Source organism: Lytechinus pictus, chromosome 2 (genome assembly GCF_037042905.1).
Source record: "Lytechinus pictus isolate F3 Inbred chromosome 2, Lp3.0, whole genome shotgun sequence".
NCBI classification, from domain to species: domain Eukaryota; kingdom Metazoa; phylum Echinodermata; class Echinoidea; order Temnopleuroida; family Toxopneustidae; genus Lytechinus; species Lytechinus pictus.
This window is the reverse complement of record NC_087246.1, coordinates 7,099,787-7,171,875: the sequence shown is the minus strand read 5'-3', so window position 1 is coordinate 7,171,875 and position 72,089 is coordinate 7,099,787. Positions and strand designations below refer to the sequence as shown.

General features: G+C 36.4%; 2 protein-coding genes and 1 long non-coding RNA gene across 3 annotated transcripts; 1 reads left to right on the top strand and 2 right to left on the bottom strand.

Annotated features, from left to right (window-relative positions):
* Positions 1 to 16,795: 16,795 nt before the first annotated feature.
* On the bottom strand, positions 16,796 to 34,662 carry LOC129254919 (G protein-coupled receptor kinase 1-like). Its single transcript, XM_054893461.2, has 3 exons — positions 33,876 to 34,662; positions 27,523 to 27,599; positions 16,796 to 21,596 (listed from the first exon to the last, which is right to left on the bottom strand). The coding sequence occupies exons 1-3, from the start codon at positions 33,986 to 33,988 to the stop codon at positions 21,499 to 21,501; spliced, it is 288 nt and encodes a 95-aa protein (XP_054749436.1). The 5' UTR covers positions 33,989 to 34,662; the 3' UTR covers positions 16,796 to 21,498.
* Positions 34,663 to 46,477: 11,815 nt separating this feature from the next.
* On the bottom strand, positions 46,478 to 51,729 carry LOC129254920 (sialate:O-sulfotransferase 2-like). Its single transcript, XM_054893462.2, has 4 exons — positions 51,647 to 51,729; positions 49,830 to 49,997; positions 47,568 to 47,756; positions 46,478 to 46,630 (listed from the first exon to the last, which is right to left on the bottom strand). Exons 2-4 carry the CDS (start codon positions 49,966 to 49,968, stop codon positions 46,491 to 46,493), a joined length of 468 nt encoding a protein of 155 aa, XP_054749437.2. The 5' UTR covers positions 49,969 to 49,997; positions 51,647 to 51,729; the 3' UTR covers positions 46,478 to 46,490.
* A 9,065-nt stretch (positions 51,730 to 60,794) lies between these two features.
* LOC129276104 (uncharacterized) lies at positions 60,795 to 68,963 on the top strand. Its single transcript, XR_010292730.1, has 3 exons — positions 60,795 to 60,917; positions 68,285 to 68,361; positions 68,732 to 68,963. It is a non-coding gene; the product is annotated as an uncharacterized LOC129276104 (long non-coding RNA).
* The last annotated feature ends 3,126 nt before the right edge of the window (positions 68,964 to 72,089 follow it).

Genomic DNA, 72,089 nt, shown 5'->3' with positions numbered 1-72,089 from the left:
GAGCCCTCAATTTGTTGAAACACACTATAAAGTAGTGTGAATTTGAAACCTACGGTGAGACTGAATGGAATAGTGCATTGTGTGGCATGCATTGGCGCAACAAATTGGACTAGACTCATCTTACAGACCCCCTTGTTGGGTTAAGTGTCAATAATGGTCTGTGTATGCAGGGCGATTTGATGATGGTAATAATGATTCATGATAATGATAATAATAATAATAACACACGGTTCTCAAATAGTGCATACCACATTATGATGGAAGGCGTGTGTTGACCGCAACTAAAGAGGATGGGGGGGGGGATGTGACTTTTGTGAGTCTCTCTCTATGTTTGGCTTTGAGGAAAGTAGCTTCCCTCTTCCCTCTGAATCTTATAAAGGGCCAAACTGGTCTAATCCCACTACCGCATAACATCCTTAGGCAAGGCGTTAAGCCACACCCTTGTCACTTGCCAGTCTCCACCCTGGTGCTATCTTGGGTACCCAGTAAAAATGCTCAATTCCTAGATGTAGTAGGTCTAGCATTAGCAATTGAGTTTGGAAACTCCTGTTTGGAATGCTCCCAAAGGTGTGGTGAAAGTGTATGTGGGAAAGCCAGAATCTGGAGAGTGGGGGTCATGATAACTCAATTTATGTAGCACTTATACCTCGGTCACATTTGCTCTACGTCGGCCGTACGGCCAGTCGAAAACCGCTGTTTTAACATTTCTTGTACCAGCCACATATAGGTGGTTTGAATAAAAATGCATAAAACGGCTGTTTTCGATTCACCGTACGGCGGCCGTAGAGCAAATGTGACCGAGGTATTAGATATGCTGTTGCTTTGTGTTAAGCACTATATAAAACCAATATCAATATTATGATAAAATATGCAATACACCAGCAAGTACTGACATACTGGTCATCTGACTTACTCCAACCTAAATTCTGACTATTTTAATATAAAGAGTAGCCGAGGACAACCCTGAAACAAATATCTGCAGGTCATAAAGTTTGGGATGCCAGTAGTGCTTACACTTCTAGGCTTGCACTAGCCTACATATTCATGTCAACCTTAATGATTTTGATGGGAGAGGGATTATGAAAACACATACAAATTATGATGCATGTAGTCGTTAGAGTGATGGGCTAAAACAACATGCTTTAATTTTAAACAGCATTTTTACAGTGTACAGCTTAAGCAGTTTTCATTCTATCAACATATTCATAATACCACTATACACAATACCTCTTCTTATGGTAGGCAGAACCCTTCATGAGTTCTAGGCTACTGTTCTGGCCCCCGTTGGGCATTCTCAGGTACAGTGTTGGGCAAGTATTGATTATTTGTTGATTTCTTAGATAGTTAAAGACTTCTATATATTCTATAACTTAAAATAAATAAAAATAAACTAGTTTATAAAGAATATATGGTATACTTCTCATTCCATTAGAAGCAATTTTTTTTTCAAATTCCAAATTTGTTAATGCACCCTAAATCATTAGGAGAAGTTCATCCTCATAATAAGTTTGTTTTAATAAAAGAAGAAAAATATGAGAAATATATTGGTGAAGTAGGCCTGTTGATGAAAATCCATTAAATAAGAAGAGAGTAATGAATTTTTATTTGTATTTTGTATTAAACATCATATGTGAGCAGCTGCTGCAGCTCCTCTGTATCAATTAAGATAAATTCAATTAATTCAAATTTTGTAATTGAACATGATTATCTTTCTACACTGCACAGGGGTATAAAAGGATGTGTCTGATTATCATAGGCCTGAGTCCCCCAGGTTTTTTTTTTCATCTGTACCCACCCACAGATTAGAGACTGGTGGACTGCCAAAATAAAGAAATACATAAGAAATGCAGTGTCACCAAAGACAATGAATACCAACCACTTTTCAGGCCATTATTTTCTTATCTACATATAGATCTATATATCAAGACTTACACATGATATTATATACCTAAACAACAAATCAAGCAAGTAGACCAATGAAAAAAATAATAGTACCAGGATTTCTCAAAACTTTCTTGCTTGAATCGGCTTGAAAATATCTTAATCCAAGTAGCATTATTATGGGCACATCCATTTTGTTCTGTTTGCATTGTTTGCACTTACAGTTACTCCACTGCAGGATTACCGCAATATTGATCGATGACGATTTCTAATTAAATAACCTGTAAATGCAATCTGAATTGAACTGAATTGAATTGATCACGTAAAGTATGATAAACCCATTATCTTTATTTTAATATTTAAATTCAGGGAGAGAGGAGATGGGTGGGGTTCAAACATTTATCTCCAGTGAATTTCTCCTTCTCATGTAGCAGCCTCTAGACCAGCAGCTGCAGGCGCACTATTACTCCTCTGTTACCAAGCAACAAGGAATTCATTGATCGTCCATTTTGGACTAATTTCATTTTGTCTGCTGCAGAGCTTCTGACCCTTGAGAGACGACTACCTTTTTTTCTTCAAATGTTGGAGAAAGGGAGATACGAAGTGAAAGAGGAATAGAAAAAAAATCGAAGGAGAGGATGGGGGAAAGAGACAGGGGAAATGGAGGGAAAGAATTACAAGGGCAAATAAGTGTTTTTCTGTACAACATCTCAACAGGCACATACACGTAAACCACCTCCTGCTCTTGTATTTGTGGAAATAATATGTATGCTGATGATTGCATGCATCTAAGTGGGTGTATATGTGTGTGTGTGTTAAGTGTTGTATGTGTATGACAACAAACTGGTATTCTGCATGCTTCCAATGCCCGCATCATCCGGAAGGCATCAGTGGTGGTGGCAGAGAGCAATCTTCATCTCACTACAGGTTAGTAAGCGAGTCTGCATGGTCAGTCATAGAGGTTTTCATACAATCAAGATATGCTGTACAATGCATCTAAAGATCATCAAACCATTCACCATGTCAAGCATCACAAACATTACTCTCAACTTGTTTTGACAGGGAGAGAAATGGGGATGGGCAGAAAAAAAAGGAAGGATTATAGAACAGGCATTGTAGAATACATCCACACAATCTGTTGTCCAAAACCTACGCAAGAAACCAAGAACTTTCCAATTTCCAATATTTTAAATGTATAAAGTTTTGATTGATAATCCCTTTAAACAATAGTGAATAAGTAATGATTTAAAAATGCTGGCAGTCAACAGCAATAGTAGATTATTATAGGTTATTCAGTGTGTGGAGAGGCCAATGAAATGCCAAGTCCTAACCACAAAACCATAACCATCATTGCTAACATCCTCCCTACATACTGTACAAACCCGCCATAATAATTTCCTTGAGAATGAAAAACAATGATTTCAATCAACTGAATTATTTGCAAATATACAGTATGTTATGCGCGTACATACACATTTAACTATACACAGGCTCTTTATTACAACCTGGTACATGTACATGTAGGCCTACTACGTACAGTACATGTATGTTGTTTAAAGTGGAAGTTCACCCTGATAATAAGTTTATTGTAAACATAGCAGAAAAAATAATAAAAATATTGGTGAAGGTATGAGGAAAATCCATCAAAATTTTAAAGTCATTTGAGATATTGTATGCAAGCAGAAATATAATTTTCTCCCAAAAAAATGATAATGTTTTTTTATCAACCATCAATATATCCACATATGAATTATTTCACAGCTGCTCCTAGAAGAAAAACCTTTTAATAGTCACCATGAACCATCAAAATATTGAAATTTATACATTATATATTAAATAACATATGGAGCAGAAGCTCATATACATGTATGACATTACAAATCAAAAACGAAATTCTGACTTTCCCTTTTTTTGACAGATTTTCCTCAAACCTTCACCGATATTTGTCAATCAATTTTCCTCGTATTTTTACAACAAAGTTTTCTTCAGGGTAAAGTTTTCCTTTACACAAGTAAATTTGCCCCTTTCACACCATTTTTTTAAAGTCAGATACCATCCTTCAAAAAGAGTAGGTACATATATGAACATGATAGTAGACTTGTTAACTGCAAAAAAAGGGGTGAACGCTGCATTTTTGAGTACAAATGTCCCACTTGGCACAAATGTTCCTTGAGTCAAAAGAAAAAGATTCATCCAAAGAGACACGCTGTATCTATGCAAATAAGCAAGTAATTTGCATAAATTTGCATATTATGTCGATATAGTAAAAACAAGTATTTCAGAATATATTTTTAACCAGAACTGCCCTAAAATTGGACATAAAGACTTAGGGTAGGAAAGGGAAGAAAATTGTCATAAAATAATTGGGATATCCTTGTTTATTATTACCTAATTTACATAAATTATGCAAATTATAATTTAAAACAAAGTATTTTTTCATGAATCCTGAACTGTTTTATAAATAACAGCAATTAATACACAATGTCAACATTCTACATGAAAGATAATATATTAGCGAAAACATCGATATGCTTCATGACAGTATTAGTGTCTTAATTTGCTTAGAAAGAGGGCAAATATGTCAAAATGTACGACGTGATATTGCGCTAAAACGAGACCAAAACAACCTCTATGTCACAGTCACACTCACGAATCGGACAATAAAGCGATCAATGGTATGTCATTCGAGATAACACAATCTCAACACAATAGCTTCCATCGGCTTCTCGTATCGCTTTTGTTGGTGTGTCTGCCACACCGTAATCTATGGTATATACGGGCAAAATGCATTTCGGTATCGGTAAAACACTATTAATTTTGTTTTATTTGTTTCTAATTTGTTTCTCTTGGAAAATTTACAGGAGACATTGCTTTGCAGGTTACTGCTTTATTGAAGCTCTGGCACATGAATCATGACAAATGTACCCCACCTCAATCCATATTTTAACTTTGTTAAAATATATATCTTTTGGAGACCCCGAAGTGGCAAAACTGCATTCCCCGCGGCATTTCCGCTACTTTACAAAACCAGTTTGACTTGTATTATCGACTTGGAAAAGACAGATGTATGAGACATCAGTTAACATGTTTCCAGAAGATAGTTTTTTTTTTTAATTTAAGCCTACGTCCATGGGAGCCCTCCGAATTTACCCCATCCCCTCTCTGTATTTCGACACTAAATAAAAAAAAATATCGTGTTTTAAAGCCACCGGCAAGGCAAATTGCGTTTTTGGTATAATAAAGCAACTTTTATATCTATATTTCATATTTATCTATATTAATATTATTATTATCATTAATATTATTATTATTATTATTATTGATATTATTATTATTATTGTTGTTGTTTTGCAGTTTGTAATAATGCTCTAGCACAGTAAAGGCTATAACCCAACAGGAGCATGCCTAGGATACCCTTTCCCCTTTTAGTTTTATGTATTCAAAAATAGTTTATTGTCTTTAGAACTCATATCTTGGAATAGATTGAGGTGAAAATACTCTACAATTGACATGTAAAAGAGCTGTGGTACATTGAAGAAAAGCCACACGTAAGTTCTAAAATACCCCTTTATTGATTCCACTCTATATTAAATTTAAATATTTTTAGAGTCCATTCGGAAGAAAGATACATTTCTACTACACACAGTAAAGCCTCTTTGCTTTCTCCTCTTGAAAAAAAAAAACATAGAAGGCATTTTTTTATATCGCATAAAATAAGTTCGTGTACATGACGGTGGCCTGTCGAAGTTGCCCAACCCTTTATTTTGTTTTGACAATATATATTTAGAATATCGTCTAAATGAAGCCCTCATCTGGAAAAGGGCACTTATTAAAGGCAGCATCTACATTATATAGAGGAGGCCCTGGTACTTGGAAGCGGAGGCTGAAGCACCCACAAGATTTTTCTAAGGGGGGGGGGGGCTGTGCTGCGTGTGTTATTCTCCATAGACAGCACCCCCTGGAATTCCGGCAGATGTGACAAAACGAAAAAAAAAAAACGTTACAAAAAAAAAACCTTCATTTTGTAGTGCAATCAATTTTGTTTATTTGCTTGTTAAATTTCTTGATGTAAATTTGAAAAGCAAAAAAGTTTCAATGTAACATATTGGTCCGAAGAAATTTAACAAGCTTCAGCCTCCTCTTCCCAGTGCCAGGGCCTCTATATAATGTAGATGCTGCCTTTAATAAGTGCCCTTTTCCAGATGAGGGTTTCATTTAGACGATATTCTAAATATATATTGTCGAAACAAAATAAAGGGTTGGGCAACTTCGACAGGCCACCGTCACGTACACGAACTTATTTTATGAGATATAAAACAATGCCTTCTATGTTTTTTTTTTTTTTTTAAGAGGAGAATGCAAAGAGGCTTTACTTTGTGTAGTAGAAATGCATCTTTCTTCCGATTGGGCTAAAAAAATATTTAAATTTAACATAGAGTGGAATCAATAAAGGGCTGTGTGGCTGTTCTTCAATGTAACACAGCTCCTCTACATGTCAGTTGTAGAGTATTTTCTCCTCAATCTATTCCAAGATATCAATACAAACAAAAGTAATCTTTTAAGAGTTCTAAAGACAATAAACTATTTTTTAATACATAAAACCAAAAAGGGAGAGGGTATCCTAGGCATGCTCATGTTGGGTTATAGCCTTTACTGTGCTAGAGCACTATTACAAATGGCAGAACAATAATAATAATAATAATAATAATAACAGTAATAATAATAATACTAATAATAATAATATTAATAATAATTATAATAATATCAATAATGATGAATGTAAATATAAAAATATAGATATAAAAGTTGCTTTATTATACCAAAAAACGCAATTTGCCTTGCCGATGGTTTTTTTAATTTAAAGTCGAAATACGGAGAGTGGATGGGGTAAATTCGGAGGGCTCCCGTGGGCGTAGGCTTAAATAAACAAAAAAAAACTTTCTTCAGGACACATGTTGACTGATGTCTCATACATCTGTCTTTTCCAAGTCGATTATACAAGTCAAACTGGTTTTGTAAAGTGGCGGGAATGCAGGGGGATGCAGTTTTGCCACTTCGGGGTCTCCAAAAGATATATATTTTAATAAAGTTACAATATGGATTGAGGTAGGATACATTCGTCATGATTCATGTGCCAGAGTTTCATTAAAGCAGTAACCTGCAAAGCAATGTCTCCTGTAAATTTTCCAAGAGAAACAAATTAGAAACAAATAAAACAAAATTAATAGTGTTTTACCGATACCGAAATGCATTTTGCCCGTATATACCATAGATTACGGTGTGGCAGACACACCAACAAAAGCGATACGAGAAGCCGATGGAAGCTATTGTGTTGAGATTGTGTTATCTCGAATGACATACCATTGATCGCTTTATTGTCCGATTCGTGAGTGTGACTGTGACATAGAGGTTGTTTTGGTCTCGTTTTAGCGCAATATCACGTCATACATTTTGACATATTTGCCCTCTTTCTAAGCAAATTAAGACACTAATACTGTCATGAAGCATATCGATGTTTTCGCTAATATATTATCTTTCATGTAGAATGTTGACATTGTGTATTAATTGCTGTTATTTATAAAACAGTTCAGGATTCATGAAAAAATACTTTGTTTTAAATTATAATTTGCATAATTTATGTAAATTAGGTAATAATAAACAAGGATGTCCCAATTATTTTATGACAATTTTCTTCCCTTTCTTACCCTAAGTCTTTATTTCCAATTTTAGGGCAGTTCTGGTTAAATATATATTCTGAAATACTTGTTTTTACTATATCGACATAATATGCAAATTTATGCAAATTACTTGCTTATTTGCATAGATACAGCGTGTCTCTTTGGATGAATCTTTTTCTTTTGACTCAAGGAACATTTGTGCCAAGTGGGACATTTGTACTCAAAAATGCAGCGTTCAACCTCTTAACAAGTCTACTATGAGTTATATCCACAAGAGTATGTGAAAGCATCTTGTTCCAAGCCAAAAATAGTCTACACCATTCCAACGTACATGGTTATTCAGCTGTTTGTGTTAGAGAATGAGTAAATGTCAAGGGTTGTTATTTGACAAATTGTTAGTAGTGGTTTCTTGTCAGATGCTTAGTCAACAGCCCTTATCGCCCTGAAAACCAACATGAAATACTCTAATAGATCCTCAATCAAAGTAACAAATGGTTCCCCTAAAATTCGCAAACACCAATCCGAATTTGAATCTTCACACCAAATGCCTGTTGTTGTTGGGCTGTCTCATTAACAATTCCCTGGTTGGACTACATATATAGAACAAGAGTAGCGTAACAAAATAATAAATAATTTTGTGACTGACAATGGGGCAAGATTTTAATCATGAGGAGAATTAATCCTTTAAGACCCTAAGCAGTCTATCCACTGATCTATAGATACTGAAGGTAGCTAGACAGATTTATCTCCCTGGTAACCTAACATTACCTTATCCTGGTAACAACAAGATTAGACCTATCTGGACATGGAGAGCATGTGATACTTATAGTCTATTTACCAAATTAATCTTATTGCTGAATCTCAACATGCTCCTTGTATGGTGACATGACAATTGCTCCTGCGACAATTGCTCCAGTCTAAAAAGCTCAGTAGACAGTGCTGCACCAACCAGAGTTTGCTCAATCTCAAGATTTTAGCCCAATTGGCCCTTTTTGCGATCAATCTCAAGATTCAAGAAACCCCATCTCCACCAGCACAAGAAGCGCAATTCGTGCTCGAGCGAGGCATCGATGCATTATGGTGTGACGCCGTGGATGAATAATCCCAAGTGCGTCTGCACCTGCGAATTAGCAAGTTGACTTGAGATTGCAATCTCGAGATTAATCCAGCGACTATCCCCATGATTGCGTCTCCATTACAAATAATCTTGAGATTGTTCAGATCGAGATAATTTGCCGGATCAGAAATAGCCCGCTAATCTGAAAACTCAGGCTGATGCAGATGGCCCTAGAGGACATAGGGTTACACTTAGGATTGTAATAGAGATTTTGGTTCAGAAAAATATTAAAGGTTTATGGTTATTTCATTGGCATTCATCCAAACCGACGTATCAGTCAATTTTGGTTTAAAAAAAATTGGATTTGAGATTTTTGCAGAAAATGAGAGCACAACTCCTAATCTGTTCATAACTAAATTTCTAGGCAGCATTTTATTTTAGTTTCTGAGATATCAGGGGATTTCCACGGCGATGCCATACAAATTGTTGAAAATTGTGCAAATCCCATTGGAAACGTGTACTGTAGCAAAGCAAACAACAGCTGTGTGCACTTAATATGCAAATGCGCGGTCAGCCAAACTGTCAAATCGGCGCTGCATTAACTTTGCACTTGAAAAAACTATACAACTTTTGACTGATTGCGCGCATTGAAATCGCAGACAGGGTTGTTGTATTCCCTATGGCGTTTTTGTACAGGGGAAATCTAAACCGCTCAAACCAAAATTACAAGAGCATACATGTAGATATTTTCTCTGATCCTTGGTTTTGTGTAAAAATAAAAATACCAATGTCAAGCAATTGTCTTGGTCTTTCCAACCATGTATTTTTCTAGCAATATATAACATATATAAATATGTTTCAAATTTAAGGCTGGGGGACTAAGCGTGAAAAATATAGTAAACTTTGAAGTCGATTTTCTCTAAAATGGGTTTGCACCGTCGTATGTGTGATACAATGGTTGGATGACCACCAACGATTTAGTTTTGGAGGTTACGTTTTATGGGGGGGTTTTGTTGTTGTTTTTTTGCTTAACATATAGCTTTTCCATTGGTGCAATCGTCACAGGCAAATATCATGAAACCCTATGTACATGTACAGTCTGTCATTCCAAGGGTTGTTTGTGAGAAGAATTTACCCCAGTATCATATTTTCTCATCGCAGGAGTTAGAAAGAAAATTTATAAAATCGGTGACAATTTGTTACAAGGATTTTTATTCTTTTTTGGTGTAGGCCTATTAAAGATTTTTTAAAACATGAAAAATCACTATTGACTAATAAATGACCAATCTTCTCTAATTCCTAGCCAAAAAAATGTAATTAAACCATGGTCAAACCTTATATTTATTTTTAATCTGTAACCAGGAATTTGTTTCACCCTTGATAACTACATATTAATAGGCCATCCCTATTTTCTGACTGAATCAATCCAAGAGCCTTTTTATGAACATGACGGCATTGTAATAAACCAAATACATCAATATACAACGGTGGTATTCCTATTGGTAAGATGTAGTCAGACAGTGAAATGTAAATTCACAAAAATATTTTGACAAGAGAAACCAAGCTGCACATTGGAAAGCATAATTACTTTCCAAAACACAGCTTATCAGAGTTGGGTTTCCTCTAACAAATCAAACCTTTGCTTGTGTAATTTTATCCTGTATGATTTCCTACCTGGCCAAGTATCAACCCTTTCTGTGCTTCATAATGGCAGTAATTTCACAGTACCATAGATCTGCTTTTAGACATACCAATTTGTAACTCCCTCATAACAGGTACGTACTATGCCAAGGACATGTTTTTAAGTAAATATATAAAAATCACATTGGCCTATTAATAATTCTACATGTATTATTTATAAAACTTTCTGAATAATGTGCACTAAGAATTGGACAATATTTTCATGTATGTACTGTACATGTACATGTATATATGTATGTACCATAGGGCTTGCATATAATATCGACTACATCACGACAATGTAAACAGATTTTTTTGTACCGGTAAATCAAATAAGACAATCACATTATTCATATTACAATGTGCATCCTTATTCAAAATAAAAATAAAAACTTTTGTGCAATTACTATGTAATTGCATATTTTTTTGTTTTTTCATTTTTAATTAGGATGTACATGTACATGTAGGCCTAAATATATGTAAATGCTTTCTTTTAATACCAGTAACTAGTACTGAATACAATTTTCACTGTCAAAATATCTGAAAAGGGTATCATGGAAGTTTAAAACATGAGGAATGCAAATTATTTTTAGTGAGGTTTTATGTAAATTAAATAAGATATTCACAATTATTCATATTACAATGTACATTTTTTTTCACATGGGCCTATTCATTTTCAAATTTTGCAGCAATAAGAACATGATACACCACATATTCCCACAGCAGTAGCGGCTCCAGGGGGGGGGGGGGCTCATCCATCCTGTGCCCCCCCCCCTTTCAGTCATAATCAAAAATTTTAATGTAAATATGCCGTTTTTACACAAGTGTGCCCCCCCCCCCTTGAAAGTTACAGCAAATATTTTTCATGGGAAAATGTTGTTCACTCACAAGTGAGGACATTTTACTTTATCTTTTTTTGGTTTTCAAATTTTACGTCAACAAAATTTACTTAAAGTGATTGTTTAACATTGATTTGAATTTTTAAAAATCTGAGCTAGAAGGTCACACTTGTCACCTGTGTCTGTGATATGTTACAAAAATGATGCCCAGAAAAAATTGCGTTCGAAAATAATTATTAAGTGCTTCAAAAATTGAAATATAAAGTGACCGGAAACACCACCTTAATTTCATCTTATACACTTATGTGTACTATTTAGGCGTCTATTAGACGCCTATTTACAAAATCATGGTTTGCCTTGTAGTTTTAGCTTTTCATTCTCAATAATGGTTGTTTTCAGGGTTTATTAGTTCTAATAAATGCACTTGTACACATGTTTCATCTTGGTTTAAGAATTGTTTAAATCGGCTGCTCACAAAGTTAAACAATACCTTTAATTTCGAGGTGAAAACCCTTTTTTTCCTCGGGAAAATGTGCCCCCCCCCCCTTTTTTTGGAAAATCCTGGATCCACCCCTGTCCCACAGCCTACACAGTAGTGGGTGGACTATGAGAGCCCACACATTTTTCCCCCTTCAAGTTCATTTCTAATTCAATCTTTAACAAAGACGTGGGTTAATCTGCAATTTGATATGTCAGAGTAAAAAGAAGATGCGTGAGGAAACGCCCTCTTAGAGGTGAAAATTTATTTGAGGAGCATGCACCATGCCTACAAACAAGCAAATGACATCAGAGAGAGAGAGAGAGAGAGAGAGAGAGAGAAAGGGGATAAAGATAGAGACACAGAAGGTGTTTTCAAACCACCTCGAGGTACCTCAGTTCAGTTCCAGTATTTTCTGATTGGGAAATTTGCCCTGATTCACCCCAATCAGAAAATACCAGGTAATTTTTTGCAGTGTGAAAGCAAATAACATGTGATATCTCCGAAAGAAAATACTCGCTAAATAGAAGGTACTTGTCAAAATTATGAGCATTTTTGCAGGGATCTTTCAAGGTAATGAATATTTTGGCAGTGTAAAAGCAACTTAATACCGTACGGGAACTAAGCCTAGCGCAAAGGCCTAGCGTGTAGGTGGCTGCTGAGCTAACGATTTTGAATCTTACTCCTTGCTTGCTTTAATATCAGACCATTCTGCGCATGCTAGTAACTTCTGGAACTTATTCAGAAGGTTATATTTCAGGGCAGTGTGAATGCAAATATAATTATTGAGTGTTTTTTAGCCTGAAAAAGTTCTTGTAATTTAAAGGGGAAGTTCACCCTGACAAAAAATTTATTGTAAAAATAGCAGAAAAAATATTTAAAAATATTGCCGAAGGTTTGACAAAAATTCATCAAATAATTAAAAAGTAATTAGAATATCAATTATTTGATTTGTGACGTCATATGCGAGCAGCATTCCTACATAGCGAATGGTAAAAAATCAATGAAATGTCATTTTCTCAGAAAATTGATAATAGTTTTAACTGTACCTTTTGTGTATCACAAGACAAACCATTTCACATCCGATCATGAATAGAAAACAAAATTAAGTCATCAGGAACCATACAAAATTTGAAATTCATGCATTTTATATTACATAACACATGGGGCAGCTGCTCGTTTATGACGTCACAAATCCAAAACTTTGAACTCTAATAACTTTCTTACTCTTTAACGGATTTTCCTCAAACATTCACCAATATTTTTTACTATTTTTTCTGCTATTTTTACAACAAAGTTTTCTTCAGGGTGAACTTCCCCTTTAACAGGGATTTTTGTGATCAAGGCAGTTTGAAACCACCTAGAGAGAGAGAGAGAAGAATGAGCATTGGATTGTATATCTTCACACCTAATTTTCATGTTTACTACCTTACAATAAACACAGTAAATACTATCTAGAAGCTGACCTTTAAAAGTCAGGCATGGGGGCCAAAAAACCCTAACGATAAATCTATCAAATTTTCATCAATCAGAACACTAAAGAGGTTTGTGATAATCAGGTGGTGTATTCAGATCACCTCAAAGTTCGAGAATACCAGGTATTCTCAGATCAGGATATTTACCCTGATCTAACCTGATCAAAAAATTCCAGGTATTTTTGCCTACATGAAAACAAATTACTCGTGATATCCCAAATAGAAAATACCCGCTAAATAACCTGTACTGTAACAAATTACGAGAACATAAGCTGGGATTTTCTAAGGTCATGGGTATTTTGACAGTGTGAAAGCAAATTACAGGAACTTTCCCAACCCTGCGAACATTTGGGCACAAGCGGCATGGTCTCGCCTGCTGAATGCTGCAGTCACATTTCCCCCTACGGCAGCCATACGGCGAGTCATAATCAGCCATTATATTCATTTTTATTCAAACCACCTCTTTGTAGGTGGTATAAAAAATATTAAAATGGACGTTTTTTACTCACCATACGGCCGCTGTACGGGAAATGTGACTGCCCCATAACAGACCATATTGCTCAAGCTCTAACTACCAGAACTATTATAAGTCTGTTTTATGTAGGTGCGAATGCGTAAAATTATTATCAGGTAAAATAAGGCCTGGACATTTTCTCGTACATAAACCAGTACTCTGGAGATTGAGTTGGTCTGAAAACACCTATCATGTTTAGTGTCAAGCCCCCAAAAAAATGTACCTACAATTAGGTGATCAATTTATAATCATATTTTGCATTCAAATTGATTCATTATAAAAATCTCAAAATGACTTACTGTATATAATAGTTGTGTTCCTCATTGAAGCATGCCATGGGAAATACTACATGTAGTATCCCAGTAAACTAAACAGAAGAAGCGTTACAGTGTAAACCAATTCTTGACACTCATTAGCTTCCCATTATTTTAGACCAGTATTAGATCGGCCATGGCCCAAGTTAAACCGGGCTTCAGATTAAGAGCCTTTAAGTTTACTTCAATGTGAATAAATATTTACTTAATAATAACAAATTATAAATTCCTATCTAAATAAATTGATCTCAAAAGGATAGAAACCTACAACTCTTCACTAGATTTTTGGTGATTTCTTTGTTGGGCTCTTATTTGGCCTACATTGCTGTCGGGATACATGCAATCTGAACACAGATAGAATTGGAAAGCTGTGCCAAATGGCAAAAACTAGCCCAAAGCTGTAGATTTCTTCAATCAAGCTTGCAAGAATACATATGATATCGCTATGTAATAGAAGTAAAGAAAATCCAATGCACGTTCTAAAATCAAAAATGTCACCCAGTTTTTCTGTGCACAAACCTATGGAATCACAATGCTTTTATAACAGAATGACAGCACAGCTCTGAGGCTGGTGAAATCTTAAAAGCATGATAAAACTTATTTTTGAAGCCTCATAATTGGAGCTATTAAGCAACATATTCAGATGGAAAGCGATGAAAATGAGTAACCTTGTATTACTGTGTTTCTAGCTTATAAGCATTCTATTGATGATTTGTCAATTTCACATTTAGATATGTTCTGGGTCTTAATGACACAAAGGAAAGGGGTGATTTGCCCAAGGAAATGTAAAATATATCCCTTCTAAAAATGGACCTACATGTACAACAAAAGAGCTTGTCTAAGCGTGTGTTTATGCTACCCATTTTTAGGCCAAAATTTGCATTTTGTAATAACACATTCAATAAATGTACTTCAAACTTGAAAGTTGAATCCTTTCTCATGTTCATTTCACTGCCAATCATAATTTATGCCAAACATAAACTTACAGGAAGGTGCATGAGAATTTCTCTTTGAAAAAAAGAAGAAGATGGTTTCAGGTAACAGCATGTCAAGTGAGTGGAATTCTACTCTAGTTTTTCTTGATGTGCTTTCTTGGCAGGTTTCAAGAGCAGTTGTAGAATACAGAGGAATTTGTTTACAATTGGTGCAGGCAGTTCCACGGTTATGGAGTGACATTCAGAAACAATTTTTTGCATTCAAACAAAGATATCACCAATATTTGAATAGTTATTTGCAAAGAAATGGTACTTGACAGTAGTTGCTGAAACCCACTTTTCAAAATAACATTTGTTATTTTGATCCACTGAATTAATGAGATATGAATATTCATAAACATGGTTACAGAGTGACGCAAAAATGGACATGCATTATTTGAGGAGAAAACTTATTGCTCAAACTCTGTGAATTTTAAATTGACATCATAATTTTGATTTATTGATTGGATTCTATGTTGTTCTAGCTTTAATATGCTGCATTACATTAAAAAAATTGGTGTATTATTTCATTAATTACGACTTAAAACGTAAACCCATACCCGGTTACGGAGTGACATCAGAAATATCCACTCACAGCCAAACATGGGATTTAGACATTAACTTTGTGAATATGAATTCAATTTTTTTGAGATATAGAAGTTAATCTTCAGGATTTAACAAATATATCAAATTTTTGGCCAGTCCCTGTTCAAAGTCTATCTGGATTTATCTTGAATCCCTGAAATTTAGAGTGTATAGTTGCTTGCATAACTCTCATCTACATGTACATTGTGTGCAGGGATGAGAGATAGATGTAGCTGGTACTAAAAATTATGTGTAGGCCTAGATACGATTGAAGAGCATACTAAGGCCCCCATTCCACGGAGCGGAGACCTTTGAAGGACCTTTGAAAGACCAAAAATTGGCAAGGTCTTACAGCAGTCTCCAAGATCACTGAAATTTGTCATCTCTGTAGAATGGCTCAGAAAGAACCCTCAAAGAACTCTGAAAGACTGATGGATATGGTCTTAGACTTGTCCTTCAAAAGACAATTTTCCTGTAAGACCGCTGGAAGACTGTTTTGAACCATTTCAAAAACTTTTGGGACTCACAAGGACCACAAAGACCATTGAAAGATCCATCAAGAATCATGAAAGACCTCAGAGATCTTTGAAAGTTCGTTGAAGGACCCTTGAAAGAGTAAGATCAAGCAAGTTTCATGGTCTAACAGCAGTCTTTCAGAGGTCTTGCTCTTTAACCACTGAATTCCACTATACACCAGAGCATGCTAAGTTTTTTTTTTTCAAAACATTTAATTTTCATTATAGATCAGGTGAGAAACCTAGAGCATTCATGATTTCTTGGGTAGCTTTAAAGAGCCAATCAATTCTCGCTACCCCAAATAGCGATTTCGCCGAGATCCGGGAAAATCCCTGTAACGTGCATTGCATTATGGGATAGCTTTTTCGGTATTACAACTTCCTGTTCGGAAGTCCAATGCACTGTTTTGCCATTCAGATCAACAGTGCCGTCATGCACAACAACACAACGTCGCTTTCGCTCGGAAAGTTCGTGATCACAACCCTCTCTTTCACGATACAGTTTTACAGCCTTTTCTGCTTAAGTCACTAATTCTGCCCGACGCTTTCCATTGCACGGTATTCATCTGTCAGTTAAGATTTTTTAAAGTTCCGAAACTGATTTTTATCCATTTTGTGGTCGACGAAAAATTGAACGAAATGAATGCTGTATATATTTAGCGTCTAGTTGAATACGATCGTGATGTCAGGCCGGTCGCTAAATGCAAAATTTTAAGATATTCATTATTTGTTTGATTTTTTTATAACCAAATAAAAACATGAATAGAAATTATTTTCACGTGAAATATATTTTTTATTTTTATTTATAATTCAAATGGAATCAAAACTGACCAAATGTAATAAAAAGTATTATACTCTGTACATATTACGCTGATTGGCATCTATTTCAGCGTGGTGGAAAACTCAGTATCGCGAACCTCGCGCGAGCATGACTCTAAACCGGAAGTGGTGATGGCGACCCGACGGAGTGAAAATTATCTCGTCTCGCGCATTATGAGATTTTTGTTCCTATTTGGGGTAGCGAGAATTGAGAGGGTAATAGTTAACAATCTAAAGGGCTAACCAGCTAACTGAATAGCCCCACCTCAAGTCCTCAACTACTCCCATCTGGCCAGGTTCACCACCCATAATGCAAAACTCTCAGCAGTGTAGTCTGGTAATATTTAATAGGCCCACTTGAATACACTAATTCACTACTTAATACATTCATATCGTATAATACCAAGTAGCAAAACAGATGTCTATCCTGATATCCTCTCAAAACCATTTTAGTTTCTCGACATAAATGAAATACAGGCTGATTTATCTTTTATTACCCGTACTAATATGTTATCTCAAAGGTTTATAAGGCTAGCCATTTATTACAAGAGTCGATGAGAGACAAAACACACTGTGTTGGAAATATTTTAGAATTATTTGGGCCATGCCACATGTCTTGTTTTTAAGAGAATGAATGTATAAACAGAGCTTTTACTGTGTTTACATCTCCTTGTTCTCAAGTGAAATGACTCACTTCAGAGATCAGATAGAGGTCAAATTCTAGCAAAAGTTGACTTTCAAGTGAACAAATTAGCCCTTGAGATATTGAGAGACCAACATCATATGATATCCCGTTTAGATCTGCCAAAAATCTGCAGTGCCTGCGAAGGTTACCGCAGGTCGTTCTAGACGAGTCGTTAGATCTAAACGGTCTCTGCATAAAGCAAAAATCTGAGGGAATCGTGAGGGAAAATACACCCTAGACAGTCTAGCACAATCGCGAGATTACACGGCGTGATCCACTGTTGGACTGTAAATCTAGATCTAAACTGTCACGGTGTAAACACGGCATAGAAAATGGATGTCCTTTATCTGAGCACATGGTCTCGATATTTGTGCAAAAATTAATGATGAATCAAGACAAAATTATAACAAAGAAATACATGATGACGAAGAGGAAAGAAGGAATGGAACAAAGAAATACATGAGCAGTGGCGGACGAAGCATTGGAGGGGCACAGCATTGTTCACAAAGAATACAGTGCCCCTCCAATCATTGTCTCCTCCGGGTCACGGTCCGCCACTATACATGAGAAATTATAGAGAAGAAAAAAGAAGAAGAATTAAAACAGAATAAAAAATAATTGATAGAATAAAGAAAGAAGAAGAATCAACACAAAAAATACATAAGAATTAATTAGAACAGAATATTTTTTTTTAAAGTTCTAAACAGAACTGACATAAGAAAAAAAATTAAAAAGATAAAAAGAAAAAAATACGGCCTACATAAGATTTGAAAGAAAAGAGAATTAAAGAATTAAAACACATAAAAATACATAAGAAATAAAAAAGAAAATGGAAGGAGAGTACAAAATATGATACATGAGAGCTGACAGATGATGAAAGAATTAAAACAAGAAAATACTTAAGAATTGATAGAAAAAATATGATGAAAGAAAAATAAAACAAAGAAATACATAAGAATTGATAGAAGAAAAGATGAAACAAAAATTAAAACAAAGAAATGCATTAAGAATTGATAGAAGAAAAGATGAAAGAAAAATTAAAACAAAGAAATACATAATAATTGATAGAAGAAAAGATGAAAGAAGAGTAAAAACATAGTAATATCTAAGAATTGATAGAAAAATGATGCAAGAAAATTGATAGAAAATATGCAAGAAGAATTAAAACAAAGAAATACAAAAGAATTGATGGAAGAAAACATGATAGAAAACTCAAAACAATAATTACATAATTGATTGAAAAAAAGAGAAGAGAAGAATTTAACAAGTGGAATGCCTCTGGCCGTCTCACCTGCATCACGCGATTCAATATAGCAGCAGTGCTGATTTTGAAAACTACTATAACTCGCACAAGATGTTCAGTGATACTTGGTTACTCTTATTTCCACGTTTTATGAACTAGACCAATACACTTATAGAGATATGATGGCAATTCAACAAATACCCCCAACGTGGCCAAAGTTCTTTGACCTTACATGACCTTTGACCTTGATCATGTGACCTGAAACTCGCACAGGATGTTCAGTGATACTTGATTACTATTATGTCCAAGTTTTATGAACTAGACCAACACACTTTCAAATTTATGGCTGTAATTCAACAAATACCCCAATTTGGCCAAAGTTCATTGACCCTAAATGACCTTTGACCTTGATCATGTGACCTGAAACTTGCACAGGATGTTCAGTAATACTTGATTACTATTATGTCCAAGTTTCATGAATCAGATCCATAAACTTTCAAAGTTATGATGGTAATTCAACAGATACCCCCAATTCGGCCAAAGTTCATTGACCCTAAATGACCTTTGACCTTGGTCATGTGATGTGAAACTCATGCAGGATGTTCAGTGATACTTGATTAACCTTATGTATAAGTTTCATGAACTAGGTCCATATATTTTCTAAGTTATGATGACATTTCAAAAACTTAACCTTAGGTTAAGATTTTGATGTTGATTCCCCCAACATGGTCTAAGTTCATTGACCCTAAATGACCTTTGACCTTGGTCATGTGACATGAAACTCGGGCAGGATGTTCAGTAATACTTGATTAACCTTATGGCCAAGTTTCATGAACTAGGTCCATATACTTTCTAAGTCATGCTGTCATTTCAAAAACTTAACCTCAGGTTAAGATTTGGTGTTGACGCCGCCGCCGCCGTCGCCGCCGCCGTCGCCGTCGCCGCCGCCGCCGCCGCCGCCGTCGGAAAAGCGGCGCCTATAGTCTCACTCTGCTATGCAGGTGAGACAAAAATGGAATTACATAAGATTTGATAGAAAAGAGAGTGAAAGAATTAAAACAATACATAAGAAATCATAAAGAAGAAAACGAAAGGAGAGAACAAAATATACATAAGAATTAATAGAAGATGAACATATTAAAACAAGGAGATACATAAAAATTCATTAAAAAAAAAGAAGATAAAATTAAAAATAGAACCAGAAAAACACAGTTGTTGGAAAAGATGAAGAAAAACTAGAAATTTTTCAGAATTGAGTGAGCACGTGTTTTCTCCTCACTGGAATAGGTACGATCACATCGTATCTCGCGATTACCGCAGACGTTTGTTCTAATCTGAACGACCCTCGCATGTGTACCTCGTGTTTTGATAAGGAATTTCATGCAGTGTTCGCTCCAGACCATTGTCTAGTGTGACACCAGAGAGAGACAGATCTAAACAGGGTATGAGATGTTGGGAAAACAAGGGGATGCTCAAAGGGGATGCTCAATGCAAACTTTGAAAATATCATTGCATATAATCCTAAAAGCAAACATCTTTGCAAATATGAAGAAATCAAAGGTAGGGTGTAAACCACTTGCTAATCTGGAATGGAAACCTTCAAACAAACAGAGATCAATCTTAAAGGCATACATGTACCACATTGTAAGCAAAACAGATCATACATTTTGTCTTTGATCAAAAAGTATACTGCATTGATCACAACAGTGTATGTGCATGCGCAATGTAAGCATAAAAGATTTTACAATTTGGCTTTGTTAAAGGTCAAGAGTCAAGACCATCCCAGAAAAATGTTGATCTGAATAAACAGAGAAAAATCATACTAGAATAATGCTGAAAATTTCATCAACATCAGATGCAAAATAAGACATTTTAAAGTTTCGCTAATTTTTTACAAAACAGTGAACTCAGTGACATGCAAATGAGACAGACAATGATGTCCCTCACTCACTTTTCATGGTTTTTTTTACAGATTTGACAATGAGGACCAACTTGACTGAACTGTATATACATGTAGTATCAAACAATGCTAATTCCACATGTTCAGGGAGGAATTAATCACTGTTTCACTTGGCAATGAGGCGAAAATTATACTTTGTATTTCATATAATAAAATACAAAAGAAATAGTGAGTGGATGACATCACCAGTCTCCTCATTTGCATACCGAGCAAGATGTGCATATAATTTTCTTATTTTACATCTCATTTTGATGAAAATTTCACTGTTATGCATGCCATGTTGGATTTTTTTTTTCATTCATATCAACTTTTTGTTGGGGTGGACTTGTCCTTTAAGCTTACTTGTACTGTAGATGGGGCTAAAATCTCAGTGGAGGTGATTGTGATGTGACTTGCACCTAGGTATGGATATACATGTCTGTGGTAGTGTGGTCTACATCTCTATTATTAACATGGATAGGAAGATATAAACTGTCTCTCCATGATCAGTGCCAGATTAGACCAAGTAGGTTTGAAGTTCCTGTCCACTTTTAGCTAGTCTGAGACCTTACTTAATTTAGATTTTTATATACTTTATGATTTTAAAGTGGTCTAGAAACAAATATTTTGTTTCAATATTTTGGACATTTATTTTACACTTCGAATTGCACTTCTCCTATCTCTGACTTACATTCGTACCACTCTACAAACTTGCATCTTTGCTGCAAAGAAATTGGAACAGGTTGGGTTCAGGGTAGGTTTGTGTTTTAATCTCAATTTGTTTCTAATAATGGTTAGTGTTTTTCAATGTTACAATTAGTATTACATGCTAAATGTAGTACCTACCGCTTCATAGAACTGCAGTTGTTGTACTTGGACATCTGCACAATTCTCACAGTAGTCCTTGAACAAAAGATATCCTGTTATAATTTAAAAGTGAAAAGAAAAGACTGCCAAGAATCAATCTTATATATCTGACAAAAAATCATTAGATACCTTTCAGATACAATGTAATAGTACATGAAGTCTCTGATGTCTGATGTACAGTACATATTCAAATAAATGAACCCCTGTAAGCCCCCCCCCCCCTCCTTTTAAGAAGTTAACTTTAATAAAATGAAAACATTCTCACATTATTTCAAAGCCAATAAAATAAACTAATTTTGAAAGATCAGAAAAAAAACTATTTTTGGATTTAAAAAAATGGTAACCAGTAACACTGATGTTCAGAGAAATAGATTATAAATTATATCTTTGTAAAATGAATAAAATATATTGTAACTTACTAGTTCATACAAAACATTACATTAGCATTTCAATGCTCTATACAATAACATAAGCATAAATATACAATCTCTTAAATCTCAATTAATAAAATATCAACTCACAATACAGTTACAGTATGTCAGGTAAAATAATAAAAGGAGAAAGATTATAAAATGGTAGTATTGAATAATAAAATCATAACAAGGTGGTTCACGAACTACAAGTCTTGCTTGATTTCAATTTCATGATGAATAAAATGGGCATTTTTTTACCCTTAGATGACCTTTCAACTACATGTAATATCATCCTCAGGAATACAAGTGTGGTATTACCCAATGATTATTTGTACCAAGTGTTAAGACAATATCTATGCAGAAATTGAACAAAAACTTGAAAAAAAAAGGATGGACATAAAATTAGAGGAAAAGAAATTAAGAACAAGTGGAATGCCTCTGGCCGTCTCACCTGCATCACGCGATTCAATATAGCAGCAGTGCTGATTTTGAAAACTACTATAACTCGCACAAGATGTTCAGTGATACTTGGTTACTCTTATTTCCACGTTTTATGAACTAGACCAATACACTTATAGAGATATGATGGCAATTCAACAAATACCCCCAACGTGGCCAAAGTTCTTTGACCTTACATGACCTTTGACCTTGATCATGTGACCTGAAACTCGCACAGGATGTTCAGTGATACTTGATTACTATTATGTCCAAGTTTTATGAACTAGACCAACACACTTTCAAATTTATGGCTGTAATTCAACAAATACCCCAATTTGGCCAAAGTTCATTGACCCTAAATGACCTTTGACCTTGATCATGTGACCTGAAACTTGCACAGGATGTTCAGTAATACTTGATTACTATTATGTCCAAGTTTCATGAATCAGATCCATAAACTTTCAAAGTTATGATGGTAATTCAACAGATAACCCCAATTCGGCCAAAGTTCATTGACCCTAAATGACCTTTGACCTTGGTCATGTGATGTGAAACTCATGCAGGATGTTCAGTGATACTTGATTAGCCTTATGTATAAGTTTCATGAACTAGGTCCATATATTTTCTAAGTTATGATGACATTTCAAAAACTTAACCTTAGGTTAAGATTTTGATGTTGATTCCCCCAACATGGTCTAAGTTCATTGACCCTAATGACCTTTGACCTTGGTCATGTGACATGAAACTCAGGCAGGATGTTCAGTAATACTTGATTAACCTTATGGCCAAGTTTCATGAACTAGGTCCATATACTTTCTAAGTTATGCTGTCATTTCAAAAACTTAACCTCAGGTTAAGATTTGGTGTTGACGCCGCCGCCGCCGTCGCCGTCGCCGTCGGAAAAGCGGCGCCTATAGTCTCACTCTGCTATGCAGGTGAGACAAAAATGTATTGCACTTTCATAACCAATTACATGTATGCTCGGCTGGGATATCATGCAAATTCCAATATTTGCCATGCATTTTATTTTTAAGCTTTAATATCAACTGTTTAACATGAAATAAATCAATTGTGTTAATGAACTTCATTTTACAATCAATGGAGATGTAAAAACACCTTGTTCTCTATACCTGAAATGTACAATAAGCATGCTCTATGTGAAGTACTATCCATACACTTATGGATAAACCTACACAGAATTCAAATATTTACAAACAAGACCTAAGTACAATGTAAATGCATTTGCATTACATCAACAGAATCAAAGAGGGGATGTACACATGAACTTACATACTGTATGCACACAGGTTTAGCAGCTTAAAGCCAGTCTAAACCTCAAGACAAGTCCCTGTACATTATAGACCTACTGTTAGACTACATGTACATCGCTCAAACCTGGGTGAACTCGCTATCCATGGATCCTTTCGGAACGTTACTGGATTTCATATTTGAACCCTTGTTTCCAGCTTGAATCCGCTACCTGGGAAAACAGGGCCAATCAGACAGCGTATAATTCAAACCAAAGAAGCGAATGTTCACCTCTCCCAAGATGTCATTAACATTGACATTGCAAATCGGCGCAATTTCATTATCATTTTTAATTCACTGAAGTCACTGATTGCGCGTTCACCCGGATCTTGCCAACTCTCTTCCTTGACTGCTAGTCTTTTCTCAGTCACTATTTGAAAAAGAATACTGTACACAGTATGGTCAAGTCAGTCACAGGGACTTTCATTTATACACACCATAAAAGTTTAAAGAGAAATTCCAGTAGTTGCAGTAAACACTGATTTCATGAGAAAGTCTGTAAAACAAGGCTTAATTGTCAGTATATCATCGAGGATCTAGATCTGGTACAGTTACATAAACTGAACTTCGTGAAATCTTGAAATCTACGCTGAAAAATGTTCAGACTGAAGATCCACAACACAGATAAGCGCACATGGGACAGTGTATAATTATTGCTTTGAATGTTGTGCCCGACGCTCTACCCGAATCCTGTGCTTATTTGCTGATTTCTCAGCAATTACACAATTTCTTCCAGAATCCTTTGGCACATATGTTTTATTTATACAAACAGACACTTTGGTGGTCATTTCATTGGATTCTGTACGAACTCATTTTGATATCGTTACCAAAACTAGCATTTACCTTTTAAAGACATCATTGTCCATACAATGTATGTAATGTAATGACACTGTCACATTAAGGAGAATTATAAGAACTTATACAGGCTTTTCTGGGAGAAAAACCAGTGCTTTACTTTCATTAAAAACTTATTCTCTTTTCTGCAAACTTGAATAACAAATTGAGAAAGGTTGCGTAGCTTTGACCTACATTTAAATATTATACATGTAAATTAGTATACATTTGTACATTTCGATCAGTTCTCAATCTCAATCAATTCTCAGGTTCTGTGGTACATGTATGTACAATGTACTGTGACTCGCTTTATGTTATTTTTATAGGCCTACTGTATGTACATTTAATTTTTGTTTAACTGTAGTGTACACATGTTAGTCTTCTGATGCTTTCCAAAAATGAAATTCCACTTTTCATAATATATTGGCTCGGTAAGTCCTATGCAGCGGCTCCAATCCGTCGATGTTTACCAGGACAGTCATAAATTATGTGCACAAAAAACAGGACCACTTTCTCCTTCCCGCCCACACAATGTTACATTTCAGGTCGCGTGACAGTAAGAGAAATGTATCAGGAATTGGGAGTGGGAGAGAGAGTTTGATCTGTAGAGGGCATGGACATTAATTGGCAGCAGGATAGTGTGCACAAACAAATAATAAGAGTACATGTAAGAACACCAAGCCAGTACTGAACAATCATACAGAATGGCAGAGCGTTGTTCTAAACACCTATCAGGAAACAGAGCTACATGTATCCATGATGAGCTTTTTAAAAATAAAAGGTTCAGTACTTTAAAGGGATGGTTCAGGCTAAAAATATTTATATCTAAATAAATAGAGTAAAATTCAAAGAGCAAAATGCTGAAAATTTCATCAAAATCGGATAACAAATAACAAAGTTATTGAATTTTTAAAGTTTATCAATATTTTGTGAAAACAGTTATGCACATCGTAATGAATATTCATAAGGTGCTGTGGGCTGATGATGTCACAGCCCCACTTTCCTTTTTCTTATGTTAATACATGAAATCATAAATGTTTCATTATTTCATACATGTGTTAATGATGTGTCTCCATTATGATGAAACAAATTGTGGCAATTAATAACTAAAATCAGTTGTCAATCCACTTGCTTTAGTTCTTGGTAGAAAATTTTTGAATAAACCTAATTTCATATAACAAAATAAAAAAGAACATGTGGGGATATGACATTATCAGCCCACCTAATGAATATTCATAAAGACATGCCTAGAACTGTTTTCACCTGAATAATTCAAAACTTTCAAATTCGATAATTTTGTTATTTGTTTCCGATTTTGATCAAATTTTACGCATTTTGCTTTGTGAATTTTACTCCATTTATTGAGATACAAATATCTCCACCCTGGACCATCCCTTTAATGTAGACCCAAAGCGCAAGCCTACATGTGTACTGTATGTCTGCTCTCACTCTAGGGGGGGGGGGATCACTTCTTACAGTACATGCACATATTCGATATTGGCTGCATCAAGGAACTCCTTGGCTACATGTGAAGTTACCAGGAGGCCCATCTCAAAATTCAATCATCAATATTTGGTCATCAAAGACATGTACATAGATACATGTAGGTCTGAACATGTATGACTGTGTCCCATTGCAAAATGTATACACCAACATTATCTTTTTCTCAAAATGGATACATGTGTAGCTCATTTTTGTGCAGCTACTTTGAGCATGATTATGAACACCAGTCATTTTCAGTTTTTAACAAGTTTCAATGCTTAAAATATAAAATGCTGCTTCATTCATACAATCTATTAACTCTATAGTTAAGTTTTAGAACTGGTTTGAAAACAACTCAAAGATGGCATTTCTGGGCCAGAAAATAGAACAAAATATATGAACAGAGAACAAGGAAGTAGATGTATACTGCCATTCGTACATGTATGTACAACAAATGTAGCTTTAAATCAAATTCATGAGACATCATGAACATTGAAAAGATCCATTTCCTGTCAAAATTTTGCATTTTCACATAAAGGCACTGAATGCTTTATTTCAATTTACTAATGGGTCAGCTCTTGTAATCAAGAAATGCACTATTCATCAACCAAAATGGAGACAAGTAAGATATATCACTCTTTGAACTTAGACCACCAATCAGAACTTTGCCACCAAAATGCCATTTGAAGGTCAATCCATCTGAGAAATTTGATTTGTCATTCTAAGTGACTGAAAAACTTCCCTGCTTATCATTTGAAATTGTACTGTTCAACTTTCGAAGAAGAAAAAAAGAAATTACATAACACATTATTACACAGCAAAAATTGCTTCATGTGAATAAAAACAACCAGTCATGCAGATCTACATTTCTTCTAAAAATATTACTGTATATGGTTTTGGTTTTAAGAAGAAACAGATAAAGAAAGGCCAGCAAGTTGATTCAAACAAGAAGTCAAGAATAAAAACCAGGATAAATTAAAACTGAAAATTTCTTCAATGTAAAAATTAGCAGAAATTTTGCACTTTACAATATTTTGCATTTTTTCACAAAAAACCCCTGATCATTATATGAGAGACCAAAGAAAACTACACTCTCTACTTCTTTTGTATCATTTTTTTTTCAATGATAAAAGGATCAATTCTATAGCTGGTTTTTATAATTATGTTTTTTTATAGTTTGGTGCCCTTAAAGTGTACCTTTAGTTTCAGTTAATCCCACAAAAGTGCATGTCACTATTCAAATTCATTTAAAACTATTTGATAGCCTATATAATTTTTTTTAATGAATTGGAATAGTGACATGCACTTTTGTGGGATTTACTGAAACTAAAGGTATGCTTTAAGGGCACCCAAGTAAGCATAATTATAAAACCCAGCTATTCTGATATTAGCTTTAAAACACCACAAAATCAAATTTAAAATGAGAAACTAACGAGTAATTTGTCAAGAATAGGACAAGGCATGAATACAGACAGTAAATTACATATAGAATTCTTCTACTCACCAAGCTTTTGTCCAAAGATCTTTTCAAAAGTGATTTCTTTCCTTTCCTCCAAGTATTTGTACATCACTGTTCTTACACTGTATATTGAAGAAGAAAAAAGAAGTTACTCATGCATAATATGATTTCTAAGTCATTTCCACTAACATGTTTAATGTATATGAAATTTATAGGTTTACAGGAATATCAAAGTAACCAGTGTTACTATCATTCAGCAATAAGTCCAAACTTGCATTTATTCCACCACATTTCCAGTGCCAATAATAGAAGACAACATTATCACAGATATTATGATTCTACTCTCCACCAGAAACAGGTACCGGTAGTCAAAAAACATTCAATCAAAACTTATGTAGAATTACATGTATATTGAACAATGAATATAATTATAGCTACTTCCACGTGTAATTCATTAGAAGTCTATACATGTATTTGTTCTTTGTCATCATGCATATCTGATTCAAGCAGAATTTCAAAGAATGAATTCATACCAGGGAGATCATACCTCACCTGAGTTGAGTATGTACAGATAGAAAACTTTCTTGCTGAAGGAATTAACTCACGATGGAGTAGGATTCAAACCCATGACCCTCTCTCAAAACAGGGAATAGTAATCAAGAGATGAAAGCAGGGAGATAGTTAGTGATCATATCTCTTTTATGACAGTAAGAAGTTGTGAAAGCACACCACTAATCATTTCACTGGTGTGGATTCACTATCTGTACCACTACACAGCCATTCATGACATTTCAATAGATTTGATGACTTGGTGGTTAGTGAGTGACCAGTGTGGGTTGTGAACCCACATCACCAGTCATAACATTACAATGGCAGAGGTTCTTGAGGTACATGTAGGATGTGAAGCCAATTCAGGTTATTGCATTTCAATGACATGGGCTCAGGAACCTGTACATGTACCTGGTGGCAGCAGTGGGATGTGGGCTCACACCACCAGCCATTCCATTTCAGTGGCATGTGTTCACACTCACGTACTGTGTAAGTACATTGTATACTCAGTCTCACACCATCAGTCCTGATCTCCAATGGCGTTGGTTCATACGTGCCTATTACTGGTAGCAAAATTGGGATGCAGTTCCATGGCGTGAGTTCACAAACCTGTACCAGGTGTCAGCAGTTGGGTGCCACATGTAACCCAGACCACCAGTCAGTGCATTAATGCATTTTGATGTAATACATGTAGGTTCACTTTACATGTAGGCTACCTTGTGTCATTATGTGATGCACATCCTCCTCCCCTCCTTCAGTCATTGCATTTACATAGATTGAGACATTGGGTCATAACACTATTGTCAGAATAGGGGTGCATGGGACCCATCCCACCAGCCATCACATTTTGATGCTATATAGTTCACATGTACTTTGTGCCAAAATGGAGTGCAAACCCACCCCACCAGTCACCTCATTTGAATGGCAGGGGTTCTTGGTATGAATGCAAAACCACTTAAACACACCGGTCTATGCATTTCTATGACATGGGCTCAGGTACCTGTAACCAGTGGCAGCAGTGGGATGTGAGCTCACACCACCATGGCACCAGCCATTTCAGTGACATGTGTTCACATTTATGTACCTGGAGGCGCTGTACATGTATGTGAACCCCACGCCACCAGCCATTGAATTTAAACAGCCTCTGGATTGAAACTGGTGGCAATAGTGGAGTACTTGTACAAACTCATACTAACTGTCATTGCATTTTGATGGTATACATGTAGGACAGGTTCACATACCTTGTGTCAATATGAGATGCAAACCCATCCCACCAGCTACAGCCACAGCATTTTCAATGGTGTGGGCACTAGGTCCGAGTCCCACCATGAAATCCCAATCCACAGTCCACACCTAGACCATTGTCTACCAGTCATTGCATCGCATGGATTGGATTCACATAATGTACTTGTACACAGTATGGTACCTAGTGGTAATCACACCATCAGTCATTGCATTTCTATGGAATTGGTTCTTAATACTGTATATGTAGGATGAGAAGCCAAGCCACTTGTAATTGTACTTCAATCACATTAGTTCATACAGTATACCTACATGGTGGCAGCAGTGGGATTGAACCTCACTAGTACAGGTGCACAAACATGGGTGGCTGCAGTGAGATGTGAACAGTGAACCCAAACCATCAGTCGCTGGCATGGATTCCCATGTACATGCACCTGTACATCATGGCAGCAATGGCATGAGAAGTGTGAACCCACGCCACTAATATTTGAATTTTAGGGGAATTTTATGGATTTGCATACATGTACATGATGGCAAGGGTGTGATGTAAATCCAGGTCTCGTTCATATCTGGTGGCAGCAGTGGGATGAAAAACCCATACCACCAGTCATTATATTACACTGGTGTGGACCCGGGGGGGGGGGGCCACTTACATTGACGAGTGGATACCATGCGCGACCAAAAAAACACGTAAAAAGGATGTCCTTTTCACGATAGGGCACGTTACGTACATAACGTAATAAGGGTATCAAAAACACAAAAATAATGAAAAAAGGGTGTCTATTTCGCTAGGAAAATTACGTGTTTAGGGTCGAATTTGCGGGAATGATAAAACAAAATTAAAATGTTTTATAAAGGATGTCCATTTTGCCCCAACACTTCGTGTTTAGAGTCCGCTTTGCGCGAGGTGGGGTCGTACTAAACCAAATAAGGTACAGCAGACGACCGAAGGACCCGTAACAATAAAACATTCCTGTACTTGTTTAGGGATTCATTTCAGGGAATATTTGCCAAGAGTATCGGTTTGTTTCCAATACGTGTTAAGGGTAGGGTTTCACACGCCAATACTTGTTAAGGGGTGCATTTTCAGAATATGGAAATTACGTGTTTAGGGTGCTTTTCGAGACCCCATGGTCGCGCATGGTATCCACTCGTGAATGGAAGTGGCCCCCCGGGGGGTGTGGATCACATGTACCTGGTGATTTTCAGTATCAGCTTTTATTTTCTCAAGATGCTGATTGCATGGCCGCGAATTAAACAACGCGCGAAAATATTTAGTAACTTGTGCCAATGTCTCGAACAGCAAAGCTTTGCTATTGCAAACATGCTGTGTGAAAGAGTTGAGATATGCACCTATTCATGTACATGTACAAAAAATAAGGTTGAAAAGTAACTTTAGAAATTCAAAATGTTTGCTAGAGTTTCACTTTTTTATTTATCAAACAAAATCAGAGCCTGAATTATTTCCAAGCATAATTTTATCAATATTTATTCACTCACTGTAATATTACAATGCATTTTCTATTAAATAATTTTATTTAATTGTAATCTGTAGACAGATTGGCAGCGATTTGCATACTCATTATTATTCATAAGTCACATGACCCAAGCTTTTAGCGATGTAAGATTCTGTTCACAGAATTCTTTTTTTTTTTTGCACTTAAAACAACTTTTTTAAAATGAATCTAACAAAACACAACTTCCAAAGATTGCTTTTACAGATCAAACTGTGATATGATGAATTTTCAGATCTAAAGGTATAAAAAAAGTGAAATTTAATCCACTTTTTTTCACAATTTATTACTGATCTTTGCAGGGATATACGTACAAAATACATGTTGGTATTGGGACTTTGAGGAGCATATTTTTGTAGATGTTTTGCCCTTTTATTTGCTTCTCTGAAACGCTGTGGAAGTGTTTGGTACATCTTCCGAGTTCTGATTGCCTATTCAACAACCCGCAAACATGTCGGGACACCAGCAATTCGCGAAAATCTTTAGCTTAATACAGTACATGTGGGTGGTGCAAGCTCACACCACCAATCATTGAATTTTAATGGTATTTATCTCTTGATGATGTAGGATGTAAAGCCAAGCCACCAATCATTGCACTTCATTAATGTTACTAGTAGTCTACATATTGGTGGCAGCAGTGAGATACAAACCCACTGTAGGCTTGGTCCCAATGCACTTACAGATCCAGAGAGGATGTAAAACGGAACAGAATCTTGCCATAATTAGAAAACGTATCTGTTGTGTACTCTTTGCATACATGTTTCATACACTCTTTCGAGCATCCGTCCACTGTGATTTCATTGTTCGCCCATTTTGTCCACTGTCTGGAGCGGATGGAGCCACCCCAAAATTTTGCTTGTCCGCTGTATCTGTTTAATACGAAATACGTTTTTTGTCCGTCGGCCAGTGGGACCAGGGGAGTGTTTCATCAACATTTTCATCCAACAAGTTGTCAGATCTGACATCTTTCTCTGATGTTGATTGGCTGAGAGGTACTGTTACTATGGTAACTGTCTGATAAAATGGGACTTGTCGGATAAAACGTCCGACAAGTCCTTTCATGAAACACCCACCAGGGGGGCGTTTCATGAAAGGACTTGTCGGACGTTTTATCCGACAAGTCCCATTTTATCAGACAGTTACCATAGTAACAGTACCTCTCAGCCAATCAACATCAGAGAAAGATGTCAGATCTGACAACTTGTCGGATGAAAATATTGATGAAACGTTCCCCAGGCCTTTACCCACACCATCAGTCATTGCATTTCAATGGGGTGGATTCATGTACCTGTAGATGGAGGCAATGGCAGCAGAGGCATAGGAAGAGTAAATTCACACCATCAGCCAATTAATTTTACAGGAATGGATTCACATGCATGATGGCAATCATGTGATGTGAACTCTAGGCATGGGTCACATATCTGGTGGCAGCGGTGAGATGAAAACCCACGGCACCAGTCATTCATTGCATTTCAATGGTGTGTGTACACAACCAATTGCTGTCACCAGTATCACCAGTATCAACTTAAAGAGAAATTCCAGTATTTGCAGTAAACACTGATTTCATGAGAAAGTCTGTAAAACAAGGCTTAATTGTCAGTATATCATCGAGGATCTAGATCTGGTACAGTTACATAAACTGAACTTTGTGAAATCTTGAAATCTACGCTGAAAATTGTTCACACCGAAGATCACCAACACAGATAGGCACACGTGGGACAGTGTATTATTATTGCTAAAATAAAGACCCGACGGAAGTGACCGAATCCGCGCTTATTTTGCTTATTTCTCAGCAATTACACAATTTCTTCCAGAATCCTTTGGCACATATTTTTTATTCATACAAACAGACACTTAGGTGGTCATTATATTAGATTCTGTAAAAAGTCATTTTTAGATCGTTACCAAAACTGGAATTTATCTTTAATAGGTTCTCACACAAATCCTTATCACTCTTTAAAAGAAGTAACCCAGGGAGCCCAGGGGCTTACCGTGTATTTGACCATACTCACGGGACTAGCATGATTTATGGTCTAAATATTTCTCCAAATGAATTGTGAAAACAGAAATTATGCACTTACCACGATTATATGGATGAAGGTCTAACGAGTGGCAGTTTCCTGACATCTGGGCACAGACTGGAACCTCAAAAAAACGAAAAGTTCTCTCCTTCTACCCCCGTCTCCATCGGCCATTTTTATTATGAATCGTAACAAAATGGCCGATCGAGACTGGGGTAGAAGGAGAGAACTTTTCATTTTTTTGAGGTTCCAGTTTGTGCCCAGATGTCAGGAAACTGCCACTCGTTAGACCTTCATCCATATAATCGTGGTAAGTGCATAATTTCTATTTTCATAATTCATTTGGAGAAATATTTAGACCATAAATCACGCTAGTCCCGAGAGTATGGTCAAATACACGGTAAGCCCCTGGGCTCCCTGGGTTATAAAAGAAGTAGCATGGCAAAATGTAACCCAGGGAGCTTTCTGTTTTCACAATTCATTTGGAGAAATATTTAGACCATAAATCACCCTAGTCCGGTGACTATGGTCAAATGCACGGTAAGCTCCTGGGCTCCCTGGGTTAGGCAAAATGTAGACCTATAAGTATCCACTTGTTCAGACTTCAGACTTCAAAAAAAAATTAAATTAAACAGAAACGATAGCTAAAGTTTGAAAAAAAATGAATTGTATGGCTTGCATTATCAGCCCAATTATTGTGCAACTGCTGTCAATAGCAATGATAGAAATGTAAATATTGACAAAATCATCTACAATAGTCAATACACATATATTTGCTGCTCATTAAATAACTTTCGGTCTCTAAGGATTTCCTAAACTAAAGAAAAGTTAGATTTTGATAATTAATTTTGTCAAAAACTAGCAAAATGATTAGTATCACTCCTCTTTAATTTTAGCATCATTAGCAGGAAATGGTTTCTGATACTTAATTTCTTAGAGGAGTTTTACCCCCCCCCCCCCCCCTCCTCCATGTGTGTGAGGGTTTCTTTCATTATACCGGTAGACAAAAACACAGACATACATCACGTCCTCATAACCCATGTGTGTAATATTATAACTTCGGTTTGTTTACCTTGGATCGGGGAGAACGAGCTTCTTGCTTGCCCTGGCAGCCGGAGTAGATTTACTCTTCTCCATTGCCATAAGGTAGCTCACATCTGCCAAAACGGCTTCTAAATCCGCCATCTTAATCCAGTAATTTGTCGACTGAGAGAAAAGTCGTCAAATCTGCAAGACGGAAAACAGTTGAGGAAACGGCCTCCGTAAATGTCGTCGATCACAATCGCAATTATTCCCACGTAGAATATGCAATGTGTTGCGAGCAGCTACGGGGTCACCACACACTCCGAATCGCACACACCAATCAATGGAGCTCTCCTTTGCGGCGATCGCGATGGGAATTTTTCCGATTGTACATATATATATATACAGCAGTGCTTCTGCGTTCAACCCAGGCCCAACGAGCGAGAGGTAATAATTGCGAAGCCGAGGCGAGGGTCTATTTGAGATTTCCGAAATTACAATCCAGTCGGCAGGTATGGCACGATGTTGAAGACCAAGAATCCCTTGATTTTAGTCCTCTCACTCTGCCATGATGGTGCTGTGTACCGGTACTTTCCCTACAAACCAAGGCGGTTTCTGCCTAACGTTCAACTTAGTCTTAGCCCAGAATTTCCTGGCTTCGTACCGTACCCCTACACACTCTGTGTATGCCGCGGTCTGTGGTGGTGACGAACACGGATCTCCATCCGAGATCCCTGGTATGGTATATGGTACGTGTACGATTGTAGCGGCTGTTCAGCCTACGCGGGTCGCATTATGGGGTCGCTATGCATAGAGTAATATGAGTCGACCCGAATGAACGGGCGAGAGCTGGCGATATTGTGCCGTGTCGCTAAGGGGCTAGGCTGATCGTTGGCTAGTGACGTCAATTGTGACCTGTACACTGCCTCAAACATGGCATAATTAGTGTAAATTCGCCTTGCCGACAAGTTACTGGAAAAGTCGGGTTCACATTATGACTAAAATGTGAACTCCTCTTCTATTTTTTTTTTTTTAACTCATTTCTCAAATCGAGTGAGGATTAGAAATGCCACTGACTAACATAATAAGTAACTGCTTCCAAGTTCAATTCAATTTCAATTTTAATTATATTCTATAGGGCCTAATATAAACATATATAGAAACACGCGCGTCGAAAGCCGCTGGACAGAGGGGGCACCCCCAACCCCCCAAAAAAAACTAATTTTGCCCCCTCCCCCCCCCCCCCCCTCTCCACAATATGCCTCTATACGAAATAAACAATGTAGGCACTTGTCTAAAAAATTTAATTTCATAAGGGGAATTTTTTTTTTTAATCATTTTCCCTGGGCAAGTTACTCTTATAGCTTCTGTATGAGCTGCCAGAGGAATTACTATACATCAATTAAAAGTAAATTTGATCGCGTTTGTCGACGAGTATGCCCTATTCTCTGGTGAAAGATACCTTTGGTAAATCCTTTCATTTTTTTTTTTTTCTTTTCTTCTAAGTAATATTGCAACTTATAAGAATATTAGATTGGTCGAAAAGTGCGACGACGTTTACCTTGTAATGAATACATTTCAGACTAAAACCGGATGGCAAAATGACGGCTCCCCAATGCATGTTGAATCTGATTTTCTGAAGCTCTCGATCGATCTGCGCGTTGGCCTATTATGTAAGTAAACGATTAGATTTCATAATTATACTCCTTTGCTCTGTAAACGTGACTTTTGACTATAGGGCCTACTCAATTTTTATATATTGACCCTACCGTGGCATGGCCCGGGAGGAGTCATAGGCGATTCAGGGGAGGGGGCCTGAATCTAACCAGTGGCCCCCCAAAAAGAAATAATAATCTGTTCAAGATGATTATATGGGGCAGGATGGGGCGTAAAATATCCCGTCTTCAAGTCGATATGCAGTTTCCATTGCTTTCTTTTAAGCGAGGTATGCCTCCGCATCCTGTTCATGATTTTGAAAAGTGCTAAATATATATTTTTAAAACAAAAATCTCTAGATCCTCCGATATATTCACTGCAAACCATTAGTCCCTTTTCGGGATTGCATTCAAAATTTAAGCTCGCACTTCGCGCTCGCATTGTGTTAAATACGCATCTTGTTCATGATTGCAAAAATTGTTAAATATTAAATTTTCAGGTCTATAAATACATAAAATGCCCAAAAATTTGAGCTCCCCCTTCACACGCTCGCATTATTTCATCACCATTTTTGCACTTCATGATGCTCCTTCCAGTGGCTCACTTTATTCATCACCCCAGTAGGTATAGCTTCTGTATGAGCTGCCATAGGGATTATTACATCAAGTATTACTTATTTAGGCCTTATCAGATCTTGTATGTAAGCACAAGGATAAGATGTACTTTTAAAAGTCAGAATTTAGTTAGGACTTTTCCCTTCAAGGTTTCCCAAAGCAACACACAATTAGCTTCAGCGACCGATCGGGGTAAATGTGGATGGAGATATTGCCCCCCCCCCCCAACCCTCGTGGCGAAAGCTAGATCCGCCGGCTGTGGGTATCCCCTCCCACAACATCAATCCGCTTGGTCGCTTCGCTACTTCGTCGAAGATCTCCCACTGTCATAAACGTTGTGCCCCTTCAAAATTTTGCACCCTCAAAACTGAAGGTGTTCTTTCGCGGGTGCATAAAAACGTTTCCTCCACTTGCTTTTTCACAGAAAAATTGTTATTGTATTATTATCAATATTATTATATTAAGATAATCATGAAAATAAAACCATTATAACTGTCGAATAAGAGTGATTTTCATTCTAGAGATTTTAAGCGAGCAAGAGAGAGAGAGGTAAAAACAGGTATAAAGTAAATAGTGATGGTGCATGGACTAAAACTTATTCAAAACAATTTGTTGTAACATGACATCAGAATGTCAAAATCACTGGAGTGCATGTCACTTGATCACTTGTTTCTTTTGGAGGGATGCTTGAGATAGAGTCTCCAGAACCCCCCCCCCCCCAATAATAAAGGGGGAAAGGGAAAGAAACAGAAGATGAGCGAAATGAGAGAGAGAGAACAAAATTTGAGAGGATTCGATCATTATCATTGAAGGGGGAGAGAGAGAGAGAGAGAGAGAAATGGAAGAAAATAAAGGAATAAGGGAGATGGGAAATATATTTATTAAGAGAAAGAGAGGCGGAGAAGCAGCAAATTGAAGAAGGAAAAGGAAGAGGGGAAGGAAAGAAAACAGATAAAAGGATGGTTGACAAAATCATATTCTGTCCTTGATTGAACGTTGGTTGGTAGGCAAGGTGGGGGCTCGCGGACGGACTGTTAAAAACCGGGAGGTACCTTTATTTTCCACAAAGAAATGTCAGATAAAGAAAAGAAGAGAAAAGAAAGTCCGGTATGAAATACGAGGGGCTGATCTGGGGGACGAGCCGCCCCTCCTGCAAAAATGGAAAAAGTAATGAAGTAGAAGGGGAAAGAGGGGAAGAAAGCAGTCGTGTCAATTAACGCCCTGCACCTCTTCCCAATAAAAGAAAGTGACGAGGGGATATGAAGGAGTCTAGGACCAAAGTTGAGGGTATAATACTTTGGCCAAACTTTTGACCACAAACCTCTTTCCACCAAACTGAAAAAAAAATTAAAGTGGAATTCCACTCCCCCCCCCAAAAAAAAAAATAAATAAAAATAATAATAATAATGAATAAAGGATATTCCTTTTTGCGAATTTAAAAACTTTATTAATGGATATTTTAAGAAATAAGATAGCATTATAGCCTGTGTAATCTGATAGAACTGAAATATTCAGTTATATAGACATCAGAACCATGCATACAAATAAGGGTCGATAAGAGCCTGTTGCAATAGAATTTTACCAATCAGAAACACTTTTTGGGGGTGCAGGGGTTGCATGATGCAGTGATTCACCATTAAAATGGACACCCAAGGACATCTGTGTTTTAGGGTGTCTTTCCTTGAATATCATCTCCTCATTCCGTAGTGTGCAGCTATAACAACTGGTCAATAAAACTAACAAGATCAAGTGGGAAAAAAAATGCAATTGATTACCCGACCCGACCCCCCCCCCCCTCCCGGGGGGGGGGGGGTCACTTACACTGACAAGTGGATAGCAGGCGCGACCAAACAAACACGTAAAAGGGTTGTCTTTTTCAAAATAGGGCACGTTACGTACGTAACGTAATAATGGTGTCAAAAACACTAAAATAATGAAAAAAGTATCTATTTTCGCTAGGAAAGCTACGTGTTTAGGGTCAAATTTAAAAGGTATAGGGGGGACAATGGGCTGGAAAATTTGACAAGCAAAAAAAAATGGTTATCACCCCAAATTTAAGGTCATTTCGACGAAAATAAATTTGACAAGCAAAAAAAAAAAAAAAAAAAAAAAAACAAGTTGTCATCCCAAAAGTAAGAGTAAGGTCATCTCGTCCTAAAATACATGTTTTATATCGATTTTTTAATGATGCATTTCTTAACATCATAAAAGACCACAAAAAGTAGGGGGGACATTTGATATTGTGTCCCCCCTACTATTTTAAGTAGGGGGACACGTCCCCCCTGTCCCTCCTGGAATTTCCGCCCATGGGTGGGGCTGTACTAAACCCAATGATGTAAGTAAAGGTAAAACCGACGACCGACCTCCGTGACATAAAAAATAAAAAAAACACTCGTCAATTGAAGTGTCACCCCCCCGCCTGACCCGGTAATTTGAGCTACGTTTGAATGCAACTACTTCTATAATGAGCCGACAATAGGCCTAGATGCGGCATCTTTCTTGTCAGTGGAAAGGCATCTGTAATATACTATCACAGGTATAAATAATCTGTGAGTATGAAAAAGTTGCCATACTTAGCGCCCTCTCCAGGTAAAGCGTAACACAACCCGAGTTGCTTGAAACTTCATTATAGTTGTTTGAAATTTGATTTTTATATTGAAATTTGAGGGAGTTGTTGCCAGATCCAAAACCAGTTTCATTTTGGCGAAAGGTCGGGTCCAGTTTACTCGACGCTTTGTGAAAATTTCAATCAAATATATGAATGTTTTGGTCAAATTTAACGGAAGTTTTGTGAAGATTGTAAGCCAAAAACAAAGGGTCGGGTAAACTGGATCCAAATCATCGGGAATTTAGGGGGCCCTTTTCTCGAATGGTTCGGTTTCGCGATTTTTTTTATATTTTTTCTGTAATAGTATTTATTAAAATCATTCAGTTCAAAATCATACAAGTAATATAATATCAACAAAACACTGTTCACAAAGTCAAATAAAAATTATTCATAATACAAAAAATTATACATACAAAAAATACAGAATATAACATTCGAGTCATCTAGAACAAAGTAAATACTTAGTCTGTAGAAAGAAAAAAATACAGACATAACAAAAAAAAATGTATAGCAACGCAGTTGAACTGAATGAGTAAAGAAGTAAAAATCCCTCCCATCCCACTGCCCCCCCCCCCCTCCATATCCCATTAAGCCCAGCCCAGGAAGCGCGGCCTGCTTCCCTCCCCTCAACCTAGCTACCCTCCATTTCGATCTGCATTCTGTGCCGCAACCATGATCTAACTTGTGCACCTAAATCCTCACTCCAAATGCAAAGAGACACTCTGGCCCCCAATCACACCCCTCCCAGAGATAGATAAAGAGACCAGTCACCTTAGAAGCGGGATCTACATCCCAGAGAGTAGTGTCCCTGTACAGGGACACTACCAGAGAGCGCACCATAGCTCCCTCTGGAGCGAACAGCGTATATTTATTTTATATATGATTTTTTTTTAAATTTTCACTCCAGAAGTAACCACAATGCACCAAAAGGATACAAAGCCCACCCCAAAAAGACTGCCCCGACCCACTCCAAGAGGAGTGCAACAATAGGGACCAGACCATCTCCCTCGCATTTAGAGTGTTTAACAACTGTATGCTTGAACTTTCTAAGCCCCAGCATCTCTAGAAAATAAACTTGTCCCATTTTCTGAAATGGTTTGTTAATAGACCTCTCTGTTCAGTTAGTTTTCTTTCTTCTAGTCTATCTTCTTGTATTTTTTCCTTAATATGGTTAAGGGTCGGTGGATCTTTTGTGTTTCTACTATTCTTTAAAATCATATACTTTATTAGGATTATTATGTGATTTAATAATTGAGCCTCTCCTTTAGTTGAACATTCCACACCTACGTGTACACATTTTTTTATCTATATTTGTAATGATAGGGAGTTGAAGCATGTTCCCACATTCTTTCCATATAGTTTTTATCTTATCACATGAAAAAAATATATGATCATATGTTTCTTCTTCTTTACTGCAGAATGAACATAAATCATCTGTTGTCATTTTAAATAAATATAAATATTTTTGTGTATAGTATATTGTGTAATATTTTATATTGAAATTCTCTGAGTCTACTATTCAGAGTCGATTTTCGTGGTCTTAGAAAAATATCAGAAATATCGTTTTTTGTTATATTATATTTTTCCTCAAGCTTTTTAAATGCTTGGGGTATATCCGATTTCATACTTACAAGAGTATCACATATTCTTTTTGATGTGATGTCTTGCAAGTCAAAAATCCTGCCCTTTAATTGAAAATCCAAAATTAACTCTCTATCTATGGAACTTTGACCCTCTTTTTTCAGCGAGTCCTTCCAAAAGTATGGAATATTATTAAAGATTTCGAGTATCTTTTCTATTTCAAAACGATCCAAACCCATTTTTTGAAAGGTCGAAATAGACTTCATTTTCCCATCTTTATCTACAATATGATGGAGTTTATAAATTTTCTTCAAAAACAGCTTTTCATTATAATATGTTTGTCCTTTCAAACGGATGAACCTATTATTGAAAATTATCTCATTTCTTTTATTCTTCTCTTCTTTAAGTAAAAACATTTTCTTATTAAACCATACATCTAACATTTCTGTATAAAATTCCGGCAGTTCAAATCCTATCAAATTCATTGTGAGGTTACTAAAAAAAATTAGCAATCCTCCCATACCGTGTGCTAAGTATCTGAAATATTGTTTCCATTTCATTTTTGGCTCTCCCATTATAAGTCTTTTAATCCACATAATTCTTTGTGTCTTAATGAATAACTGAAAATCTGTCATTTTTAGACCAGCATGATCATAATCTAAATAAACAATGTCTCTTTTAATTTTATCTTTACCACCCCATAAAAATCCAAAGATCAATGTATTAAGATCCTTTATTACCCATGTCGGGATAATGGTAAGAGAAGAAATGTATATCAATTTAGATAGTACAAATGTTTTAATTAACTGAATTTTGCCCATTAATGTCAAATCCCTTTGCTTCCACCACATCAAAATTTTCTTTATTTTTTATAATTTTTTGTAATTTTTTGTAATTTTGTGTAATTTATTCTTATTTGATTTCTCTATCTAATGAAAAATATATACCTAAGATCCTAACGATCTGCTCCACTTTACCAAAAGGTAAAATTTGATATATTTGTTCATGGTGTCCCAGTAACATAATAAAGGTTTTATCTTTATTCATCCTCAAACCTGACGTTTCGGCAAAACATTCGAACAGCATATCTAACTTTTCAATGGACTGAGTGTCTTTTACAAAAATTGTCATATCATCTGCGTATAGAATTTGCTTAACTTCTGTATTTCCAAACTTAATTCCGTGAATTTCTGGATCAAGTCTTATTCTGTTAGCCAAAATTTCAATACATAAAATAAAGAGATAGGGGGATAACGGATCTCCTTGTCTTACCCCTCTCCCTATATCAAAGTAACCTGTTGAAATTCTGCCATTAAAAACACAACTTTCAGCTTTTTTATACAAAGTACTTATCCATTTACAAAATGAGGGTCCAAAAACCAAAAGTTTGCAATACTTTAAATAAAAAACAATGTGAAACCGAATCAAATGCCTTTTCAAAATCAATGACCAATAAATATGCCGATATATCATTTTTTACTGAGTGAAAATCATGTCATCTATAAGTCTAATAGCTTCCTCAATATTCCTTCCTTTTAAATATCCTACTTCAGTTGGTCGACATTGATTATTTCATGCAACACCTCCTTTATTCTTGTTGATACCTTCGCCGAAATCTTGTAGTCTACATATAACAGTGAGATGGGCCGATAAGTTTTAATATATAATGGATCCTTTCCTTCTTTATGAATTAAAGTAATAGTTGCTTGTCTTTGTGATGGCGAAAGTTCTCCTCTTATAAAAGCATTATTTAAAGCATCAACTAAAACATCCCCAATCAGCGGCCAGAACACTAAATTAAATTCTACGCTAAGCCCGTCATTACCCGGTGATTTATTTAACTTCATCCGGCAGCTAAACATTCACCTTCCGTAATTTTCCCTTCACATGATTTCATCGATTCGTCTGATAATTTTGTTACATGGCAAAAAGAAGCTGCTGAAAACTGCTTATCTAATAAAAGAGAGCCAATGGAGTAAAATATAAAGTCAAAAAGGGGCCTAAGCTTTCGATCCTAGCAGAATCTTCGTCGGAGGCAAAATTTTGTTACATCGGAGAAAAAAATCATCATCAAGGATTTTATCATCTCTCTTTGCATAAAACATGCTATAAAAATTCCTTATCTCATTTTTTATTTCCTTTTGATCAAAAGTTATTCTATCTCTTATTGATAATTTACGTATATTTGTTTTCTTTTTGTTGGGTTCCATTAACTCAATAAAGTATACCTGGTATCCCTTTCCCCACTTTCATAAAAAGAAGCTCTCGATCTAATTTTAAGACCTTCGCTCACATAATCATAACATGCCTTTAATTCTGTCTTTTTATTCTCTAATAAATCGATTGATTGTTTATTCATATTTGTAATTAATCTCGTTTGAATACCATCAATTTCTTTTTTCTAAATCTTTGATTTTCTCTCTTCGTTTTTTAGCCTTTTCCTTTGAATATTTCCGAGAAAAATTGCTGATTTTCATTTTCAAGAAATCCCAAAAAATTATCTTATCTTTGATTTCTTCTTTAAAAGTTTCTTTCAAATTGATAATTTCGTCTTTCATTTGTCGAGTAAAATCACCGTCAGTACACAGACTATTGTTAAATTTCCAATAAGTGCCTTTAGATGTTTGAATTGACTGAGAGGGTTTATTAAAGAGTTGAAATACAACCGCCAAGTGATCTGGCGCTATAGACGGGATTATATCACATGTTAAAACATATTCTCTAAAACTTTCTGTAATAAACTAATAATCTAACCTGCTTTGCATAAAGGGGTAAGTTTGTTTAAAAGTATACTGTCTCTTAACGCCATTAATTTCCCTCCAAATATCAACTAAATTTAAATCACACACAAAATTATCAAAGTTCTTCTGAAAAGAAGACTGAAACTGTCTTGTATTATTTCCCATGTAGTCTAAGTCAATATTCCTTACTAAATTAAAATCTCCCCCTATAATAAGAGGAACACCTCGATCATATTTTTCTTTTAAAACTATATTCAAATTGTGTAAGACTGTGTTTCGCTCCATGTTATGACCTTGAACAGGGAAGTACACATTAACTAAAACTAACTTTATATCTTGTAAATTGCATTCCATAACTATAAACCTTCCGTTTTCGTCGGTCTTTGTGTCCAGAATCTGGATGCCTAACTTGGAGTTGATTAGTACACTGACCCCCCGACTATGACATGTACCATGACTATAGTATACGTTTCCATTCCACCCAGAACCCCATGCTTCTTCGACTTCCCTTGTACTAAAAGTTTCTTGCAAGAAAACTACGTCTGCTTTCTTATCCTTCAACCAAGTAAAAATTCTTTCTCTTTTTAACTTATCTCTTAAACCTTTCACATTCAAAGAAAGAAAACTGCAATTAACAGATAAACGATTGCCCAACCAGACGCGATAACCCGATATTACGATGTGATGATACAAGCCGATATTACGTTCGCTGTCTATAAGACTTTCATAGTCATTCTATTCACACAAAATTATTTGCGATCTTGAAAAGCGAGATATTTTGGGTCCCGTTTCATTATGCACACTTTCTATAACATGTTCATTATCAGCCAATCAAACCGAATTATTTTAGTATAATTTTATAGTAAGTGTTATTGTGAATTCTTATCATGAAATAAGTTTTATGAAATGGGCTCCAGATATTTCCCCAGGGTGACTGCTCAAAAAAATACAATATAAAAACTATACTCCAACATAAACGTAGTTTATTGACCATGATACATTGAATATACGATTTCATGATGTTGATCCTTATCCAAGTTTCACTTTTAACAATATTAAAAACAAACACAACCACAATTTCTATTGAAATACAATACACCACACAAAGGAAGAAAAGCGAAGTGGGAAAAGAAGAAATTATTGTTCATTATAATGTTATATTACATTATCATTATGTTATGTTACTGTATATTACATTAAAAAAAATCATAACTTAATGAAACATAATTTGCTCAGGGCCTATGTCTTCATTGTTCCTGGTGCTCGCATTGTCTGTTTAACTAGATATAACAGATCAAATATTTTTCGAAATACTATAGTTTTCAAGTATATTTGAGAGACGTGACGTTGTCAAATCAGTTCAATATACACCAAATATATTTCCTCTCACTTCGAGCTATTATTGTTTTATGTAGTGACATATTTTTCATGACTACTTACAGTGATCGCCCCATTTTAAGGTCTTAATATAAAACATTTCCTGCCCGTGCTTACGTTCGCATTAAATGATTGGTGAGATATGTCTGCTCTTCATGAATTCCTAAAATCAGTCCTTAAAATGTCCCTTTTCTGATCTATATATCAACAATTTGAAATAGTATGGTCTTAGTGAATTCCTACAAACAAGCCTTAGAATGCCCCTCTTCAGGTTTGAATTTCCTATACTTTCAGCTTGCGCTTCGCACTCGCAATATTTGATTAGTTAGATGTGTATAATAATCATGATTACAATGACTACAAAAAGTACTTCATGTGTTTAGATGTTATTCTAACCAAATCAGCATGCGATTGGCACTCGCATTAGATGACTATGGTGAGATATGCATACTCTTAATGGATTCCTTAAAAAGAGTCCTTAAAATATCCTTTTTTTCTGATCTGAATATCAAAAAAAATTCAGCTCGCACTTCGCGCTCGCAACATTTGGTTAGTGAAATACATATGGTCTTAGTGAATTCCTTCAAACAAGCCTTAGAATGCCCCTCTTCAGGTCTGAATTTCCTATATTTTCAGCTCGCGCTTCGCGCTCGCAATGTTTGATTAGTGAGATGCGTATGTTAATCATGATTACAATGACTACAAGTGCTTCCTTTGTTTAGATATAATTCTAACAAAATCAGCAAGCGTTTGGCACTTGCATCAGATGAATATGGTGAGTTATGTATACTCTTAATTGATTCCTAAAATATAGTCCTTAAAATGTCCCTGTTTGGGGTCAATATATACAAAAATGCCAGCTTGTGCTTCGCGCTCGTATTGTTTGTTTAGCGAGACAGGTACGTAACATGATAACAACATTTTTATTTTAATGTCCCTTTCTAGGTCTGAATATCAAAATTTTTCGCGCTCGGATTATTTGATCAGTGAGATACATATCCGTTTAATGGCACTGTCCTTAAAATGTCTCTATTAGGCCAGTATACCTGGCAACTAAGCGCGCTTCGCGCGCTCACTAAGTGACTAAACAAATTTTGCTGGTGCCCCCCAAGGCCGTGACCCACGGTACGCCACTGATTAGAGTAACTGATATCAATCTTGCTCATGAGCACCTTTCTTCGATGTGTACAATACTAGATCTTGTGGGGGGGGCAGTGAACCCCGTATCCCCTCCCCTCCCTTGGTGAGAAACTACCAACCCCTATAGTCTTCATCTCCTTATAATGACAAAATGTTAGTAATTAATTGATGGATCATTATCTATAGATCTGTCGGAAATGCGCTTAGGGATAATGGTGGTTTCTCCAAGCCTTCCTGTTCAATCAACTCAATATATTTTTTCAAAGATTCCTCTACGAATCTCCTGTCTTCCTCGAAAAACGGATCTAATGTTTTATTTGACTTTGGTCTGTGAAACTGTCCCTCTGAATTTCTCACTGTACATGTAAGTCTTTCTTCATCAATCATTACACCAAGATAATTCAGGATTCGTCGCAGTTCATCCTTAAGGTGTAGTTGGAGTTGTTCATAGTACACGATTAACTAAGGGTGCGTTTATCCGCCACTTTTTTACCCTATAATCATGATTCCAATCATGATTCAAATCACGATTCTGCAGAATCACGATTGCGTTTAGTCGAAATTGAATATAATCATGATTAGAATCACAAACATGAACTACGAAAAAAAGGGCGTTTGGAAAGACGTTTCTGCAGAATCACGTACGAAAATGTTCGGATAAACGATATCGTGATTTGAATCATGATTATATGACGTCATTGTGTCGAGCTATTTCCGGTTCTTGCCAAGGCGCGCGCCCCACGTTGTCACATCACATATACGTCGCCGACCTCCAATTAAGTGTCCAACGTTGACCTATACTTCCTGGGTCAAACTGCGCACTGTGATGCGCACTGGATCGGTCCGAATCCGAGGAGAAACAGCGTTGGAACGAAGGTCGTCTAAACCCTGATTCTGTAGTAATTGTGATTCATGTTTGTGATTTGAATCATGATTCCAATCATGATTCAAATCACGATTCTGGCTTGAGGTCGGATAAACGCAGCCATAGACTTGCAGGTGTGGCCCAAACGGTTGCATTCTGAGATGTATTTTTCGTAGAGCTTAAACCATGTTTGAGATTGATTCTTCACATACCTCCTCCAATCTGAAATAAGTAAACGAAGGAGAAGAAGTGGATTAATAATTTGGCAAAACATTTAATAAGCTCTACATAATATTTACGGTTTTACGGGAGGCTTAGGGGACTGCAAGCCCCCCCCCCCCAAAAAAAAAAAAAGCTCCCCAAATTTTCGACCAAAAAAGAAAAAAAAAAAAATTATTATGTAGGTACTATATTCAATAATGAAGTATTCCCTTTATGTTATCAAGTGCTCTAAATAATAGAAGTATATTATTCAAATTCGAAAATTTTCTCGGTCGGTAGGTCACTACACGCTGAGACGGTACGACATTTGCTTCATTTTTTAATTTTCTTAATCTCTCATTATTAAAAAAAAAACCTGCAAAACCATTATAAACAAGGACTTTGGATTTGGGGCTCTACTTTTCATTGTCCCTCATACAAACATGGTTTCAAACATATTATTGGGTCTAGTGCGCCAACCGCAAATTTAGTCCTACCTTGGGATTAAGATTTTACATGAGAGAGGAAAAAAGTAAAAGTAAAACGGAATGATGATAAATAGAAAGAAATCGGACAAGCAATAAGAAAGTTATAGCTGTCTTAAAATTAAATCTATGTAAATTTTAAATTGGCAACTATAGTAAATTTTATGACATATTGTGGAAAAACTTTCCCATAAGCCATATAGGCACTACTTAATTATCAGGGATTTGTGGTTTTCCACGGGGCAGTAATAATATGACACAGGTATACTAGCATCTTGTTTTATTTCTTCATCACATTATGTTTTTTCTCCTATTATCGAAATAACAATGATATCGGAACTTTGGAAGCATGGACCGGTTTATTAATTATGGTCACATTCAACTGCACTACAATTTACATGCAGCAGTTGTAATACCCACATGTTACTATTATAGTTATTGTCAAAGTAATGATCGAAGTAAGATGAATTTACCTTCTGTCCTGAAAATGTTGTCCTCGGCATGTCCAGTCTTTCCTGCTTTCTGTCTATTAAATTCGGCCACCATTGCTCTGTATGGATTACGTACAAGTAAAATAGCACTGTCCATTCTCGAATGGAAAGTATGTGTCTTGATTGTCAGAGTTCTACCGGCGAAGTTTGGGACCCTTTCACCTTTAAAACCTGTCAAAGAAAAAAGTAGAAAATTAAGTACCAAATTAGAATGATAATAATGGTAATTATTATGGTGGGGCATGGTGATGATGATGATGATGATGATGATGATGATGATGATGATGATGATAATGATGATGATGATGATGATGATAATGATGATGACGATGATGATGATAGTGATGGTGATAGTGGTGGTGATGATGATGATGGTGATTGAATTGAATTGAATTTATTTCCGTTAAAAAAAATATCAATACATATAAGATGATAGATGTGAATTGATAAATGAAAAACGGGAGGATGGCCCTACTCAGCAGCATCAGCCATGGTGCTGCTGGTCTACCTAGGGGTCCTCATCGATGATGATCGTGATGATGATGATGACAATGATGATGGTGATGATGATGATGATGATGATGATGATGATGATGATGATGATGATGATGATGATGATGATGATGGTGGTGATGGTAGTGATGATGATGATGGTGGTGGTGGTGGTGGTAGTAATGATGATGATGATGATGGTGGTGATGATGATGATGATGATGATGATGATGATGATGATGGTGGTGATGGTGATGGTAGTGATGATGGTGGTGATGATTGTAAGAGTTCTGATACTGGTAGTCACCTCGTTTTTCCTAGATAACATAATGGTCATCTCGGTGTCCATACATAATTCTGAATATAATAGTTATTAAAGAAGAATAACTAAAACTCGTAAAAATTCAAAATGACACTCAAAATCCAAGATCGACGCCATTTATTGTTTTATTGCTTTTTTATTTATTACTTTTTTTTGCATTAAGGCTCATAAAATTGTGTTCTGTGGAACCAATGGTTACAGAATCTAATTTGGTGTCTTATCTGGCTTAAAATGTAGAAGTAAATAATAACAAAGAAATAAGCATGATTAAAGGATCTAAGTACATGATTCAAAATTATCTTGCTTTATTAAGGGAACAAGAACACCTCTGGCAATCACGCATGCACTACGTATTTCAAAAACAGTATACTCACCACATAACAGTATAGAACTAAAGAAATAAAACTCAGAGTCGTGTTGGATGACCCTACCCTGAGTTTTATATCTCTCATAATTCTTATTAATAAATCGGCTAATTTTAGCCAAATTTTGCCGGTCGAACACATATCCACAAACACATATTGACCAATTCCTCTTAAAGCATAACATTTCTATGGATTGAATTAGAATTCGGGTCAGGATGGTCAAATTTTTGTTAAAGGCTGGTCAATGGTTTGTAGTAGGGTGACTATGGTCAATGGTTAAAGGTCAAGTCAACCCCAGAAAATTGTTGATTTGTCTTTGAGTCGATAGAGAAAAATCAAACAAACATGCTGCAAATTTCATCGAAATCGGATGTAAAATAAGAAAGTTATGACATTTTTAAGTTTCGCTTATATTTCACAAAACAGTTAAATTCACAACTCAGCAATATGCAAATGAGAGAGTCGATGATGTCCATCACTCACTATTTCTTATGTTTTTTATTGTTTGAATTATACAATATTTCAATTATTACAGATTTGACACGAAAAGACCAACTTAACTTCAACATAAACTGTTAAAATAATGGTAATTCTACATTTTCAGGGAGAAATAAAACTTTGTTTCACTTGACAAGGAGGAGAAAATAAGAATATTTCATTTTTCATATAGTAAATACGAAAGAAATAGTGAGTGGGTGACGTCATCAGTCTGCCAGTTTGCATACCGACCAGGATGTGCATATAACTGTTTTGTGAAATTAAGCGAAACTTTGAAATGTCATAACTTTCTTATTTTACATCCAATTTTGATGAAATTTTCAGTGTTTTGCTTGTTGGATTTTTCTCTTTTTTTTCCAAATCAACCTTTTGTTGGGGTGGACTTGTCCTTTATAAAGAACGAAGCATGACCATGATACCTCCAAATGCATTGGGATAAGGAAATGTAAAGAGGTGGGAGACGGGAGAGGAATAGGTGAAGAGAAAGAATAACATTAGCAGGAAACAAACAGTTTTTGGAAGAGAAGAGAGAGAGAGAAATGTGGGGGGGGGGCATACATTATATACCTGCTCCGACGAGTATATAGCTTTGTTTCACGTTCCCAGAGGCGTAGCCGGTTGATGTCTCTATAAGATGTCTCATCCATGTATTACCAGAACCTGGATAACTTGCCAGAGCTGTCAGCGGGAATGTTCCATTCGGCATCAGTTTAGTATCATTGCAGAAAACAAGGCCTGTATATTGCAGTTTGAAGAAGAAAAACATTTTTTTTTTCAATTAAATTCATTTATTTCCAATTAAAAATCACGATATAAAAATTCATAAAAATAAATCATTTAGCAAATGTAAACCATATTCATGTACATGTATTACAAAAGTCTTCCATATAATGTATGCAATAAGTTAAAGGACAAGTCCACCCCAACAAAACGTCGATTTGAATAAAAAGAGAAAAATCCAACTAGCATAACACTGAAAAATTCTTTAAAATCGGATGTAAAATAAGAAAGTTATGACATTTTAAAGTTTCGCTTATTTTCACAAAGCAATCCTGGTTGGTATGCAAATGAGGAGACTGATGACGTCATCCACTCACTTTTTCTTTTGTATTTTATCATATGAAAAATGAAATATTATAATTTTCTCCTTATTTTCAAGTGAAACAACGATTAATTCCTCCCGGAACATGTGGAATGATTGTTTATAGTATATGGTTCAGTCAAGTTGGTCCTTATTGTGAAATCTGTAAAATATGAAATATTGTATAATTCAAACAATAAAAATCAAAATAAATAGTGAGTGATGGACATTAATACATCATCGACTGACTCATTTGCATGTCACTGAGTTGTGCATATCACTGTGAAAAATAAGCGAAACTTTAAAATGTCATAACTTATTTTACATCCGATTTTTATGAAATTTTCAGCGTTATGCTAGTTTGCTTTTTCTCTATTTATTCAAATCAAGATTTTTTTTGTGTTTGGACTTGACCTTTAACAACAGAGGAAATTGTGAGATTATAACCCCCCCCCCCAAAAAAAAAAAATGGAGTTTGTCGAGATAACGTATCCTTAAGGAATTTATAGACAAAATATAATTGACATAGTAAGATATAGCTGTAAGATATAGCTGAAATGTTGATTTTCTAATTGATCTTTGTATTTTCTTCAAAGGAAAAAGAAAACTTTTTAAGTCGAATTGGGTCACGGTCAGTCACTGAAGAACTTCTGCCTTCTCTGGTCATCCTAGGTTGAGTTGCAAAAAGCGAACACACAAAACAACACATCGGTGACCGGTTTGGCATAAAAGGAGTAAATGAATAAGAGAAATGATAAGCAAATCAAGTGACAAAAAGAACAAATTTCTTTGAATATGGGTATAATTTTTTTTATCTTTTTTTTGCATATAATTATATGTTCATGTTGACAATTTGAAAAATCTCAGGATCATGTTTATTATTATTTGGGACACCCATGTGGCTAAATAGAATAAAGTTTCGTCTCTAAAAATCTTGTAGTCAATGCACAGATAATACAATTATTATTCAGTATTACAAGATATTAATTTGAAAGTAGAAAAACAAACTAATGTTACGATTATGTTACGATGAATACTCAAGAATAATAAGGACATTGAAACATTTATAAGCGACAGTCTGTTTTTCTTTTATGTTTTTATCATTTTCATTGTCATTGCTCATGAGTTTATGGCCAAAACGGTAACTTTATAGTGAGTGGGAATGGTGTATTACAGAAGTTTGGGCACTTAAAATGTTCCCCTTCAAACACGATAGCAAAAACAAAACCTTTCAAAATATTTATGAATTTCGTTTGTAACTTCACTTCTGTTTCGAATATTAAACTTGGTTGGTTTACATTACCTTGTGTTGACTTTTCTTTTTTTCTGACATGTTGAACCAAGTCATTGATCGACGTAGTCTTAGTCCCTAAGGCTCGAACTCTTTGAATGTCATTTCCAATTGAGTAGAACGTGCAAATCGCTATAGTGCAGACAACAAAACTAGAAATAAAATGTCTTGACTACGACTCCTGATGGACTTCATGGTGAGTTCAGTCTTCGAAGACAACTGACCTCCATATACTGTATAGTACTACTACACCAAACTGACCAATGCACGATACAAAAGCGACAACATCACAGGGGATTATTATGTAACCAATTCATTGTTGGAGCCGGTATTTATGCGTTTCTTAGAACTTGTTTTATCCATATATGTTTGATTTTCTGTATTTGTATTTTAGTGTTTTCTTGTTTACTTTCCTTCCATACTTAAACTTGCATAACTTTGTTTTTTTGTTTTTTTTTCTGGTATCTTTGTCTGGTCGATTTTACTTTTCAGCTTGATTTAATTAACTTTGTGTATTCTTATCATCATTCTGTTTTAGGTCCAGTTCAAATCTACTCGACTTTTCTCATTCTTTATATTTGATTTGTTTTGAATTTCCATTTTCTTTGTTTTACACCTTTCTTATTTTTTTATTCTAGGTCTCTTTCAGCTTGATTCAATTAACTTTGTGTATTCTTATTATCATTCTGTTTTAGGTCTAGTTCAAATCTACTCGACTTTTCTCCTTCTTTATATTTTGATTTGTTATGAATATCCATTTTCTTTGTTTTACACTTTTTTTTATTCTAGGTCTCTTTTCTACCATGACTAACCATCTATCTTTATTTCACCAGCTCAGGAAGATCAAGCTGAAGGCCCTCAAGACCTCTTTTCACCAGGACAATTACAGATTTTATTCCCTTAATCGCATTATACCCACAGGCCTCCAACTTCATTGCACTCCCGGTCTCGGTACGCTCACACCTGAACTTCGCAAACGATGGAACCAGACCTTACATGGAGCTTCAGTTCGATTAATTAACATCCTCTCTGAACAGTGTATTGCTTCTCTTGATTCTTTTTCAGCTGACATCAGTAGCCTGGAAGACGAACTACGTTCTTGCTGTACCCAAACCCAATGGCTTCAGTATAATGATGAAATTGAATCTGATCTCTCTAAACACAGGTCTCTCCTCACTGAACGCAGGAACAAGAAAATAGGCAACCTCACAAAGAAGCGACAACGGTCAAACAGATTTAGACGACATACCAACAACAATGATGTATCCCCCCATTTGGTTGTTAATCTCTCATCCTCCCCTCTCTCCCAAGCAGAAACCTCTCTTCTCTCTAAAGGTCTCAAGTTTTGCCCCACGCCACCAGAAGTTGAACAGATAGCTCTCAGCCAAGACCTCTCTACATTCTATCGCAGGATACGTCTCAAAGAGTTCTTTTTAGATGCACCCCCTTCTGATCCCGAGCCCTTCTACAAGAAAAGCACATGGATTCCACCTAAGAATAGAGTTCCTTCCCTTGAAACTTACATCCAAGCTGTCTCATCCCAAGTTCGCTCCACAGATACCCTCGACACCAGAGCACATGACAACCTTCCTCGAGAAGAACGCCAGGCTCTCTCATCACTCAAAAACAGGTCCGACATCATCATCAAGCCTGCAGACAAAGGATCAGCCGTCGTTGTTATGGACCGCCAGCAGTACATCGATGAAGCCATGAAACATCTCAATAATCGATCTCACTATGCACTCCTCGATTCTGACCCTACTTGTAATTTCTCCCTACAGATCCAATCGACACTGAATGACATGAAAGAACGCGAGTATCTCTCTGAGAAGGCCCACAAATTTCTCTCCCCTACTAATGCTAAACCTGCCCGCTTCTATCTCCTCCCGAAGATCCACAAACCTGGCAACCCCGGTCGACCCATCCTCTCAGGAAATGGTTCCTCAACAGAGAACATCTCCCTTTTTGTTGATTACCACATTAAGCCCCTTGTCTCACGTGCACCCTCTTACATCCACGACACTCCAGACTTTCTCAGGAAACTAAATGACATCAAGGACCAGATACCCGAGACTGCGATCATCGGCACTTTCGATGTTTCTTCACTGTACACCAGCATTCCCCACGACGAAGGTATCCAAGCATCATGTGAAGCCTTGGCCGCCAGTGGCCATTCCAGTCCCCCCATATCCGATATCAAATCTCTGATGTCTCATGTACTAACAAAAAACAACTTCACATTCATGGGCAAGCACTACCTACAGATATTCGGTACAGCAATGGGCACCCGGATGGCTCCTTCATTCGCCTGTCTCTTCATGACGAAGCTGGAACAGCAGATGTTAGATTCAGCCCCCTGTCGCCCATGGATTTGGTGGCGTTACATAGACGACATTTTCTTCATCTGGACCAGGGATGAAGACAGCCTCCATACATTCATTGACCACATCAATTCCTTCCACAGGACCATCCAATTCACTTCTGATTTCTCCCAACAGGAAACCCACTTCCTTGATGTTACAGTCCAGAAAAAGTCTAATGGTATCACCACTACCCTATACTCTAAACCCACAGATACCCACCAGTACCTCCACTCATCCAGCTGCCACCCCCGTCACTGCAAAACCGGCATCGCTTACAGTCAAGCCCTCAGACTTCGCCGTATCTGCTCCGAGGACCCTGATTTTTCCTTCCATGCCAGGAATCTGCAGAAACATCTCTGTGCTAGGGGCCACGGGGCCAGGGCAGTCCAACTGGCAATTAACAAAGTTCGTTCTCTCCCCAGATCTGAAGTTCTCAAACCAAAAAGTGACAAGGAGACCACCGACAGAATACCGCTTGTGACCACCTTCCATCCCAATCTACCCCCTCTCCGCAAAATCCTGTTTGATAACCACCACATTTTACACACTTCTGATCGTCTCCAACAGGCCGTTCCCGATACTCCCCTTCTAGCATACCGACGCCCACCGAATCTCAGGGACCTCATTGTTCGTGCTGAAGTGCCCTCCCTCACTAACCATTCTTCTCCCATACAGCATGGCACCTTCAAATGCACCAGCAACAGGTGCATCATATGTGAAATACACCTTCACGAGGGCGATACTTTCACCAGCAACTCTACCAGCCTGTCTCACCAAATCAAGGGCAACATCACATGCACTACCACTAATGTTGTATATCTCATCACTTGCAGAGTTTGTAGGGTACAATACATAGGGGAAACCAAGACCACACTCAAGAAACGATTCTACGGGCACAGATCCACCGTCAACACAGCAAAGCTGGACACTCCAGTTGGCCGCCATTTTAACCTCCCCAACCACTCCATCACTGACATGATGCTACAGGGCATCGAATCTTTAGGTACCCGTCCTGACTCAGTCCGTACTAGCAGGGAGAAGCTCTGGATGAGACGACTTCGCACCACCCAACCTCATGGCCTGAACATCCAAGAGGGGAACGACTGATTTTTCTTTCCTATCCACTTTCAATTTATATATACATATAATTTTTCCCCTCAGCTCTTTTGAATAGTTACATTATAGTTTCTTACTCTACTTTCCTCCCATATCTCATACAAGCTCAGCTCCAATTTTTCCTTCCTTATTCAGGCGATATAATAATTATTATATATATATATATATATAATCGCTAGAGGGTATTCATTTGTCTCGCAATCTACTATGGTCAACAAGGAAATTCGTGATCACTCTCGCAAAAAGTGTTCACTGGCTTTCTAGGAAATTCGTGATCACTCTCGCAAAAAGTGTTCACTAGCTTACAAGTTCACGAGCTTTCGAGTGCCGCTGCAACTCTTTATCAAGTGATAAATATATATTTGTTTTTTCTCCACTCACCTCTTTTAGATTTACCACATTTGCTTATTTACATGTATACTATGGTTTCTTCATAATACACCCCCTCTCTTCTATATTTGCTTTTACCTTTTTAGGCAATTTGCTTCCTCTTTTTCACATATACAGATTTTTTTTCTTTCCTACTATATAGTCTTATGTTTTTTCCCGTCACACCTAGCGGATTACCATATCAGTTACACCATATGTGTATATATTTATATATTTTTTCATATACATTTCTTTTTTGGATATATTTATATACATATCACTTATAGATACATATTTACACTTACCTTTTTCTCTTAGTTTGTTTAATGCTTTATCATATATACTTATATGTCTTTTGCACATTATCAGTTGTTCCCCATTCTTTTTCTTCTCCCCCCCCCCCCCCTCTTATGCACCAGTTTATTAAGCCTTTCTTTGTAACCTGTTTGACCCACCTCTCACTAATTCTCTAGTTATTCATCCCTCTATCACTGTTTTGTTCCAGATCCTGTTTGATGTTGCCTGCCTCATTATCTTAATCCCTCTTGGCCTTACTTACACTAACTTCCCTTTGTGTCTGCCTACTCCTTTTCTTTCATCCCCTTCACTAACCTGATTGGTCTTCTCTACTCACTAATGCCCCTTTTGTCTCCTTGTTTCTAGTGTTGCTGTAGCTTGTTTGTGGTCTATATTATGGTTGTTCCACTTTATATGTTTGTCATTTTGCCTCCGACGAAGATTCTGCTAGGATCGAAAGCTTAGGCCCCTTTTTGACTTTATAACTTGATTTTCAAGAAGCAAAATCCTTTGGTCTTTTGAATATGGAAACTAGGCTGGCGTGTAAAAATCGTTAAAACCACCATGTCATTGTGATTGTTAACCAATTTATGATTTATCATCAGTCCTATTTTGTGTTAACCCAAATTAGCGTATACTTGCAGTGGTGGATCTACGGGGGATTAAGGGTTTAACTCCCGCCCTTGGGCTGCAAAGTAAAACAAAAATAATGATTACCAAAGAATGTCCCGGTCCTAGGTCCTAGGTCAAAATCTGTGCAATTCTAAATAATCATTAATTAAAATCAGTGTGTAACTCGTTTTAATTCCCCCTTTTCTGTACCCCCCCCCCCGTGTTCACTGGAGGAGAGAGCTACTCTCGTTGGTCACGGTCAGAGTGCCTAATGCCTCTGACCGTACGTGCTTCCGGGATGGGCCTCTCATTTCTTCTCGTATTCTCCATTTCTGCCGAGGCTAGATTCGATAAGCTCTGCTTTTCTAGCCCCGGTCACATTATTTACCATTGTATTTTTTATTTTGTTGTATGTTTTTTTTTCTCTCTGTCTATATTATGTACATGGAGTAATTTTCTTTTCTTTCTTAAGTAACTGTGTGCATTGGTTTTTAATGTGAAATAAATGAAATGAACAAAAATTAAATGAAATAAAAATAAAATAAATATCAGCTCGCGCTGCACACTCGCATCAAAATATCCACTTAACAATTTTCCTACACAGTGCTTTAATTAGTGCTTAAATTGACCGTTTTTCAGACAGGAATATTAAATATTTTCAGCTAGCGCTTCGCGCTCACATTATTGATTTTCATGATACTAGGTATAAATCTATAACACACGCACGCATGTTTATTGAGATATGTAGCTTGTTCTTTATGCTTGTATTATCCAATTTCAGACTCAAATTTTCTGATCGCGCTTCGCGCTCACATTATTGACTTAGGAATCTCAAGTACCCATTCTTTTCAAGATTTAAAACATGAATAGAGTGCCCCGTTTTTAAGGTCTAAATCTAATTTTTTTTCTGCTCGCGCTTCGCGTTCGCATAGTTAAGTTATATATATACCTATATGCTGCTCATGATTATAAAGACATTCCATTTTTTAGGTTGGAATGTCAAAAATATTCAGCTCGCGCTTCACGTTCGCTTTATTTGATTATTAATAGGTATCACTTTATTATAGACAAAATACATGAAAATTAAAAAAAAAATAGCACGCGCTTCGCACTATTGCAATATGGCTTATGAGGTTATTATGTTTTATAAGAATATAGCTAAGAAGTGATTGTCACGAAGATACAAACAAAAATCAACGTTGAATGGCCGATTGAAAAAATATAGGTGAAATCTCCCCCCCCCCCCCCATTGGCGAAAGCTTGATCCGCCCCTGAATTTAAGCCTACTTCAGCACCCCCAGCCAAAAAAATCGTTCTCAGGGCCCTGGTTCAAGAGAAAGGATGCCTTATTTAAAGTAAATAGCGCCAAAATTGACAACAAAGCGAGTGTTACATCTTTCAATTTCAAAATTTAAAAAACCGCTCGCTCGCTACACTCGCTCGCGAAACTAGAGCTTAATAAATATTTAATCAATCAGAAATATTTTTTATTAAACGCTTCCCTCAACTAAATTGTCGCGAAACACACAGCTAATTCAGGCAGAAACGCCAGCAATCTGACGTTGAAATACTTGTTTGCACAAAAATGCCAATCTTGACATATAAGTGCCCTTTTTGCCCCCCCCCCCCTCCCCACAAATATACCGCCCCTGAGACCACATGCATTCACACCATGTGGGATCAAGTTGATTTCACATTAGAAAAGCCATCTGGCTCCCAGATGAACCTTCTGCATGGGACCCAAATGGTTCATATTTGGGTTCCATATCCCTTGATCTGGACTTCACACATGAATATTCATTACAACAATTAAATGACCCACATTTTAGCTAATATAGCCATAATAATTTACATGTATATGCTTATGCAATGATTCCACAACAAAAAGTTTCAGAAAAATATGTAGTTTTAACAATGATATGAAGAGCTCATTTGCGGAATGGGTTAGATCCATTTTTTAAAAATTAAATTCAATTTCGATAATCAGTAAGAGGATGAGGTTTTCCATTAATTGATTTGTTTACAACAGTTGTTATGAGAAATTTATGTAATTAACAAATGTCAAGGATATTGAGTTCTTTTTAACAAAAGAATGGAATTTGTTCTAAATTTGCTAAAGGTGATTGCCCTTACAGCCATCTTTTGAATGATAAGTATTCTATTCAGGCATTGGCGTAACTACGGAGGTCATGGGGGCACGTGCCCCCCCCCCCCCATCGGCTGGCAAAAAAAAATAGGGAAAAAGAGAAAAAGAGGGAGAAAGGAAGAGAAACATAGTGGGGAAATAAGAAATTATTGTTCATTATAATGTTATATAATATTATGATTATGTTATGTTATATTACATAAGAAACATTTTTTTCATAACTCTATGAAAAATAATTTGCTCAGGGGTCAGGGCCTATGTTTTCATTGTTCCTGGTGCTCGCATTGTCTGTTTAACGAGATATTATATAATCCTGTTGTACTAAAACCTCCCGTTTTCAAGTCAATATACACCAAATATATTTCCTCGCAATTCGAGTTATTATCGTTTCATGTAGTGACATGTGCTTCTTTTTCATGACTACATAAAGTGATTGCCCACATGTTAAGGTCTTAATATAAATCGTTTCCTATCCGTGCTTACGTTCACATTAGTGGATTTGTGAGATATGTCTGCTCTTCATGAATTCCTAAAATCAGTCCTTAAAATGTCCCCTTTTCTGATATGAATATCAAAAATTTTCAGCTCGCGCTTCGCGCTCTCATCATCTGGATAGTGAAATACGTATGGCCTTAGTGAAATTCTTACAACAAGCCTTAGAATGCCGCTCTTCAGGTCTGAATTTCCTAAATTTTCAGCCCGCGCTTCGAACTCGCAATATTTGATTAGTGAGATGGGTATGTTAATCAAGATAACAAGTGCTTCATGTGTTTAGATATAATTCTAATAAAATCAGCAAGCGCTTTGCACTCGCATTAGATGACTATGGTGAAAATGTCCTTGTTTGGGGTCAATATATACAAAAATTCAGCTTGCGCTTCGCGCTCGCATTGTTTGTTTAGCGAAACAGGTACATATTATGATTACAAAATTTTCCTTATAATGTCCCTTTTTCAGGTTTTAATATAACAAATTTTCAGCTCTCGCTACGCACTCGCATTATTTTGATCAGTGAGATACATATCCGTTTAATAACACTGTCCTTAAAAAATGTCTCTATTAGGTCAGTATATATACCTGGCGACTGAAGCGCGCTCACTTAGTGGCTCAAAAATTTTCTGGTGCCCCCCAAATGCCATAACCCACGGTACGCCACTGTATTCAGGTACACTGTAGAGTTTGTTAAAATTTTAACCGGCACGAGGGTAATTATATGTGCAACCAATTTCAGGCAGTATTTTACCCAATGCGGGAAACATATATTGTCCAGTAAGGTTAGAAAATAAGCAGCAATTAGGCCTACTTTACAATGGGCGAAATTTTCATCACACTGGATAAATAAAAATGCCCAATATTGGTTGGACACATAATTACACTCATGGAGCATCTTTTGGCCTGCCCAATATATATATATATATATTTTAGAGTGTATGAGGCACAGCCCCATGCACCATTATGATAAGTACATGTGACTGAAGAAAAAAAAAGCATAATTAAAACAAACTGTAATTTATCATCTTATGGAATGACAACGCACTAAGCCAATACTTTATACATTTATACTGCAATAATCTGAAAATTAATAGATCAATGATCGTGTGTCAGTTCCATCAATATTTCGATGTTCCTCTCCGAAAAAAAAATCAACATATACGTAATAATTTCAGAAGTTCCTCGCATCTACACAATACAACAGAAGCATCTTACTTACGATACGAAAAAAGTGGCTCTTAAAGGGGAAGTTCACCCTAACAAAAAGTTAGTCGTAAAAATAGCAGAATAACATTAAGGTTTGAAGATTCATCAATGAGAGGACGTTGAACTTAAATTGATTTGTGACTCATGTAAGTCATGCAGGGGCCGCGGAACCGGGGGGGGGGAGGGCTGAAGCCCCCCCCCCCCCACTTTTTTTTCCAAAACAGTGTACAAAAACGTAAAAATGACCAAATGATTGTGATATTTAGCATGGTCAGCCCCCTACTTTTGGCTCAACCCCCCCCCCCCCCACTTTGAAAACCGTTCCGCGGCCCCTGTCATGTACGAGTTTTCTGTTGCTTTGCTTTATTTGTCGCTTTTGTTGCGTTAACATAGGGAATATTATTCAAATAAGGGAAAATAATAATGTTTCGGGAAAGTAAAAGCAGCAGTGAAAGGGCAAAATGCAGAACGACTAGATTTCTCATGATAAAATATAGAGGATGGGTCGGTATATTTTTCAAAAATGTTTGTAGGACACCGTAAAGTTGATTGCGCAATCACTATCGTGTCGTGCCTTGGGTTTGGTTGGCCGGCCAATTTTACTAGTATTTTTTGGATTGACGAGGATTTTATCATTGTTTATCATCAATATCGTGACGATGCAGTGTAAACAAATCAAACGGTATGTATTGTACATGAGAAAAGCTCATTAGACGAAGAGAAAAGTATCTAAACTAATTTATTAATTTCGAAATGTTATTACGAAGTCCCAGACGTACTATTTCGTGTTTGTGAAGGCTTCACTGTACCTCGAGCGAAGTTCGCGCAGGCGCCACTCACACAACATGCGAGGTTAGTATACTAACCTCGCACAACACATGTGATTTCATAGTGCATTTTGACGTTTTCATTCATCACACGAATGTGAGGGACTAAACTACGCCAAGCCTTTCAATATTTGTCCACTATGTTAATCTTGATCGTATGATTTAAGTAGGCCCTAGCCTATATATTTGAAAAAGGAATTATAAATTATTTATTAAGGTGTTTTTATCGCTTACCTCCAAATCTCAACCAGGATACTTCGTTCGATCCGTCCTTGGTCATCCTCATACTGCGGTGGGAATTACGCAAACAACAATCGAAATGCGAAATTTTCCTATCGAACATTCTCGATTCAAGTCGTAGGGGAGGGAGAAAGGAAAGAAAAGAAGGGAAAGGAAAAAGCGAGAAAGGGAATGGAGGGGGCGGGAAAGGAAAGGAGAGACAATGAAAGACAGATCAGGGGAGGGGGAAAGGTAAAGGAGAGAGAGGGAAAAGGAGACCATAAAATAGAAAGAAAACAAAAGAAAGGAAGAGGGGAAGGGAGAGGGAAAGAAAAATGGAAAGAGCGAGAAAAGAGTAGGGGAGGGAGAAAGGAAAGTAAAGAAGAGAAAGGAAAAAGCGAGAAAGGGAATGGAGGGGGCGGGAAAGGGAAGGAGAGACAAGAAAAGACAGATCAGGGGAGGGGGAAAGGTAAAGGAGAGAGAGGGAAAAGGAGACCATGAAATAGAAAGAAAACAAAAGAAAGGAAGAGGGGAAGGGAGAGGGAAAGAAAAATGGAAAGAGCGAGAAAAGAGTAGGGGAGGGAGAAAGGAAATAAAAGAAGGGAAAGGAAAAGCGAAAAAGGGAAGGGAAAGGGAGAGAAGAAAAGAAGGGAGAACGAAAATGGGGAAAGGGAGAAGGAGAGGGGATGATGAAGGGGATAGGAAAATGTCAAGTTTGAAGATCTGAATATTAACACTAAAACAAAATTAGACTCCCATGTTTTATTATAAAAATACCATCTTTTTCATTATTATAAAGGTTCAACGTCCCTGTTCTAGGTCTAAACTTCAACATAAATCTACTGGCGCTTCGCGCTTGAATTCTGGAGGTCATTCCTCTTTTAAAAGTATAGGTAATCTTTCGGACTTTTCAAATCCCAAATTTAAATCTTAAGCGCAAATGCCCTCGCATTATTTTTCATTTAGATACAGTCCTGTCATCACTATCAAAAACTCTAAGCGCGAGCTTCGCGCTGGCATCATTTTTGTAAGTGACATTTATGATGTTGTTCATATTTTAAAAATGTCAATTTGTGGAGGTTTAAATGTCCAAAAGTTCAGCGCTCGCATAATTTGTAAGGTAAATAGGCCTACCCTTTTAATTGTTATACAAAGGCGCTTATACAACGTCCAGAATGCAGTTCGGAATATTGAAAATAACTATTGGTCCCGCTATTTCTGCCCGTGCGACAAGCATTTATCATTTTGAATCATGAGATTCACCTTTAAAATATGATGAAAAAGTATCGTTAAGACTGAATTAAGAAAAAAAGAAGCTCGCGTTTCACGCTCGCATTTTGATCCGTTAGCTTGTGATAATAATGGTGACTTTGTTAATATATCTTAGTGGACATGTCCACCTTTTGGTGCTTCAAGAAAAATAAACACAACACACAAATAATAATAGAAAACGAACAAGAATAGAATAGATAGTTACCTATCCCACTCATGAATTCTTACTTAACAGTCCCCAAAACGTCTTTTTTTCGTGTTAGCTTATTTCATATACATATATATATATATATATATATATATGTATAGGTCTCCTCATCATGGTTATAAAAAGTGCTCAGAATGTTTTATTTTCAAGTCCTTGTATCAGAATTTTCAGCTCGGGCAGCTCTATCGCATTTTGATTACTATCCTGTTGATTTATTTACTTCAATTTATTTCTACAATAGAAAATACCGCTTGACAGCAAAAAAAAAAACAGAAAGAGGAAAATAATGCTGAACAAAATATTCAAAATGTCCAGCTTTTAGAACAGATATCAAAAAAAGGTATTCACCTTTGATCATAGATGAGGAAGAAGAAAAAAGTGCAAAAAAATAGGAAACAAACTAACGAATTAATGTGACATAATTTTCAAGGCGACTCTTTACATTTCATCATCGCTGATGGCGCTACAATAGAAAATACCGCTTGACAGCAAAAAAAAAAACAGAAAGAGGAAAATAATGCTGAGCGTCTAAAATGCAGCTAGCAGTACAAGCTGCAGAACCGTAAACAAACATCTTGTGAATAATATCGCGCGCCCTCTTTAAGCAAAAGTTTACAACCACGATGACCCTGCGGTATCTACGTGAAGATCACGAGAAAATGCTTTTTTTTTCTTAAAAACACACCAAAGAGAAGACAAGAAACGATCCATATGGTTCGGTAAGTGTCATAGCACAATTAGAAACATTATTGTAAAAGGAATGGCATAGTTATTTTAGTAAAAAGGGTGTGAAAAATTCGTGTGCACCAGGTGCATATGAATCCTTCGCACGCAAGATGCATTGATCCCATGAGTGCGCAGGCGCAGGCTCACCTCCACTTCACTACCGCTACACTACGCTCCACCTACCCGAACTTCGAGACCGTGAACTCGATCTGATATTCCGAGTAACAAAGGTTGGATTTTATTGGGGGGGGGGGGGGGTAATATAAAATTCATTCAACATCACGATCTTTAAAAACAAAACTAATTTACGTTACACAAAGTTTCACTTCTTTTCCTACCTCAGGCCACCCATGGCTACATCTCTGCCGCCGACTACAGAATAACTGAATGCACGGCGCATTCAACAAATAACATTATTTTCTGAATAATAATAATAATAATTCTACCCCCGTTTCGATCGGCCATTTTTGTTAAAAATCGTAACAAAATGGCCGATGGAGACTGGGGTAGAGGAGAGAACTTTACGTTTTTTTGAGGTTCCAGTCTGTGCCCAGATCTCAGGAAACTGCCACTCGTTAGACCTTCATCCATATAATCGTGGTAATTGTATAGTTTCTGTTTTCACAATTCATTTGGAGAAATATTTAGACCATAAATCACCCTAGTCCGGTGACTATGGTCAAATACACGGTAAGTCCCTGGACTCCCGCCTGCTGCGCGGACGGGAGCTCCCTGGGTTAGTATGTAGGTAGCCCTGGGACCTCTGGATTTTAATTATTCAATTTAATTACAGATGGCAGATTTTTTGTTATCTGATTAGCCCCCCCCCCCCACCGGGATTATTTGTTCTTTCTCACATGACTTTCCTTCCTTTTTAAATTTTCCTTTCGTTTTCCTTTTTATGTTCTCATATCCCTTTTCTTTTCACTTTTCTGTTTCTTTCTATCTTTCTTTCTTTCTTTCTTTCTTTCTTTCTTTCTTTCTTTCTTTCTTTCTTTCTTTCTTTCTTTCTTTCTTTCTTTCTTTCTTTCTTTCTTTCTTTCTTTCTTTCTTTCTCTCTTTCTTTGTTTAATTTTTTCTTTCTTCATTCCTTTTCTCTTATCCATTTTTTTCCCGGTGAAATCCACTCGGGGGAGGGCCAGCCATATGCCCCCGCCTATAAGGGCCAGAAATGCTCACCCCCCGGATCCGCCACTGATTCCAATCTATAATGACTTTTCTCTGCAATACTGATGCTTTGAAAGCAAGATAATGAAGATTGATATATTGGAATATAAATTATGAACGTCTGACAAAAAGATAACCAACTGATCACCTGACCGATCAGCTGACTAGTACGCGAATCACATAGGAGTTGAATTTAAGAAAATAGACTGAAAATGTAAGTTTAACCTCAATCCATTAAATTTCAAATGTCAAAGAAGTTTCCTTATCATGTTTAAAACTAATTAATACCTAAATTGTTACCATCCACTATGTATTAAGGCGTACATTTGCCAAAGTCCTTGGGTGCAAATAGAAACGGCAATGTCTAACTGGTTTTATCACTGATGTCGCCTATGAGGTTCATACATGTAATGTTTGGACCTCATTGGTACTAGGAGTGGCCTAGCCAGGCGGCTTCTAACTTTAGAGAGTAAAAATCATTTACTAACGTAGATTACTCTCAATGAAGCCAGGTATTCCTTCCCATTCATATGCACGAAGGGCCCCAAAACCTGAAACTTTCACCCCCGAGATTTCTACTTTCCTTCTAAAAGATCTAGCCCTAAATCATGTACATGGGCACTCACACTATTGCGAGGTTAGTATATGCTATACGAGCCTCGCACAACCAACGTGTTTTTGTAGTGGATTTTAGAGTTGTCGTTAACATCACTTCATAACGTGAATGTTGTTAGCCGAAACCCATTCCGCTACTCACCAGAGCTTTTTGTGGTAAAAAGCATTCCATTTTCAGTTTTTAACATTTTTTTTAATTTAAAAAGGACACAAAAAAGAGCAAAATCGCTTACCTCCGCCTGGAAAGTGGCTTCTCACGTCTCTTCCACGGAAATAAAAGGAAGGTCGTTGGTGGCGCTAATACAGTTCACAACCTTAAAGGGGAATCCAGCCTTGGCCATAAAATGTTATGTTGGGAAGGAGAAAAATAAATTAAACAGAAAGGTGAAAGTTTGAAAGAAATCGGACAAGCAATAAGAAAGTTGTAGCTGTTTTAAAATTGAGATCACTAATACTATGTAGATTTCAAATTGGCAACTGGGGAAGTAAATTATGACAAGAGGCAAGGACAACTTTCCCATAGGCCATGTACTTTATAATCAGGGATTTGTGGTTTTCTCTTAAGTACCCATTCCCCTGGGGCAGTAATCTAAATATAACCCAGGTAGTATATTGTTTTATGTCCTCATGAAAGAAAAATATAATTTGAAATAAAACTTTCAGGAAAAATGACATTTTAGCCATAATATGTATTGGAGTACATGAAAGAGTTGTCCTTGCCTTACATCACTATGACATCCCATATGCGGCCAATTTGAAGTCTCCATGGGTATAGTGATTACCAATATTTACAACTTTTAAAAATTCATAACTTTCTTGTTGTTTGTCCGATATTGTTCAAACTTTCACCTATCAACTTGTCCGATTTTTCTTTTCCTTATAAAAACAAGTTTTCATTTGGGTTGGATTCCCCTTTAATTCAGCTTGGTGGTATTTTTTAAACTAGATTCATGATTCATTGTATGCGCTATTTCAATAATTGTTTGATAAAATATAGACCCCAATAAATGCAATAACTTAAAAAACATACTTTTTTATTATTTTTGCTGACGATGATACTTTTTGAAAAATATTCAAAACAACGACAAATTAAACAAAAAATATAGAAAATTCTATGTACCTTGAAAAAAGCCCCGCAAGCGCTACCATTCGTTCGTCAATTAACGCTCCACCAAAGTCTTTGCAGTGAAAAGATTGAACACTTTGCCGACTTTCGCGTAACACTTTGCATCGATTTACGTGTAAGATAATTTTTGTGTCCAGTCTTTCAATTGTAGTGTCTTTGATATGAAGATAAATCGCGCGCCCTCTTTCGCTCATTAGACAAAAAATTTAAGAGTTAGCAAGGTGGCTTTCGTATTTTGTCAACGAGAAGAAAAATCAACGCTTAAATTACGCTTTTTGAGGGATATTCATCAAATTATGAGGAATTGACTTCACATCGTTTGGTAAGTTTTGTAGGATGACTTCATTCTGTTAGTCCTTGTATTGATTTTTCATAAATTAATATCATTTGTTGAATGCGCCGTGCCTTCAATTCTCCTGTAATCGGCGGCAGAGATGTAGCCATGAGTGGTACATGGTATAAAACTTCATTTCCGACATTTCTACACTATCGATTATATTATGCCAGCCTACTCCTGGAGAGTAAAAATCATTCTACTTACGTAGGCTTAACTCTAGCCTTGAGGACTTCATGATGATATTTTTTAATATTTTGACATATACTTCTTCATCACGAAGCCTTGAAACCCCTGCCATAGGCATATAAGAGAGACTTGTCAACAAAGATGGATTTCGCTAGGAAGTAGGATTAGGAAATCCATCTTTGAAGATAAAAGTCATGTAAATTTGTTTGATTTAATTTATCTATACACCTTCATACGCCAAATGCGTATGAAGGTGCAAAAAATCTATAAAAAGGTAAAAATGAGAGGTTTCTTACTAGACCGATCTCGTGTAGATCCTTTGATCCATTCGTATACTCCGCACATGCAATAGCCTCGGCTTGACCCTTGAACCGCTTTGTTATGACGTACATGTACGTAGCTTTGATAAGCGATGTTACAAAATGCAGTTTTGAAGAACAATTTATAGATAAAATTATTATTTAACAAATGATAAAATTTGAAACTTGATTATAAATGATTATTATTACAATAATTTCAAGGCTTTGCGATATGTCAAAATATTACAAAGTTCTCAAGGCTAGGCTTACTTTCCATGGAGCCAGGGATTGTGTCCCATTCATGTGCGTGTACTGCGAAAAAAAGAGGAACTCCCCCCCCCCCCCCCCGAGATTCTACTTCTAAAAGATCTAGCCCTAAATCATTTAAATGGGTTACAACCTCATTTTCGATATTTCTAAAATATTGATTTCATTTTTAAACTAGAATTCAATAAAAAAATGAAAAAAAATATTATGAAAAAAAGGGGGAAACTTGCTCGATGTTTACGCCGCCATCTTGTTTCTTTTTGTTCTTCGCTAACATTATTATTCATTAGGGATCTCGTAATTTGGGGATCATTTTTGTATTCACCAGAGTTCACAAAAACTTGAATTTGGGCATATTTTTTGTACGCCTTCTATTGGTGGAAAATAAAATTGCAAGAAAATTGTCATTTTTCAATTTCTTTTTAATTTAGAAAATATGATTAAAAGAATTTTATTTACTGAAGAGCCAAGTTATATGATGAATAGCTGTAATGGAAACTGACAGTGTAAAAAATCAAGCATTTGTCCCTAAGAACACGATAAAATAAACAAAACATTGCCAACCTTATTTCCCCACACAAGAACCGAGAACAAGGCTATAGAATGAATGGGTCACATGATTATACTTTTCAACCTTTCATTTTCACCACTTACTGTAGTTCCAATTGTCTGGCTGGCAATTAGCCCAATGATTACGCAATTGTGAGCTGTCAAGGACAAGGTCAGGAAACGTGACTGGAAAATGTATTTTGCTCAAGAATTTTAAAGCAGTTGAATTGTTCATTTTGGTTATATTTCAGATTTGCTTGGCAGCAACTAGGAAGGAAATATAGCAAAGAGGTTCAATCGCTAATCTTGAATCACAAGCAATGCTCAGGTGGGTATGATATATCTCTTATATCAAATCTAAATTCTAGTAGCAAGTATTTTTAACTTCTTCTATGAATATTTATTGGTTGGTTTAGACAGCCATCTGTAAAAAAAATAATTGCAAACAGTTCATTGATGGTGCGCAAATAATTCCACAGAAGCTAATGTTATATTGAACATAGAGGTGAACTATGCACTGACATGAAGACTGGCTTAAAATTCTGAGAGCTGATCTGATATCCTTGAAGAAACTGCCGGCATTATGAATTTCAAAATATTGTCTTAAAAAGAACATTCTGCTTCTTTCTTGAATAGTCCGATAAACCAGTTCGTAGTTACTTCATGGACAATTTATTTATTTCTTTTTCGATATTTAGGTTCCAAAAGATTTTCATCCTCTAATACTGGTCCTTCTTCCAGCGGTGTAGCGGGGTACTGGCGATCTCTTAAGTGGGTACCTATTCCTTTCAGTGTTGGTTTTGCATACATATGTTACCAACAATATGGTCACATCAAGAAGAGAGAGAACAGACACATAAGAGGATCCCAATCCATAGAAGACTCATTGGCTAAAGAGTGGCAGGTTAGTATCACAAAATAAATAACAATGTATGTGGAGATCTACAGACATTCTTTGAACCATCATTTTACTATTTGGTCACTTTGGCAAAGGCAAATCACTCAGTAGACCTAATCTGATATTACTTAGATTATTCCTCGTTATCGCATAAGTGAGCAAAAACAATTTGAAGAAAGGATACCAAAACTTGGCAGGGGGTATCTGAATTTCAATAAGAAAATCACATGCCTGAAAAGTTCAATATCTGCTCTTTTATTTGATACCTTAATCACAGAAAATGATCAAGAAGTAACAAATTTATGTTCCCTCTAAACAATGCTTGTGTTTTCATAATTTCATTAAATAAACATGTTTTCACTGGTTTCCCACATAAGCTATCACATGGTTAAGAAAAGCCTTAATGCATGGATGATCGTCAACAAAACAGAGTGTCGAGTGCTGTGAGTTTGAATGATAGCCTGTAAAACCACTTCATTTTATGAAATTATTGAAATTCAAGCCTTATTTCAAATAACCAGAGCTTTGTTATTTATTGACCATTTTTTTTGTAATTGAGGTATCAGATAAAAGAGCAGATATTGAACTTTTTAAAAATGTGGTTTTCTTTTTGAAACCCAGATACAGCCCGCCAAGTGACTTTTTGTTATCCCTTCTTCAAATTAGTTTTGCTCACTCATGTGTGAATGAGAAATAAAAGAAGTAATTTCAGATGAAAGAAGAGATTCTAAGCTTTACAATGATGGTAGGTCATTTATCTATTGTATTTGCAATTAAGATATGATAAATCATCGATAAATCTCGGTTCGTTTTTGTGGGACACACACTATATATATATATATATATATATATATATATATATATATATATATATTGTGTGAAAGAAATGGATGAAGAGAACAATGGTACATTCCACAGTTAAAGTGAAATCCATGTCATTTTCACCAAACTTTGCACATAGATACTTTAGAACCTTAATATTCGAAATATGCAAAAATTATCATAGGTCCATGTGCTTGATTTTTTGCTATAGTGCTTCAAAGTTCACCCAAATTGATCTTCTTAAGAATTGCGCATTCAAAAGAATTTGGTATTTTTAGACCGCCCAAGATTACTACAATGAGTTTAAACCTCTTTTACTCAGTCAAAATACATGAAAAAGTCATCAAATTTCGCAAGAGAGTTAATAATTGTATCGTTAAAATTGAGAATCTATTTATAGTGCTATTTGTTTGAAATTTTAAGTTTAACACCACTGTCAGTTCTTAAAAAAAGGCATAAACGATAACAAAATCCCAATCTAAAAAATGTAAAATTTCAGTAACAAACTACAAACGTTCAATAAATGCTGCACTTTATTCAAAATCCATGTCATTTTCACCAAAATTTGCAGAGTTGTAGAGGAAGGTATACCTAAGAGGTACAAACATTGAAAAATAGGGGTTCATGTGCTTGTTTTTAAACTATCAGCATTTTTATTAGAGCAAATGTGCTTTTTAAAACACCAAAAATGCGCCGAATGCTTTGTATCTATGTGAAGAAAAAAATCAAAATCACTCTACCATTTATTCAAACTCAGGGTAATATCCGTGATTCTTGGCAGCAATGCAGAGTAAAATATTTTGAAAATGTAGCAAATTTTTTTTGAATGGTCCATGGAATAATTCAATTTTTTAGCTTCATGAAATAACGCATCAGATCTGCAGTTAAAGTGCAGAAGATGAGAAAAATCAGCTCATACCCGCAGCTAATTAATCACCTGTTCATCCATTGTGACGTCAGCGCGCAGAGTGTAAACTATGCGCAGATCATAATGCGCACAAACATAACTGTGGAACGTCCTTAAATCAAGGTTCCCCAGAGCTATCTACCCTTTCGGAAAAATTGGTGATGCCAAAAAAATGTCTCTGCTGGGAATCGAACCCGGGCCCCCAGCTTTGAACGCCGGTCCCTTAACCACTAGACCACAGAGACGGGTTAGTGGCTAGGGCGACCCCGATCCGATTGACCGTCAGATAGACAGATTTTCGACACCATACCAATTCTGATTTCCTTTGTCGGGTAAAGATGGATCAGCTGGATCAAAGCTATTGCTTTGATACAGTACACGTAAGAGAGAAAGTATACAAATGTGTGAAGTTATACATGTACTACAGCTTTCGCTTCACACATTTGTATACTTTCTCCCACTAGCCACTAACCCGTCTCTGTGGTCTAGTGGTTAAGGCACCGGCGTTCAAAGCTGTGGGCTTGGGTTCGATTCCCGGCAGAGACATTTTTTCGGCATCACCAATTTTTCCAAAAGGGTAGATAGCTCTGGGGAACCTTGATTTAAGCTATGCCTACCATTGTTCTCTTCATCCATTTCTTTCACACAATATTTAGATAAAAGAGTTGCCAAAGCTGTAGTACATGTATAACTTCACAAACACACACACACACACACACACACTTCTTATTTTATATATCATTTCATGATTTTTTTTTATTAAAAATACTTCACACAAACAAAAATAATCATGTATATATGTATGTATATATATATATATATATATACATACATATATACATGATTATTTTTGTTTGTGTGAAGTATTTCTAATAAAAAAAATCATGAAACGATATATAAAAAAAGAAGAAATATATACACATGGTCATTCTTACAGAAAAAAATAAACAGTACCGTATGGGTACTAGTATTCAACCCGGCATAATTCAAAGATTTTGACATATTCCCCAAAATATTTAGAAATAGGGAATTTATCTTAATTTCACACCTTTGTTATTTCCAGGGTAATCTGTTGTCAATATTTTCTTTGTCAATCTGTCGACTGTATGCGCGGAGGATCGAATTATGCGGCGATGGCCTTTTGCATCAACCTAGTGAGGATTGATAGCAAATCTCAAAAGGGTTTAGATTGCTAAATTAGATCTAGATCTATGTAAGTCTCTGGCTTTGATTAATTCCCTGTTTGGTCTCGTCTCAAATGGTCTAGTCCATAGTCGGATGGGACAAGGGCAGATTGAGAGACAGGGCCATCTTTAATCGCTAGGTTGAATACTAGTGCCGACGGGTTGAATACTAGTACCAAAATTCGTCGCCGTATAATTCGATCGCCCGCGCACACAGTCAACTGGTTAAAAAAAAAATAACGGAA

Bases quoted from the DNA above. Each gene is read 5' to 3' on its own strand.
- LOC129254919 (XM_054893461.2), bottom strand. From the start codon at position 33,988: ATGGCGGATTTAGAAGCCGTTTTGGCAGATGTGAGCTACCTTATGGCA. The intron at 27,600-33,875 runs GTAAACAAACCG...TTCAATATACAG, and splicing joins CTCGTTCTCCCCGATCCAAG to TGTAAGAACAGTGATGTACA. The intron at 21,597-27,522 runs GTGAGTAGAAGA...AAATTATAACAG, and splicing joins GATCTTTGGACAAAAGCTTG to GATATCTTTTGTTCAAGGAC.
- LOC129254920 (XM_054893462.2), bottom strand. From the start codon at position 49,968: ATGCCGAATGGAACATTCCCGCTGACAGCTCTGGCAAGTTATCCAGGT. The intron at 47,757-49,829 runs GTATATAATGTA...TTTCTTTGACAG, and splicing joins CTATATACTCGTCGGAGCAG to GTTTTAAAGGTGAAAGGGTC. The intron at 46,631-47,567 runs GTAAATTCATCT...TACTTATTTCAG, and splicing joins CAACATTTTCAGGACAGAAG to ATTGGAGGAGGTATGTGAAG.